Source organism: Lynx canadensis, chromosome E1 (genome assembly GCF_007474595.2).
Source record: "Lynx canadensis isolate LIC74 chromosome E1, mLynCan4.pri.v2, whole genome shotgun sequence".
Taxonomy (NCBI): domain Eukaryota; kingdom Metazoa; phylum Chordata; class Mammalia; order Carnivora; family Felidae; genus Lynx; species Lynx canadensis.
In genome coordinates, this window is record NC_044316.2 from 49,063,659 (window position 1) to 49,124,606 (window position 60,948).

Sequence of the window (60,948 nt, forward strand, 5' to 3'; positions counted from 1 at the left end):
CTTTAAAGTTCTTCCTTTAAAGCTTGGGCGCGTGGTCGAAGGGTTGGAAAGCCCCTCTGTGGGTCTCAAGCTTTCTTTGGTTCCCATTGTAACGGTACGGAGCCTTTTCTCTGCTTCGGTCTGGGCGAAAGGCTGCATCTTGTTTAAAAGAAAACATGCCCAGGGTGGGTAGGACATGTGTTAGACGCTCAATGGCACCCATACGGAGCTTGCCCTCTCGTATGAAATCTTCTCCCCGAATGAAGCAGCAGGTGGGAGGGAGCGGCTCATGGTTTGAATAAAAGGAGAAAAAGATAGAAGCTCAAACACATAACCTGCCAGGTTGTGCACAAGATGTGCTGGATGGTTTCTTAACACGGGTGGCCAATCAGCCCGCGGGCCAGTGGAGCAGTGATGGGGGCAGCATTAGACAGCTGTCTACCATGGATCCTTCTAGAAAGGGAACTGGGTAAGTTCTTGACTTCCTTTGCTGGTGACTTCATCTCCCAGAAGGTAGAAGAAACCACACGGGGGTCTTCTGCTTGGGACTTAAACCCGTAAGGAAGAACTGGCAGGGAATATAAGGAAGAGGCCAGCTTTGGGGGAGAATGAACACCAGGTAAGCAGGGTAGCACGATGGGTAGGGCGTAGATTCTGGAGCATCATCTCCTGGGTCCAAATTCTGCTTCTACTACTTATCAACCATGTTCTTTTACCCTGTCTTGACTCTGGTTTTCCCTCTTTGTAAGGCGAGGATCATACTAGTACCTACTTCATAGTGTGGTCGCGGAAAGTGGATATATTGATACGCTTAGTACATAGTATTAGTACTCAATAAATTTTGGCGGTTAGTGTCGTTGTTACTTGAGTTCATGTTTGTGATGGAAAATCTAGATGGACATAATCATAGACTCAAGACTTGAAGGCAATTTTAAAAACCTGAGATCAGCGAAGTAGATACTTGAGCCAGAAATTATAAAGGGGAATCTGGCTTAAGACAGATCAGCGAGCTTTTCCTGTAAAGGGCCAGATGGTAAATATTTTCTGCTTTGTGGGTCGCGGGGCCCCTTTGCAACTAGTCAACTCTACTATTGACTCAGCACAAAAACAGCAGTAGATAATACATAAACAAATGGGCACATCTGTGTCCAAGAAAACTTTATTTATAAAAACGGGAGGCAGGGCAGATTTGGCCAGAGAACTCTGCGTTCCTGAGTCCTTGGCTTACGCAAAATGGGAAACACCGAAATATAAAAGTCTGCCTGTGTGATTTTAAATGTTGTAAGATTAAAGACAAGCAGGCAATCAGCCAACATACCTGCAAAGGGAGCTGTTTACCCCGCGTTGAAAGAGGACATGGTTGCAGATGACATATCCGAAAAGGGTTAGTATCCAAAGTATATAAAGAACTTCTACAACTCAGCACCCCCGAAACAAATAATCCGACATTGAAAAATAGGCAGAAGAAATGAACAGACATTTCTCTACGGAAGACATCCAGATGGACGGCAGATACATGAAAAGATGCTCAACATCTCTCATCATCAGGGAAATGCAACTCAAAACTACCCTGTGATGTCGCCTCACACCTGTCAGAATGGCTAAAATTGAAAACACAAGGAACAACAGGTGTTGGCGAGGATGCAGAGAAAGAGGAACGCTCATGCGCTGTTGGTGGGAATGCCAACTGGCGCAGCCACTCTGGAAAAGAGTATGGAAGTAAAATACAAAAATACTACGTCAAAGGGATACATGCACCCCCGGGTTTATAGCAGCATTATGTGCAATAGCCAAATTATAGGAGCAACCCAAGTGTCCATCCATGGATGAATGGATAAAAGGATATACGTTTGATGGAACATTATTCAGCCATAAAAAAAAGAATGAAATCTTGCCATTTTTAACTACACGGATGGATCTAGAAAGTATAATGCTTAGCAAAGTAAGTCAGAGGAAGACAAACACCATATGATTTCACTCCTATGTGGAATTTAAGAAGCAGAAAAAATGAGCAAAGGAAACAAAAAGAGAGAGAGAAACCAAGAAACAGACTCTTAGCTATAGAGAATAAACTGGTGGTTATCAGAGGGGAGGCGTGTGGAGAGATGGACGAAACAAGTGATGGGGATGAAGGAGGGCACTTGTGACAAGCACGGGGCCACGTACGTGACTGTTGAATCACTATATTGTACACCCGGAACTAATACAACACTGTGTGTTAACAACGCTGGAATTTAACATTAAGTTAAATTAAATTAAGAAAAGAAATCCTGAGGGGAAAAAAAAAAAAAAGAGAGGACCTGTGCCCCAAAGAAGAGGAATTATATCTTCTGCATATCACACAGTTCAGAAATATATGAAGGGGGCGCCCGGGTGGCTCAGTCGGTTAAGCGTCCGACCTCGGCTCAGGTCGTGATCTCACAGTTCGTACGTTCAAGCTCCACATTGGGCTTGTTGCTGTCGGTGCAGAACCCACTTCGGATCCTCCTCCCCTCTCTCTGTCCCTTCCCCACTTGCATACAGTCTCTCTCTCTCTAAAAAAAAAAAAAAAAAAAAAAAAAAAAAGAGAAACATTTAAAGAAAATTGAGCCCTCCAGATATTTGTGAATAGTGCTGTAATAAAGCCCATGCAATGGCTTCGGTAACCATGGCAACATGGGAAGGGATCTGGAAGTGGTCCAGGTGGCCCTTCCAAGAGATGTCAGGCAACGGGGGCAAAAGAGAACCCAGTCAAAACCATGGGAAAGAGATCTAGACCCAAAGGAAACCCAGCAATACCAATAATGGTGAGAGACTGAAAAACGACCTAAATGTTCCCGGATACAAACACCGCTTGTCTCGAAACAATGTGATTCAGGTCACTGTTGTTTTTTCTTTTTTAAAAAAATATTTTTTAAAGTTTATTCATTTCAAGAGAGAAAGAGTGAGAGGAAGAAGGGGCAGAGAGAGAGAGAGAGAGAGAGAGAGAGAGAATCTCAAGCAGGCTCCGCACTGTCAGCACAGAGCCCGCCGCAGGGCCCGAACTTGCCAACTGTGAGATCTTGACCCGAGCAGAGATCAAAAGTCTGGGGCTCAACCGACTGAACCACCCAGCCCCTCCAAGCACACATTACTTTTAAAATCAAAGGAAAGTGAAACTACTTAAGGTGGGGGAAGCTTCTTAGAGGAGCAACCTTAGGGTGGATGCTTACAAATTACATGACAGGTTTCCACTCAGCACAAATAGAAGTTTCTCACTGTAACGGTCTGATCTGCAAACCAGTGAGTGAGTGTGCACTGTGGCCGACATTGATTGCTTCCCCATTGGCCATCTTCTTACCTTCCATTTCTGATTGTAGAACTTGCGTCCTAGTAAACACTCGATACTTCCTTACCAGCTTCCCTTGTGGTTATGACATGGGTAAGCCACACCATCCTGGCCAAGGAGAATTGCTGAAAAATACGCTAAGTGGCTCCCAGGAGAGGTTGTGTGTGTGTGTGTGTGTGTGTGTGTGTGTGTACACGTTTGCATGCATTTGTCACATGAGGAGAAACGTCAGCCTTCCAGGGTTTGACGTGGTCATGTGTGGATGTGGTGTTTGGTGCAGCGGCAACCATTTTCTCACCATGAGGAGCGAACCCCCAAGGTTGCCATCCAACACTCTGTGATGGTAGACCAGGAGGACAGAAAGGGAGGGGTCCTTGATTCACTGAACTCTAACCATCCCTTCTCTGCATCTTTAGACTTCTGGAGAATCATGTGCCTACTAAGGATTCATTTCTAGTTCAGTATCGCGGCTCCTAACGGTTTCATCCTCTCTAAAATATTCCCACAGAGGCCTGTTGGTGGCATTCCTCAAATTATCTAAATGTTAAGTCAGGCCTGAGAACATCTCCGCGTTCCTGGGTCGCTGGGCTCTATCTGTCTCAATGCAAAGCCTTGCAGCAAGGGGCCAGATCGCAGTTTTAAAATTTTTATTATTTCGTGTCATTAGATTTTGTTGCTTTAACTATTGGGGGGAATAAAGGCATTTTAATGTGACTCGCTGCCTTCTCTTTCGCGGGGTTGTTGTCATCCTTTCTGGCGCCCGGCTCCGTGGAGGACAGGGATAGAAGGTGGCGATTCCCACCCACGGGGCGTGGAATGCCCATTCTCTGCACGTGCGGATTCGTGGGCAGGTCTTGGGGGAACGACAGTGTTCGCATCTCCTAGGCGGCAGAGAATAAAGGCAATGAAATAGAGTGTGGGGGTGGGGAGCGCTGGCTCCAGTGCACGGGTTCGTATCCCGGCTCTGCCCTGACCGCTGACAGCCTTGGGCAAGTTGCTTACCGCATCTCATCTTTTCTTGCTTCGTGGGTATCGTGAGGGTGATGTTCACATGGTAGAGGTCATGAAGGTTAAGGATTGGAGGTAAGGTCTTTAGTGATGAGGGAGCATGAGGGTCGAATACAGGCTGCCCCCCACACGCCCCGCAAGTGGAATATGTGTGATATTCCTTGGACACACTCTCAGCTACCCAAGAACAAAGGAAAGGCATTTAAGTGCTTGCCATGGTGATGTGGGAAACTAAGGCAAGAAAAACTTAAATTCCCTTACTCCCTGCAGCCCGTTGACAAGTCCTTGAAACCAGCAAAGTGACCTCCCTCTAGGAGCTCAACTGCCAGGATAATGGCACTTCGCTGGGGGCAAAAGAGAACCTTAGCTTAACGTTAGCCCAACCTTGAGGACCCTGTAAGTCTATTTCCTTTATCTCAGCTGCCCCCAGATACATGCTGGCAACCAGACTCCAGGCTTATGGCCCCCTGATCTACATCTGAAGGGTCTCATGGCTGAGGTTGTATTAAACGGTGGCGTTTCCCTAGCAACAGCTAGCCCCTCAAGGTCCTGGAAAGGTTTCTTCCAAAATCCCTTAGGGACTTCCTCTATCCCTGACCCCCTGCCAACCTGAGGGTATATAACGAGTTACCCGTCGGGACCCCAGGGCAGCTCTTCCTACCCCCGTGCTTTAATAAAATCACCTTTTTGCACCAAAGACGTCTTCAAGAATTCTTTCTTGGCCATTGGCTCCAGACCCCACGAACCCCCCCCATCACCCAAAACGCCATCGTTTAGCACCGCACCTGGTGCGCGATGTGGGCTCAACACATTGGTGCTGCTGTTCCCAATTCACGCCAGCGAGCTTCTGGTTTAATGGGTTTGGGGCAAAAACCTGGGCGTTAGCACGGCTAATCACCCAGGTGATTCGGAAGCTCAGAAAAGGTTGAGAGCTACGGGGGAGAAGAAAGGTCCAGAGCTGGGGTGTAAGGCACACTCCTGAGCTGTGCTGGGCTACAGGTGGCCTTGCCATACTGGCTCCCTCCAGACACAGGGCTGACGTGAACAAGGTTGGGAAGGAGTGCCCCAGAAAGGTGGTGAACAGAGAATTTGTTAAGGAAGGAAATGCCAAGGCCCCACCCAAACCCTCTGAATGGAAATCTCTGTAAGCCTGGAAGTCTGCATTTTTTTATTAAACATTTTTTTTAATGTTTACTTATTTTTGAGAGACAGAGAGAGACACAGCGTGAGCGGGGAAGGGGCACAGAGAGAGGGAGGCGCAGAATCCAAAGCAGGCTGCAGGCTCCAGGCTCCGAGCCAACGGCACAGAGCCCCACGTGGGGCTCAAACCCGCGAACTGTGAGGTCATGACCTGAGCCGAAGTCGGACGCTTAACCGACTGAGCCACCCGGGTGCCCCTGGAAGTCTGCATTTTAATCAGGCTTCCCACGTGATTCATATGCACACTCAAATTTTAGGATCATAAGAAGCTATGTCTGGAAAGTACCACAAAGACAGCACAGTGATGGTTTTAAGGAAATGCATTTGGGGATGGTCCCACTCAAATTGACTGGAGTCCGGAGGGTCACAGGTGAGGAAGGGGAACGGGAGCCAGAACCTTCTTCCTTTATCACAGAAACTTCCCTTTCCCAGAGCCCTCTCTCTCCTCTTATTTCAGAACACCACACCTGCAACCACTGGCCTTCGGAACTTCCCCAAACCTCAGGTTACCGACCTTTAGGTAGGCTACAGTTCATCTCTTGTGGTAGACAGGATCGCTGTTCTCAGTTCTTTACTCCCTCCTACCCTGCGAACTTGGCATCAACAGAAGAGGAACGAGCCACTCTCTCTGCAGGCCAGCAGGTAAGAGACATAGACGGTGGCCATGGTAAAAGCCGGCAAATTTTAGAGCAGTTTGTTACGCGGCATTTTTGCGGCCGCCGCTGACTAACGCATTTCTTAAAAAAGACAAAGAATTGGGGGTTGTCGCCGTTCTCCCTAAAAGGCTTAAAAAGCAAAAACAAAAAACGAAAAGCTTTTCCAAGGAGAAGGGGGCTCACCGTGGTGGCGAGGGCCTGGAAGGGGCTGAAGATCTTCCCAAGCTGGTAGCGCTTGTGCACGTTGACGTCCCCAAAGCGGCTGCGGCGCTCCTTCTGACCGGCCAGTCTCTTCTCTGCCTTCGTGTCCACAGAGTGTCAGAAGGGGCCCTGCGGGGGCACACAGGCCACAGGCACCTGCAGTGAGGGGCCGAGGTAACATGTGGTTACCAAGCACCCTGGGCTCGCGTCGAGACAAAGAATACTTTTTAAAACAGGCAGCTCTTGTCCATGCCTCTCGCTTATCAGTTGGACTTCCATTTACCTTTCTTGATTTTCCGTGGCCTCGGGAGGCAGATAAAAGGGCCCTCCCTTCCCTTTGTTGCTGGGAGTCTGGCACATTCGAGTGAGGTCGGGGCACTGAGCTCTCCTTAGGAGCTTGCCACTCACTGCAGGACCTTGACTCCCCACCCACCTGGAAGGTCATGACTTTACAGGGTCCCTTTCCAGCCTCGAAGTGGCCTGGTGGCTATGAGATCGGAGAGTCAAGCTGGCTACGGGTTGAAGGCCATCCTTCCTGGAGGCAACAGGCAGGAGGCAGAGTGTGGTGTGGGCCGGAGGGTCCTGTCTCGTGATTCTAATCTCGCTTCCGTCAGAAACCGAGGCGCAAAGGAGCCCTGTCTGCATTCCGCTGGGAGAGACACTGCCATGGGTGCACGGTGGGTTTCCCAAGCCTGAGTTCCCTTCCGTGCGCCCTCTGCCTGGACCCAGCCGTCTCTCGGGGGCTGCCCTGCTGGGTGCCCACAGCTGTGGCCGTGCCAGCCCTGCCTTCTGGCTGCCGTGACGCCCACTCTCACTTGGTCTCCTGGGTTCCCCACCCTCCCCCTCCCCCCATTCCCTCTCCTGCCCTCCCTCGTCGGCCTGACCACCGAGCGTCACATTCCACCTGCATGTACGTTTCTCCGAGGAGCGGGTACCTCCTCAGCCTCGATTCTGATCGCGGCCCCCCCGCCCCACCCCCGGCACGCCCTGCCCTCCCTGTTTGCAGAGGAGGCTCAGCAAAGTTTTAGATGGGGTGGCCAGTGAAGGCCTTGCTGAGGTGAGGCTTGAACAAAGACACCTGAGGTGAGGGAGGAACAGAGCAGTCTAGGCAGCGGGCATAGCAAGTGCAAAGGCCCTGTGGCAGGACTGTGGCTACCATTGTGGGAGGGGCCACAAGGAGGCTCAGGTAGCTGAAGTGGAGTGCCAGGGGGACTCTGTCTGCATCACGATTCCTTTCACACCCCCCAGAGGCAGGGACGTGGTCGGCCGCATGGCAGCAGATGGGTTCCGGCCGCGGGTGGCCGAGGGTGCCCTCCTTTCTGGCCGACAACACCTGCGAGGGTGGGGGTTGCCGAGGAGTGGGCGGCTGGACAGGCCGCAGGAATCTCATCCCAATTAGGGGCTTCGGCCATTTCCTGCCTCCCACACAGCAGGAAACAAAGATGTGTGTTGTTTTATTTCTTCCAGCCCCGACCGTAAGGAGCCAGAAGAACGCGGCGATAGCAGCTCTGGAGGCGGGCGGAGGAGCTGACAGACAGCAGCGGCCCCTGGGGATTCCCGAAATCAAACGTCCCGCTTCCTGGATGGGGAAACTGAGACCCCCGCCGCGTGAGAGGACTTTCCTGAGGGCCTTCCGTTACCTTCTCGAGCATAAAGTCACTGCGTAGCTTCGGAGGGGTGACGCTGCTCCAAGGGAGTCCACCTTGAAGGACGATGGCCTGAAACCCCTGGAGCTTAGAAGGAGCCGGGCCACCCCGAGTCCTCGGGACTGGGCCAGAACCTCCGGACGGCAGAGCGCATCTCCTCTGCGCGAGGCGAGGCCTCCAGCCCGGCCTCTTCGAGCTCTTCTCCTGTCCCTGACTTGTCACGTTGCTTTCCTTTGGGAGAGCCAGCATCACCGGCCTCATCATCACGTCTATAATACAGTGGGCGTGTGCCTCCTTTTCTGCCTGGGTGTCTGTCCCCCCCCCCTTCCTGTCCTGCCTTCCCACCCACCCCCACTTACCCCCATCCATCTCTCAGGGCCCCGATTTTGGCTGCCGGTGCAGTGCACCTCCACCAGAGCTAAGTCCTAACCCCTCGGCTGCGGTAAAGGCCTCCTCTGGGCTTTCCATACAAGGAGCCCAAGGGTCTGTGTGCCCCACTTGACTTCCTGTGAGTGTCTCTCCCCTCGACCATGTCCCGGCTAGGCACTGAGATCCGTGAGAACAGGGCCTCTGTTTCATCCGTCCGCACGGATGGTCCGTCTACATGACGACGTGTCCTGCAGTAAGCGTGTGACAGAAGTTTGTCACGTGAGCAAGCAGTTACCTTTGGGAGAAGGCCATTCCCGGGTTTTGAGACGACAGGGGTAGGTGACCCCCAAACCTCTCAAACACGTCTCACTCACAGAGCAAAACGAAGCCGTTAGCCACAAGGTAAGGTGTTGAGGACTCACATCTTCCACGGTGGGGGTGTGGTAGAAATTCGGGGCCGGGAGGAGGAACAGAGGTGCCCTGGGGTGGAAAAGACCACTCGGAGCATTGGAAAACTGTCCGATTGGGAGGGTTGCTTGTCCTGTCTCTTTGGGGAACCCTGATGAGGTCATGATACGTTGTGACCTGTGTTTCTCTCCCTGCACTGGTCTTGCATGGTGGCAGAGGCGAGGGGGGGTGGGAGGGAGACGGCAGGACACAGAGACCACTTCCTCCTGTCTTCGTCAGGACCTTGTTGGCTCAACCCACCCCTGCGTGGGGCATTCTCTCACTTCCCAGGGTGCAAAGGATAAGGAAAAGGGGGGACCCTTGGAAGACTCACGTCAGGTATTCGTAAGCTCTTTGCCAACAGAGGAGTCAAGTCCCAGCTTCGCCCCACAGCTTTGGTGGTGCTCAGACTCGAGATTAACGGTGGATAAACGGGTCCCAGCGGGATTGGCAGCTCCCAGTCTGTTCCAAGGAGGAGAGGAGAGAAATGCCGCGCTGTAGGTTCCGTGCGCGGTGCTGGCCCCTTCTCCGTCTCCACCAGGGTTAATGTCTCTGTGTTTGACCCCGACCCATAGATTAACAAGGGAGGTTCTCGCCGCAGAGAAGGAAGCAGACCCTCAACCCAGGAGCCAAGAATGAAAGTGCCCTTGTTTTGGGAGACTCATCGAACCTATTCGATACTCTGATTTGCTTTCTGGAATGTGATCGGCGTGGTGGGCAATTCTCTGTGCTTGGTGCGTCCCTGGCAAGTTGTTTTGCGGCTGCCACATGAGTCGAGGTAATTACTGCCGTGGGGGTTTAACTGAGTCGAAAAGAGCATCCTGGGCTCCCAAGATGGTCATTTAATTAGGTTAATTAAAGACTGAATTATGTGACCCTCTCACTTTTTTGTATTTGTGCAGAATTATTTTTTGCATACTAGTGCAGAAGTCGGCAAACTTTCTCTGGAAGGGCCAGAGAGTAATTATGTTAGGCTTTGAGGTCCATGTGGTCTCTGTTGAAACGACACAACATGGCTGTTGCTGCACAAAAGTAGCCAGGGGCGCCTGGGTGGCTCTGTTGGTTGAGCGTCTGACTCTTGGTTTCGGCTCAGGTCATGATCTCACAGTTCGTGAGTTTGAGTCCCGCATGGGGCTCTGCACTGACAGTGTGAAACTCGCTTGGGATTCTCTCTCTCTCTCTCTCTCTCTCTCTCTCTCTCTCTCCCGGCCGCTCAAAATAAAGAAGTAAACTTAAAAAAAAGTAGCCATAGGTAACAAGTTAATAAGTAGGTGTGGCTGTAGCTCAGTAAAACTTTGTTGATGGGCAACAAACTTACCTTTCAGATCATTTTCATGCATCACAAAATATTATGCCTCTGATTTCTTTTTTGCAACCATTTCAAAATGGCAAAACCGTCGTTAGTTTGCGAGTCACACGAGACAGATGGCAGGACAAATTTGGCCTAATGGGCTGTCGTTTGCCAACCCCTCCATTAGTGGATGCTTCAATACACCCCCTCTTGCAAGGAGACAATTTCCTAAGGCAAGCACTGATTTCCAAAATAGAAATGAGTGTTCTGGAGTTTTCTCAGCGATTTCAAAACCCCGATGCAAGATAGACATCTGGCCCGTGACCAAGCCTTCAGCAAACCGAGCCTGGGCTGGCTGGCCTAACTCAGTGACAAAATCTAGGGTTCCCAGGGTCTTCGACGTCATCCAGTTCATACTCTAGCCCTTGTGTGTGGGCTCCCAAGTCCTAGAGTAAGCGATCTCATCATCCTGACCCTTAATCACTAATTTTCGCACTGGCAGCTTTGAGGCACCGGGAAGGCAACTCGGCCTCCACCTAACCTCACTTCCTGATGTTGGACGGAGATGTTTATTCCCCCTCACACATGCGCCAGAGGCATAAATAATGGCCGGACTCCATCTCTAGGTCGCCGAGCCAGCCATGGTCTTAGGGTCATTTCCCTTTCTCTAGATTTTAGGAGCTGAGGTTGTGGACAGCCAGGGTGGGAGGCTTGGGTCTGGGTGGTATCTTCTCGTGTGGTTCCTGAAAGCTTTTAGCAGCAGCCCAGGATGGTCTCACTCTTCCAACAGAATTTAAAAATAGAGAAGGAAGCAAGCTTGACATAGCCATTTCCCCAGGATGCCAGGGTAGGTATAAAGAAATAACTCCCGAATGATTCTTTCTGGGGTCTGCCATGATACTTAATCCTTAAGACCACAGCAAGGTTGTGATATTTGAACACGTTTCGTGGTGGAAGGAGGCTGGGGGGCGGGGGGAGGCGGTTAGCCTAGCCCAGCCCAGGGTCTTGCACATAGTAAGCTTTCAATGAGTGTTTATAAGGGGGAAGGGGTTTTGAAGGCCATGGATGCCAGCTGACCTCCCTCTCAGGTCTCTGTAGGAGCATATGTTATTCTGGTTGGGGGGGGGGTGGGGAACGTTCCCCTGTAGACCCAGGCAAACCACAGCCAGTCCCGATTTTCCAACCCCAGGCTGCCACGGGCTCAGTGTTATCTCAAACGAGGAATCCAGCTTCCCTGGGCTTTGCCAAAGCCTCCCCAGTCCTTAAGTGTCTGCTTTCTGCCTCATTGGCAATCAGTCCTGCTGGAAGCAGGGACTGCTCAGCAGGTAGAAGGAGCCAGGCCCGACCCGGCTCGGGATGCGTTCCCGGGGTTCTGGAGCACGCCCCTTTGTACGGGAGAGAAACCCTGGAGGGTTAGAAGTGATGGGAAAAGAGGAAGCTGGGGCTTCAGGTCGCTCTTCTTTTCTTATGGAATAATTATGCCATTTTGGCGGTTTTTACGTTCCTCTCCTTGATGATAATTACTTGGGGGTGGGGGTGGGAAAGAATGGCTGCCAGGGGGGTGGAAGGGAAGTCAGAAAGAGGCTGCTCTCTGCAGGGATCAAACCCTGGAGAGAGATACGCATAGTCTTAGAAGACTGAGAAGGCTTTTAAAAAGATTATTTACAACAGAAAATCTGCCTCCAGGCTCTCGATCCAGAAAGCACTTCTCGTCTGGTACAAGAAGGGTGTCTTTGCCTCTTGGCATTAGACTCTGAGCTCCGGAAGGCAGACTTTGGCCTTTGAAGTCCCAGCACCCCGCCTGAAGCTGGGCATATAGTAGGTGCTCCATATATGCAGGCGACAGAGCCAATAAGCACTGAACGAGCATGAGGAAGACAAGCTGAGCACCTTTCTTGGCTACGTGGGCAACTTATTCTGCGCTCATCGTGACCCCAGATAGTCCCCACCCAGGGGGGACCTGGGAGAGCCCCTTGGAAAGGTGTGAAATGTGCTGAATTTCAATGTTTGCTACAAGTAAATGGGAAAATGCTTTATCGCTGCTCACATGTCTGGTTGTCTTGTCCTCGGCGGTTTCTCTTTAAGGGGGATTTGGCTTTCAGACCCTGGGAAGCTATCAGACTTGGGCTCCCGTCGAAGTTCTCATTCCCGGCGGTGCTTTGGGGTGTCCTGGGGGGCTTTAAAAAATTCCAAAGCAAGGGTGCATCCCAGGCCAAATGCATCTGCGTTTTGGCAGGTGGGACCCCAGAAAAAGCCATCTAGGGGAGTCAGTCGTGTGCATTCCAGGCTGAGAACTACTGAGGGACCAAACCAGTGGGGGGGGGGGAGTTCTTAAGGGTAGAAATAATAATCCTTATGGATTATGGTATTCTATTGAAGTCAGCACTTTTTATCTTTGACAGTGGCTTCAATAAGTGAGCAAAACCCCTGAGTCTCTGTATCCAAAAGTCATTTAGTTGGATTTGAAAGCTTTTTTGCTGTTTGCCAGCTTTTGAACGGGGTTGGGGGGTGAGGGGAATATTAGAGAAACGCCATGATTGGGTTTGTTTTTTTTTTTTTTTTGGACCAAGGTCTACGTTACTGTTTTCTGAATCCACAGCTCCTAACGTGCGGCCTGCCGTGTAATAGACACTCAGAAATGCTACGTGTAATAGATACTCAGAAATGCTAGAGTAATTATAGCAGCTGCGGCTCATAGGATGCTTCCTGTTACATTCGCCATCTCATTACATCTTCAAAGCAACCATATAAGATAGGTCATATTCGTGGCTTCATTTTACAGGGTGTGGTAGGCAGACTTCTAAGATGGCCCGAGATTCTGCCGCCTATTATGTATGCCCTGTAGAGTCCCCTCCCCTAGAGTGTGCGCAGGACCTGTGAATATGAAGAGATACAGTTCATCATTACGTCCCACTGTGGCCAAGATGGAGGGATCTTTGCAGATGGAATTAGGTCCCCAATCAGTGGAGTAGATACGAATGAAAAAGGAATTTCTCTTGGGTGGGCCTGGCCTAATCAGGTGAGCCCTTTAAAAGAAGTTCAGGGGACTTGAGACTCAAGTCACGCTGACCGTACAGAAGCCAGCCACCCTGATTTCTAAGGCTGCAAGCAAATGGGCTCAGGCGACGGGCCTCCGATAAGACCCCACACAGAGGACCCAGCTAAGCCGGGCATTGTTTTAAGCCGCTAAACTTGTGGTAATTTGTTACACGGCACCAGAAAACTTATACACCAGTGAAGGAATAATGGTGCAGAGAAGTCATAGGACTTGGCCAAGGTCACACGTTAGGAACGGTGGAGCCTCCAGGGGAACCCCGCCATTTCTGACCCCTGGCTGTTTACCCGTGACATTGCCATCAGCTTGCGAAATAAGGTTCATCTGCAGGAGCTCACTGATTTTCTGCGAACTATAAATGGGACAAAACCTAGGCGGACAACCGAGGCCTGCTGCTTTGTGAAACAAAGTGCAGTCAGAAGTGATAGGGACTTGCCTATGCCACATAGGGTCTTTGCACATGGTAGGGATCAGGGCCACAGGCACGGAAAGCGTGTCTTTTCAGACTCGCACTCCAAGCCATGCCCACAAGTAGACACATTTGTAAGTCATGGGCAGGAGAAGGGATGATGAAAACTCTGTTAATCAGGACCGGGAGCACAAAAGCCAGTTTACCGAACATCAAAGAGACCTCAAGAAAAAAAACAAAAGACATGGCCGTGGTCACATGGTGATGCCCATCTGTTTTGCTCCCGTTGAGAGGGTGCAGACCTGCTTTTCTGAGTTTAGACCATCATGATTATTAGAGTTTCTCTTCTTTAAAGAAAAGCTAGTCTTTGCTTCCAGTAGTAATGCACATTTTAATCCAGCTTTTCCAGTGTGTGTGTGTGTGTGTGTGTGTGTGTGCGTGTGTAAAAGTCTGTTGGTGGAGAAGGGGTGTCTTGGAAAGTTACTGCGTTGGTCCAGTCAGCCAGAATGTATCTTTCTCTCTTCTCTTCACTAACATGTCCTCTTTCCTCCTGGCTTGTGAATGTGATGCACAGACGCGAGCAGCCATGTTGTGAACATGAGGATAAGGAGACGTAGATTATAAAAGGCTTGGGTCTCTGATGTCATCATGGAGTTCCCTACGGTCCGGCACTGCCTTCCTCAGGACATCTTGTCATATGGGGGAAACACACTCCTCTCTCTGTTGGTGGAATTTTTTCTTTTTACCCCTTCAGGGCAAGTGCAATTCTGTTTGACATAAAAATCTAAAAAATAAAGCAAACTCCCCAAGCATTTGAAAAACACTTGGCCAGCTGTCCAGTGTCAACACATGCAAGGAATAATTCAACATTTTTATTATAATTTAAGAATCCTTTTCTGGAGTTGTAATCGGTGAGGGAGGGGGGACTCCGGGATGCCTCCTTCCTTCATTACTGAGTCATGGGAAGAATGCACAATGGATAATGGTGTGGGATGGGGAATAGGGTGGTTGAAATAGAATTCAACCACAATAACGAATCACTCATGGGACCTGACGTGTTTAATTTGGTCCAAGGCACAGAGGACCCAAGAAGAAGTTGCTCTTTGTCTTTGAGTAACCCTTCACGGAGCATCTGTTTGGGGTCTAAAAAGTACGTTCAGGTTTGGGGTGAGATAGAGGGGCCAAAGCCACTGAATATGCCAGTGAGGCTGTTGCCTGCATCAACAGGGACAGGGTCTAGGACAGGAAGGGGACAGACCCACTTTTCCCTTCCTGGTCCGATCACAGCCACGTCACTGAATTTGGCTCAGGAGCACCCAGACTGCAGCTCATTCACAGAATGATGACGATGGTGCAAGAATTAAAACCCTAAAACTCTGTCGTTTGGGGCGTGGCCGAAGGAGGTGGGAGTACTTTGACTGAAGAACCCAACGGCAGGGGCGCCTGGGTAGCTCAGTCGGTTAAGCGTCCGACTTCAGCTCAGGTCACGATCTCGCGGTCCGTGAGTTCGAGCCCCGCGTCGGGCTCTGGGCTGATGACTCAGAGCCTGGAGCCTGCTTCCGATTCTGTGTCTCCCTCTCTCTCTGCCCCTCCCCCGTTCATGCTCTGTCTCTCTCTGTCTCAAAAATAAATAAACGTTAAAAAAAAAAAAAAAAAAAAAAAAAAGAACCCAATGGCAGAACACGGCAGTAATCTTCACCTCTCTAAAAGACTGCCCGGCCGAAGAGTGATCAAACCCATCTCCCCTCCACCCCACCCCGGCTCCAACAGTTGGACTTGGGACGAGCGATGGAAGCTTCCAGAAGGCAGTTCTGGATTTGGATTTGCTTACAACGCTGACAGTCACAGCTGCCAACGACAGTCACGTCGCTGCTGGCATTTCGGACCGAACTGTTCCTTGCGGGGCTGCTGGGCCGGGGTCCCCGCATTCACGCGCTGGCTCCTCTGCTCAGTGACGTCACTGACGAATTAAGAAGGAGTTCCTTAGTGTCTATTATGTGTCAGGCTCTTAGCAGTCAGACTACAACCTGGAAGGCCTCTCCACCTTGGTGCTTCTTGGGTGCTGTGAGCACCAAATCTCCCCAGATCTGCCCCACCTCCCCTGAGCAGAGGCGGGTCGTGGGCTAGGGCTGTGGTTCGGATTTCATACAACACATGGCATTCCGACTGGGGAGTGGCTGCAGATTCTTGGGATTCAGTCACCCCAGCTACTCTCTGCCCTGAGATTCCAAAAATTGCTGTGCAAACCACACATTTCCAAGGGAGCCCATTTCGCCCGTTTCTTAAACATTTATGAATCTCCCTCTCTCTCTTTGTCCCTCCCCCTCCCCCTCTGCCTCGCCCATGCGTGCACACACACACACACACACTCCACTGTTGATCTTTATAGCCCACACCTATGGGTGTTTCCCTTCAGGATCCCTCGCCTGGCAGGCCTCCTGTGGCTTTAGGACTACTGCCTGAAGCAGCGGAAGGTGGCCTCTCAGTCCCAGCTGGGCACTCCTCAAGCAAGCGGGGCCATTTGGTTCAGGCCCCTTTTACTTCTTAAGGCGTCAGGCTTGCGCGATGTAGAGAGAGCAAATTGGCGGCTGTGCAGGACTGTCTGACGCTGGTGAAAGGATCTGTTGGAAAACTTGCTTTGTAATTTCCGGAGCCTTTTGGGGTCAGAAGTGGGTACAAACCCCCAGCCCGATTACTTTCAAGTGGGAAGAAAATCAGAAACAGAAGGGCTCACGTGGGTGCAGCCTGTGGATTCCGAACCTCAGGCTCCCAGGATAAATGTTTCCGAAGCTTCCAGAAGCACTCCTTTCTTAGGGAGCCAAAAAGCACTGGCATTCTCCCAAGGGAACCGATTTGGCCCAGACTGGACCGTAAGTGGGTGGGAGCGCGGCTCGATTCGCCCTCTGCCAACGCTGCTCTGTGAGGCTTGGAGACGAGCTGGAGCGCAGAACGAGGCCCCTTAATGCACTCGCTGCATTAGTGTCTTTGATTATCTCTATCGGTTTTATTCACCGCGGTATTTTCAGCCCTGGAACAGAGCCCGCCTCAGAGCGGGAGCTCAACAAAGATTCGGGGAGCGAAAGAACGAATCCATTTTTGTCTCCCGTGCACTCCCTAAAGTTCTTGTCACTTAGCTGACTTGGGATAAATGGCTGCTGTGTGAGACACTAAAGTCCAAAAGCAAAGGGGGCTCTGAGCCCTCAACAGACCCGGAAAGGAACAGAAATTGGGAAGGTGGGGAGTGTTCGGGAACGTGGAGGTGTCTGGAAAAGCCCTGGGCTTCTGTGCATGCCCTCAGCAAGCATCTGAGCCCAGAGATGGGAGGAGGCCAGGGGCTTCTCCCACACGCCTTTGAACTTGACAATTTATTCTCAGCTGGGCCTGCAATGAAGATTTTCAATTTGTTTGGCTTCCAGGCTGAGGCCTTTATCCCAAAATAAAGGGTCTCCTCTCTCTCTCCTACTTTTGCTATATCTCTTCTCTTTCCTTACCCTACAATTCTCCTTAATTGCTAGTTTCAGTCCTGGGGAGTAAGACCAACCTTTGCAAAAAAAAAAAAAGGAAAAAAAAAAAGAAAGAAAGAAAGAAAAAGTAAAAATTTCCTTTCCAAGCTCTCTCTTATCTGGCTCAGCCGTCACAGCTTTTCGTTGGCCCCGAATGGGACTAAAACCAAGAAGACTTTTAGGGAAGCGAAACTATGATTTTCAAAAAAAAAAAAAAAGAAAAAAAAGAGCCATGTCTGCATAACTACAACCTTTTCTGATTCCGCGTGGATAGGTCTCTGGAGGTAATTAGGAGAATTTATGTATCCCCTTCTGGCAACTGTAATTTGTCACTCTGTTGAGCTCGCGGAGTGAGTGATAGCTCCGTGTTAATGATCAGAAAAGGTCGCATCTTCCACTTAGATGATGATGAGGCTTAAAGATAACTTTTCACCTTAAAAACACCCCCTTGCTTTTCCGTCCCCTGTCAGTGAGGCACGCTTAGCAGAAATGCCATGTAGATGCATTTGCAAGAGGTTTGACTTCTTTAGCTCGACAGAGAGTCGTGGAAGGAGAGATGACCCACCCCTGTGCCTTCCCCAGCTCCCTGGGCGCAGACAGTGCGGGCTGCTCTATTTGACTCAAGGTTGGTAAATTAGAGCTGGAGAGCCACAGGCAAGGACAAATCACTCCTTGGGTAATAGGTAGGTGAGGCAGGGGAGAAGGGACAGGGAGGGGGGGAAGACAGAGAATTTGCCAAAGGAGAAAACAAAGGAGGCATGCTTCCTACTGGCGTAGCTGCTGTTCCGTGCGTGGATTAGCACCGTGGCCACTGCCTTCTGCTCTGAAGACGCCTACCACTGACACTAGGTGATTCGTTCCTCATACGACCGCAGTGGCCAGCGTCCGGGGCTCAGGACTGTGCTTTGCTGGGCTTAGAAGCAGCCCAACTCGGCAGAAGCAAAGGCGATGGTCGAATGGGAAAAGGGTTGCGGTCCCTTGGCCAGAGCAAAGGCCATCCTTGGCCATCCCCCCGGGGACGCTGTGCTCTGTGTTTCCTCCCAAGTAGCATAGCAGATCCTGTCGCAGAGAAGATGAGGTTGACCCTGGGACCCACAACACGGGATGCGGCCACCCAGCTGATAGGCACACACGGCCTTTCATTCCAATCGCTGCAACCCCTTCGGCCCCAGACAACACCTAAGTGTGCCAATTAGAGCCTTCGAGCCAGAAGTTCGGTCCTATTCGTGACAGCAGCTCTGCGGATTCTCTGTTTCCTACCCCAGCAGCCCTACCCTTGCGTGAGAGGCCCCGGCTCCAGGACCCCACCGTATAAACCCGAAGGGTGTCTGCAAAATGCACGGGGACCGGGTCGGTAGCCCCGGGCCGGCCTTACCCTTGGCGTCTTTCCGCGGTTCTGTTTTGCCGAGAGGCGGGCCTTCCCTGGTAGCCTCGTCATCGGCTGTGTCCTTAGCGATCTGGACACCTTCCCCCCTCGGCCGCGTCTGCCCATCAGGCAAGGGCTGGTGTGCAGGCAGGTCCTCCTCCTTCCTCTCGTGGGGGACTCTAAGCGTAAAAAAAAAAGAGAAAAACCCACCATCAGGTGTGAGGTTCTGGGTGACGCGGCCCCCAGATGGGTGGCCGAGCGTGTGGTTGTCAGAGGAAGTGGCTGACCCCGAACTTCCGACGTGATGAAAACTCATTTCATCCGGGAAGAAAACAAATTGACTCTGTCGGCTTATCGTTGCGTATTTGCTTTAAAGCAGTAACGAGGGTAGGGTGGGAATACCCCCCAAGCAGTGGAACGATCGGAGAACAGGTGTTATGCTTCCAGGGATGCCGATGAAGAATTACACACACACACACACACACACACACACACGTGTATTACAAAGAAAACGGTTCTTACAAGATCCAGAACATCTGGTATTTTTTTTAACATCAAGCAATATTCTTTTTTTTTTAATTTAAAAAAAATGCTTATTTATTTTTGAGACAGAGAGACAGAGTGCGAGCAGGGGAAGGGAGAGAGGGAGAGGGAGACGCAGAATCCGAAGCAGGCTCCAGGCTCCCACCTGTCGGCGCAGAGCCCGATGCGGGGCTCGAACTTACGAACCGGGAGAACCTGAGCCGAAATCAGACACTCAACCGGCCGAGCCACCCAGGCGCCCCGATATTCTTTTTTGTGATAATTTTAAAAATTTGAGTATAGCTGACACACAATGTGACCTTCGTTTCAGAAGTACAGCATAGTGATTCAACTTCTCTATACCACAATTGTAGCTACCTTCTGTCACCACAGCAATTTCCTCTTTAGGGGGTACAATGAATAAGCTGCACATCAAACTGCGATTTCTGTTTCTTCCCCCCACCCCCGCTTCCCATGATATCAATTTTTTGTATTTGGGGAAATCGGAAACAGTTGTTGATTTTCAAGCGTCCTAGTGCCCCCCACTGGACAAGACCCACAAGGTCCTTCCTGATCCGACCCTGTTCCCTTCTCCGTTTTCTGTTTCACCCCCCGCCCCCCCCTCCACCACCACCACCCCCAACCTCCCACCCAGTGCACTTTCACCAGGTGAGCCATCCCAGTGCCCTGGAGATGCTTCTGGCTTTCGGGCCTCTGCGATGGGCTTGTCTCTCCTCCTCTGTCTGGAATGTAACACTCCCCCTCCTTCCTTTCCTCGTGCTCCCCGCCTCCCAGGGAACGCCTACTCATGACTTCTTCTATGGGGCTGTCCGTGACACCCCCCCCCAGTTCTCACCCTTAGATGTAGACCTGCCCTCCCTCTGGTCCCTGGCATCTTTGAAGTATCTCCATGTTAATAATGACCAGTTGCACAATAAATGGTCTGTTTTCATACCTACTTCCGGTGTTCAATTTCATGTTCTATGAGGTCATAGACTCTACCTTGCACACGGACGGCTCCCCAGCGCGTAGTGCAGATCTAGCAAGAGGCAGATCCTCAGTGTCTGTTGGATGGGTGCCTGGATGGATGGAGGGTGGGTAGGTGACAAAGCATTGGGTAAAGGTAGAGAAGGACAAAAGACAGTAGACCCAAAATATGAGTCGTGTGGAAGGGAACGTCAGGGCGGGAGGGGCGTGTATAATCAAGCTCAGATCCGCAGTGACGACCAGGGTCAGAGTTAGGAGCAGAAAGTCAAGGGCGATGCTTCTGTACCCATGAGGGTCCCAGCTGAGCCTCGTCAGGAATGTGCCCCTCCAGGAAGGGCTCGGAAAGCAGAGCACGATTTTTGCTTTGGCGTGCTGTGGTTAGTGCTACGTGGCAGCATCTCGGGTGGGTTTCATTTTGTTCCCCGAAAGCCAAAATAATTTAATCTGAAAGCCAGCCTGTTGGAGGTGATAATTAGAAGACAAGGGTTACAGAAATAGAAATAACAGCGTCTACACTTGGAGCCTCATGTTAGCGCCTGTCATTGAGCTAGCCTCGCTGATACTGGACAGAAACCTAAACATTTTTCCGTGCCATCCACGTTTTAAAAAGGTGCGTCATTTTTCCTTCGGGAGTCTCAACTTGGCTCCTGGCATTGTAGTTCCTGAGGCTTCCAATCGCTGAGGACGCTTCCCTTGCTGCTCTCCAAAGATCTAAGCTGTTCGTCTGCTGCCTAGTTGCAAATAGCTGGGCAGTTTTGCAGGAAAACCAAATTCTTAAGCTGAAAAGAACATCTGCTCTGTGTCTGATCACTAGAGATACCTCCAGCTTTTCTAGCAAGTTGTAACATGTGTACTGACAACCCTCAGGCATATTTTGGCACATTAAGGAAATCTACACTCAATAAATATGTTATTAGACGTGTCTCCAGTGCCCTATTCAAGGACCCTCACGTGCTTCACTCACTGTGAGATGCTTGTTTATAAAGTTGTAGCTGTGCCCTTACCAGGTAGCTATGCAAACGAGAGCGGGTCCACAGGACGCAATTAAGCCTTGTCTTGTCCTCGGTGACTGCGGGGGGAGCTGGGGATGTCCTCCATAACAGCACTTTCTGGCACTTAAAAAACATGCTCACAAAATGCCGAAGAGAAGAGAATACTTTTTAAAGGGCCCCACGTCAAGGAACCAGTGACCAGATCTCCATCTGTTTCATATCAAATGTGTTTATTATCTTTGCATCTCATTCCACAGCTCTGCATAGTCGGTTAGCAAATATCTTTTGGGATCTTAACTTATGCTTAAGAACATGATTTTATAAGTGTAATTGGATGTTTGCTCTCACGCAGAGACGGTGGTCTCTTTTTCTTCACTTTGACTCTGTGCTTTATCGAAACTGTGGGAGAGTGCCCATGGGCTCCATTCATTCAACACTCAGGGTTTTTTTTTGTTGTTGTTTGCTCGTTTTTTGGGTCCCCCACCCCCCCCCCCAAGGATGTCCCAAACCCTACCTTAGAAGTTGAGCGGAAACAAGATAGTAAGTAAATATATAAGTGAAGTAATTGTGGGTTGTGAAAGGTGCAAGAAGGGAAATAAACAAGGGAGCCAGTAACTGTCAAGGACAACCCTTCGGACTGGGTGGTCCAAAAAAGGCTCTTTGGGCAAAAGAATTAGGAGCTGAGACCTGAAGGGAAGAACAAGCTGTTCAAAGAGAAATTAGGCGATGGGCACCCAGGCAGAGGAAATGGTGACTGTAAAGGCTTTGAAACAGTCCAGGACTTGGCCTATTTGAGGAAGAGAAAGCAAGCCAGCATGGCTGGAGAGGACAGAGAGAGGGAAAGTGGCATGAAATGCAGCTGGAGAGAGGCCAGAGTTGGTCAGGCAAAGCCCCGTGGGAAATGTTCAGGGTTTCAGATTTTATTCCAGAAGCGACCAGAAAGCCAGGAGACAATGCCATGTGTGGATTTGCATTTCGTGAGGATTAGGCTGGCTAATCTGTGCAGAAGAGTAGGGAGAGAGGGGAAGGGGAAGGGTGAGGCTGGAAGGGAGATGGCTGCATCAGCTGAGGTGAGAGGTGTGTCGTGGGAGGTGGGGAGAGGAGGGTGGGATGGAGAGGTTTGGGGGGTGGGCTTGACAAGCCCCCCTGGCTGGAGGGGACAAGGGACAGGAAGACTCAGAGACCCGCTGGCGATCTGACCCGAGCGACAGGGGGGTGCCAGTGTTACTTACAGGGAAGGGGCGGTTTCAGGGGAGAAATGGCTGCTTTGTGGAAAGGTGGGGACTGGAAATCCATTGTGAATGTACAAACCGGGAGACCTGTCTCTCAGCTCTGGGTAGAAATGAAGAAGCCTCTTGGCAGTAAATCTCTCGAAACGACAAAGTTTGGGGCGCCTGAGCCTGGGTGGCTCAGTTGGTTGAGCGTCCGACTCCTGGTTTCAGCTCACGTCATGATCTCATCGTGTGTGGGTTTGAGCCCCGGGTCAGGGTCTGCGCTGACAGCACGGAACCTGCTTGGGATTCTCGCTCTCTCCCTCTCTCTGCCCCTCCCCTGCTTGTGCTCTCTCTCTCTCTCTCTCTCTCTCTCAAAAATAAATAAATAACAACAACAACAAAAGAAAGGGTAAGGTTTATCATTTATCGTTATAACTTTAGAAGTAATGACACATTTGGAAGAATGGGCAGTGGAGCTCGAGACAACTCAAGCTGGGGAGATGAGAGATGGCTCCAGAGTTGACAATAAATCCAGCGAGTGGCAGAGCGCATGGAAATACGCAACCAGGAATCTTCTCCCCCGCAACTTCTCGTTGGATCAGACTTCATTTCTGTGCTGGACTAAAACCGCTAGGTGAGGAGTGGGTGAGGGGAGAACAAGAGCTGCTTGTGCTGAGAAGGGTGGCGGAAACATCTGGAAAGGAGGATGAGAATCATGACGTAGACAGAAAGAAGTACTCGGAGCTTGAAAGGCATGGCTAGGGGATGATACAATCGACGTATTTTATTTTTTTTTCAACTTTTTTTTTTTAATTTTAATTTTGGGACAGAGAGAGACAGAGCATGAACAGGGGAGGGGCAGAGAGAGAGGGAGACACAGAATCGGAAACAGGCTCCAGGCTCCGAGCCATCAGCCTGGAGCCCGACGCGGGGCTCGAACTCACGGACCGCGAGATCGTGACCTGGCTGAAGTCGGACGCTTAACCGACTGCGCCACCCAGGCACCCCTGGAACTCCTTTTTAAAAAAGGTTTATTTTTTTTGATAGAGAGTGAGTGCGAGCAGGGGGAGGGGCAGAGAGAGAGGGAGAGAGAGAATCCCAAGCAGGCTCTGCACGGTCCTTGCAGAGCCTGATGCGAGGCTTGAACTCACGAACCCCGGGAGATCGTGACCTGAGCTGAAATCAATAGCTGGATGCTTAACCGACTGAGGCGACCCGGAACCCATTTTTTAATACGGCAACCCTACAGATGATTTTCTCTGAAAATCACGGATGAGAAAACGTGAACCAAGGCATCTGTTAACATTTCTTCAGCTGCGTCTCTGTGTTCCTATTAATTTTCAGCAGATTCTGTTTGTTTTTCCACCAGCCTGCCTATTTCCGACAACACGCAGTCCCACTCTTTACTTGGCTTATCTCCTTTTCTGTTTGCTTATCTCCTTGTCTTTTCTGGATGGTGCTTTTAAGAAGCACAATATTTGGATCATGGGGGATCCCATGCAGTGCAAAAATGCATCATCTGGAAGTTCTCACTGGCACCCGACTTGCAAGGATCGACTGTCCCTCTGGGTTTCTGGTTTGCGTATCTACGGTCTCAGAGCTGTGCAAGGGGAAAGTCTTTCACTTCGGATAGAAGAAGCCTAAGTTCTGGAGTTGGAGAGGCCTGAGTTGGTCCCTTAGTTCTGTTGCTTTCTATTTTGTGACTTCAGGCTTGTGACCTAATGGGTCCCAACCCAATGTTTTCACCTGTAAAATGGGTAGTGATATATGCAAGTTGCCGGGTTGTGGAGTTTAGGCGGCATGACTTAGGTGAACTGAGGTGAAGTTCTTATCGTGGTAGGTGCTTCATGCTGGTAACCCCAAGCAGCCCATCATATCGTTATTGCTAAACTTCCAACAAAATGGTCGTCAGTGTGATGGAAAACAAACACTGTGGGTGGCCTGTAAAAGCTGTTGACAGGCATTACAGTGGGAGCGGAGGGTGCCGGGGTGCTGGGTGGGGTTTCTCTGTCACCGTCCCACAAAGTCTGAAAACTGGAAGCCTTGTCGTGTGTTGAACTCATCCATCGGTGAAACTGGCTAACACATTTGAACTGAACAATTCAACTTAAAAAAGGGAGACAGGGGCTCAGTCAGGTGAAGCGTCCGACTTCAGCTCAGGTCACGATCTCGTGGTTCGTGAGCCCCCTATCAGGCTCCGTGCTGACAGCTTAGACCCTGGAGCCTGCTTTGATTCTGTGTCTTCCTCTCTCTGCCCCTCTCCCGCTCAAACTCTCTCTCTCTCTCTCTCTCAAAAATAGATAAACATTAGAAAACAAAAACAAAAATGAGAAATTTTCCCATGCAACGTGGATCACGAGCAGCTCTTGAGACATCAGAGCTGGTGACGTGGGATCCCCACCATTCCAGACGGTGACTGTCAGCTGTGACTTGGAAGCAGCTGATGCTGTGATAGGGGGCGCCCTTTTCAGTTCCCAATTGTGCCTTCTCAGCTTTCGGCCCCTCTTAGACAGACTGGTCTTAGATCTTATATGGACTCTTGATTAGCTTGTATAACCTTGGACAAATTTCTTTCACTCTTCTAGTCTCAATTTTTCCCACCTGTAAAATGGAGACGGTAATAATGCTTACCCCAGAAGGTCCTTTTTTTTTTTTGAAGTTTATTTATTTATTGAGAGAGAGAGAATCCCAAGCACGCTCCCCACTGCCAGTGCAGAGCACGATGCAGGGCTCGAGCTCATGAAATGTGAGCTCATGACCTGAGCCGAAATCAAGAGTGGGATGCTCAGCAGACGGAGCCACCCAGGTGCCCACCAGAAGGTTCTTTTGAGTAGTACATCCCATCAACAAAAAGTCTTTCCACAGTGCTTGGCATACCGAAAGCACTCAGGGCTAGCTATCGTTGTCATCAGAACGCTTTGTGAATTTGTGGGCTTCTAATGGAAATACACGCTTCGACGGACACTGACGGAAGTTAAACCGTGGGTAAGACAGACTTATGTCACAGGGACGTAGTATTTTTGAAAAATGCCACGGAGATTTCCTTTTGCATATACTCTTGTACTTCATTTGCTCCCCACTCTCCTTTCAGGGATAAGCTTTGTGGGTAGATATCCTCTGTTATCTCCATCCTCTACTCGTCCCCATCCTGGAGCTGACTGACTGGGTTATATCAATGGACTCTCTTGCCTCTGGGGTCTAGGTAGGTTTGGCCAATGGGATGCTTCAGTTGGGGATCCAAAGAAGGAAGATAAAGATGCTGGTATGTATTCCTCTGGCTGGCTCCTTCCCTAAGGGTTTCGCTTGACCTGCTAGGACCCTACCGGAAAGTCACTGGTTCTCTCTCCACACTTTCTCCTTCAGGATGTCATAGGCCTTCCCTCAGGTCATCAGGCCTTGGGTCTAGGTAATGACTACACTGTTCCCCTATACCTCTCCCATACCTTTGCAACACCACTTTGATTTATTCTATGAGGTAAGTCACTGGTTGACGTAGCTTCTGCTGTCTCGGAGAAAATTAGAATCCTTACAGCAGAAAGCGAAGAAAATGGAGTCATTTCTAGGGTCCTAATTTCAAGATGGCACCTTGCATCCACGGCAATGGAGAAATCAAGCTTTGTGAAGAAAGAAAAGAGCTTTCTGCATTTCTCGGGGTCTCCTTTAACATGGAAAGAGTGAGGCTAGATCAAAAGAAAGCCAAAGTGCGGAATGGCAGAGGAAAAGATTTATGGGCGATTTCCACCAGCCAGGAAGAGGAAGTAGAAAATGTTGCTACAAGAGACAGGAGGGCAGTTCCGAGACGGTAGAACCTGGGTGTGGTCCACAGCTTGGTCACTGAGAAGCGGCTGCCTCTTCCCCTCAAGCCTCCCCTTTCCCCAACCCACCAGGCGTAAGCAAAATTGGGGTGATGAGGTGTTAGGAACCCTCACAGAAAACCACAGATGGTTTGAGGGGCACTCAGCACATCTCGGCTCACCCCCTGCCCTGTGCTTTCCTGCTGTGCCTACCATGGTCCGCAGGTGGTAATACAGCCAGCGTAGAGGGGTCCCGGAGGCCCAGAGTTTCTGTCTGCCCTGCTGAGAGGACGCCAAGGAGTAAGAGTAGCTGTGTCCTGCCACCAGCCTGTGGTCAGAGCAAGGAAGAGAGAGGCGACAAAGCACCCGGACCTGGGGATCTGAGGGACCCCCAGGGACCCGAGGTGTCAGCAGCAGATGCCAGCTGGACACCCACAAAGGACAGTGAGATCTGCTACACGTACGGGAACACCAGCCCAGGACGTCCAGGGACAAGACCAGCTGGTAGCCGAGAACACCAAGGACCCGACCGAAAGGGTGTGTCGGCTTCCCTCTGCACCCAGATACCATGTTGGAGGGAGGAGGAGCGGCCCCTGGAGAGAAGGAAGAAACTGCCTTTGAAGTGGCAGAGTATTTCCCCCAAATGAGGCCGAGTTTACCTCAAAGTGAAAGGTTTCAAACAGGAGTAGAACAAGTTACTCTTGACTGACAAACTTGTTTTCTCTCTGCCATCGAGGAGGAACGGGAGCTCCAGAGTAAGAGAGTGGGGATGACCCACATGAGCTTCATTTTTTCACGCCTCCGAATGTGTCGTGTACATTTTGATGCCCCGTCCTTGACTTCCTCAGAAGACTGACCCTTTACATGGGACCTTGGTGTCAGAGGTGCTGAGTCACGTGAGGGATGGTGAGTGCATTTAATCTACTACAATTGACTTTTCCTTATTAAGTCATCTCAGTGTAATAACATTCAAGGAAAATAATACAGGGAAATATCCATATCCCCTCTACCTTATGGTGAAGACGTTCACTTTTTTTTTTTTTTTATGGCTTCTTTTTAAAAAAAAATTTTTTTTTCAACGTTTTTTATTTATTTTTGGGACAGAGAGAGACAGAGCATGAACGGGGGAAGGGCAGAGAGAGAGGGAGACACAGAATCGGAAACAGGCTCCAGGCTCCGAGCCATCAGCCCAGAGCCTTGACGCGGGGCTCGAACTCACGGACCGCCAGATCGTGACCTGGCTGAAGTCGGACGCTTAACCGACTGCGCCACCCAGGCGCCCCTTTTTATGGCTTCTTTATCCATGTTGTTAAAATATCGGCTAACAGATTGACCGAACCCCGTGTATAAGAGAGCCAGTGCTGTTGACCGCCAGAACTTGTCCCCGGTGACGTAAAGGAAGAGAGAGGTGAGCTGGTTACCTGACATTGTCATATGGCGTCCAGCTTTTGCTTACTTGGGAGACCTTCCAACTAGCGAAGTGGGGCATTCTTAGGATGGTGTCCAGATTCAACCGTGTTGATAGAATTTCACACTTGATTTCCTGCTCCTTAGCCTTTGCCCTTGTACAAAATCCCAGGACTCGTGGGCATCCCTCTCCGTCCTTTCTCTGGCATCCTAGACCCTGATTCTGGGGCTCTGGCCTCCTTTGGAATGTTGACATTATGATGTCCATGTTAGAAGGTTGTGGGTGGAGTCCCCAAGCCTGTTTAAACAGGCTTCCGTCCTACAGAAGGGATTTTAGCTCTGCTTACCCCTGCCTGTTTTCTCCCTTTTGTGTTCTAATGCACGTGCCATTTTAAGGAGGCGTTTTACTTGGGTCGGGGAGTGCGTTGCGAAGCAAAATACATCCCCCTGTTCTTATGGGTATCTCCCTGATCGGGAAGCGGGTGCAGTTCTAAACAATTGCCTATTCATGTACCTCCATGGGCTTGGAACTCTAAAGAGGCACAGATCTGCCCACATCCATGAGCAGGGGAGACGCCTATTTATTTCAGCAAGATGGCGGACCAGGGTTGATGTGGACGTGATATTATGGATTGGGAAGCTTGTTTGTGAGAGGTGAAAGCAGCTGATGTTTTGAGATGTCCTTTGGTTGTCTGTGTAAATACTCCCAAGGGTGTCTTCTCAGCAATCCCCACGGTTGGCAGAAAAGCCTCGGGTGATGACAGCTTTGGGGTCACTTGAGAAGTATTCAGCACAAGATGATGCATCTGTGGGCTTTTCATCCATGAAGGAAAGGGGGCTTCTTAGCTGAATCCCAGGGAATAAAATGGAGGAAATACCAAATCAAATCTAGACACAAGATCTGTGGACAAACGGGTGCAATAAAGAAACTGTTTAAGACTTTATAGTTTTTGCCACTGACACCCAGGCTTTTTGGTTCCCGACGCCTACCGTATCAGTATTCCTGGCATTGACAGATGTGAAATCACAGCAACTAAATAAAATGGGAAAAATCAGACCATGACAAATCAGCTTGGCATTATTTCTAACTTCTGTCAGGATTTCCTCTTCGACCCATGAAGAATTGAGAATCACTAAGTTTCCAAACATACAAGGGTAGTCCTAACTGTTGTTTTTTGTTTTGGTGGGGTGGGGGCTGGGGGTTGTAGGTAGGGCAGAATTGACTTCTTATCTTCTTGTCTTGTGGTCAGACGATAGGGTCCATATGCTTTATCAATGCTTTGATATTATTTGAGATGCCCTTTATGGCCCAGCATGTGCTCAGTTTTTGGAAGTATTCCCTGTAAATTTGAAAGGAACGCAGATTATCTAGGAGTTGAGATAAAGTTCTAAACATGTGGATTTTATAAAGTATCTTACTCATGCTATTCAAATATCCAACATCATTATCAATCTTTTGATCACGTGGTCAATCATGTTGTAACAGACGAATGTTAAAATCATACTTTAGGAAATTCAATTTTTCCTAAGTCTATTATGATATCACTTTTACTTTACTTTACTTTTACTTCATATGAAATCACGCTTTCGTACATCCATCAAATATTGACAGTTTCATATGGCTCAACCTAATATTTTGAGGCTACGTTGCTGACGTTTGCAGTCTCTGGTTTCTTATATTTTTCTAATTTATTATGTGATAACCTTCCTTGTCCTTACATAACATCCTTTAAAGTTTCTTCCACCTGACATTTATATGGTAAGAACATCTTTATTTCGATCAGAACTTTTCTGGTGCAATCCATGTATCTGTATACTGATGAAGTTCTATTTGGATTAATGTTTGCCATGTTCTTTTTTCTATTTATTATACTTTTTCTTTGCTCTCTGCCCCTTTCCCCTGCCTTGTTTTTGACATTTTAGTTAAGAAAATTTTCTTCAACCTGATTATTCCCTGCCTCTAAGTCTTTGGAATTCTAAGTCTATATATTCTACTTCTATAGTAGTCTTACCAACAGACTCAACTCTGATGACTTCATTTTTTTCCAGGGAAACCCTTGGACTCCCGGGCGTGTCCAGGAGTCGAAATATCCCACACATGGATAAACACACCAGTTTCTCCAGAAACCAGGACGCTTTTATTTGGTCACTTGTCAGCCACACACATATATTGGTGGAAAGGAACATAAAACATCCCTGAGTTTAGTGGAGATCCAAGACCACTGAGGTCCATCTCCTCTGGTGATGGAATTTAATAAACTGAGCTCTGTCTTTCTCTTTTTTTTTTTTTGAACGTTTATTTATTTTTGGGACAGAGAGAGACAGAGCATGAACGGGGGAGGGGCAGAGAGAGAGGGAGACACAGAATCGGAAACAGGCTCCAGGCTCCGAGCCGTCAGCCCAGAGCCCGACGCGGGGCTCGGACTCACGGACCGCAAGATCGTGACCTGGCTGAAGTCGGACGCTCAACCGACTGTGCCACCCATGCGCCCCTCTGTCTTTCTCTTATACTCTCCTCCGTGGCTCTTGCCTGGTCTCTCTTTCCTGTCCCCAAAACTCTGTGCCAGGAAAGACTAGAACTTGTGTGCGGAATTGCTACGATGTAGCGGTTAAGAGTGTGACTCTGGGGAGCCCGGGGTGGCACCGTTGGGTAAATGTCCCACTCTTGATCTCAGCTCAGGTCCTGATCTCACAGTTCCTGAGTTCGAGCTCCGCATCGAGTTCTGTGGCGATGGCCTGGGGGCCGCTTGGGATTCTGTCTCTCCTTCTCTCTGCCCCTCCCCTGCTTGTGTGCCCCTCCCCTGTCTCTCTTTCTCTCTCTCAAAACAAACTTAAACAGAAATTAAAAAAGAAGAATGTGGCTCTCTTGCTTGATGGCGTGGAGGTAATACTCTCCATCTGAATGGCTCTGGGGAAGTGACTTAACCTTTCTGTGCCTTGAGTTCTCATCTACAAAAGAGGGATCGTAATGCTTCCTGTTTTGTGCCCCTGTGAAGTTTCAATAAGCTCAAGGCGCTGAAGGAGGTAGAAAAACACGAGTAAGATGTTCAGTAAATATGAACTGACATCCCCGGATCAAAATCTCCGTTTTCTTTAATTTGAAAGGATGACAAGTTGAAAGACGCTCGTCATAGGTGATTGAGTAACAAGAGGTCACAAAACAATAAGCGTAATGTAATTTCATGTTGTAAAAATAGTATCTATATTTACACATGCAAAAGAGATACATAGAATTTCCTAGATTATGGGTTATTTATATCCTCCTTTGTGCTTTCTAATTTCTCTAAAATGAACATATATTCTGTGTAATAAACTACACTTGAAACATGCCTTGAGTACGCCTGTTTATATTTTGTTCTGTGCAGTGTTTAAATTAGTGAGTTACAACACAGAGACTGTATACACGGGAGAAGACCACCCTTTGATGTGGTCATTTTGATAGGGTTCAGGTTGTGGGGAGACAGCCAAATTAGATGGGTAATCTCAGAGAGCTTTAGAAATTGGAGGGGCGCCTGGGTGGCTCCGCTGGTTAAGCGTCCGACTTCGGCTCAGGTCCTGATCTCGCGGTGCGTGAGTTCGAGCCCCGCGTCGGGCTCTGGGCGGACAGCTCGGGGCCCGGAGCCCGCCTCGGATTCTGTGTCTCCCCCTCTCTCAGGCCCTCCCCATGCTCATGCCCTGTCTCTCTCTCTCTGTCTCTCAATAATAAATAACCGTTAGAAATTGGAAACTGAGGCGCAGAAACTGAAGCAGTCAGCCCTGGTTGGGGGAACGGAAAGGTCACGCGCTGCAGCTCGAGACGAGAGTCATGAGGTGCCGTGCAGGTGAGTGAGTGACTACAGAAGCTGGCCCCAAAACAAGGGCCGTGAGGCAGTACAGCAAAAACAAGGTCACGCACGGCCCCGCCGAGGGGGGGAACAGAGAGAAGTTGCCCGAGCTCCTGATGGCTCCCCAGGCTTCAGTACCCGCGCCCCGGGGATGGGGGTCATGTTTCACAGATGGCAAGCAATGCCCGTGGGTGGACACCCTCAAATCCTTTCCCCACTTTGTGAGCTAGCTGGAGCGAGTTTCTGTTTCTTGCCACCAGATGCCCCGGGAGTTTCCACTGGCTGCTTACCAGGGAGCACCTGCACCCATCATGCAGCCATTATGCATCCACCCAAGCACCCATTATGATCAGCCACTCCTCCGATGTACCCGGCTGTTGATATTTGAAGGTTTCCGCCCCGTTCTCCGGTCGCAGAGTGAGGGAGAAGGGCCTCACCGGGTTAGCTCTAGGGCGGCTCTGGCTTCCGGCAGGTACCAAATAACCACTGGCCTCAGCCCATCACCATAATCACAGCATCTGAAGACACTAGAGCATCTCATCAGGAAGCTCAGCCTTTCAGAAAGATGCAAAGTCAGGACATGACCCTCTGGGACAGGGCGCGAAGGTTCCGAACAGTGAAACAACGAGACCAGGCCTGGTCCGTGTCATTTTACTTCATCTCCAACTGTCCGCATCAGGCTGTTGAAACAACCCAAGAGACCTAAGCCTGCTGCACCGGGTGGTGGTGACTCCCTCTGATGTCGCTTAAAACCCTGGGGTTAGAAGATGGTTTTTTTTTTTTTTTTTTCTAAATACAGAGGAGGAAGTTTTCAGTTAATGATGGAACCGGACCTAGAATTTTGGTGTCTTAATTCCAAATTCACCATTTCAGCTACGCATAGGAAGGCCACCCGCGTCCCCTTCCCTCCCCCACCCCCCAGTGCGCCCTGGTGCCTTGAGGCCATGCTTATCTGGCACCATATTTCTTTCTCTCCCCAAAGATGCTCCATCCGTGGAGAGGTTCCGAACTGGAGCTTTGTGGGACTCCAGCCTTCTTCAGGGAGGAACAGGCAGAAGGATGCTGGAGGAGACACCGCTTTCCCACGGGACACCGTGTGCTAAGAGACTACGGAAGGACCCCCCGACAAGAGGTTTACAGAGCAGCCGTTGCTCAACTGGGGAAGCAGCTACGAGTGCGGGGTCTACAAGAGTGCACACATCCGTCCCTCGAGATGATGCCCTCTGCCCGTGGGCTGGTCCTACAAGCGTAAGTTGGGGATCATTGGTTCTTGTCTTGGTAGAGAAATGAATTCCGATTTAAACACAAAGCATTAGGCATGACACAACTTCATGTAATTCACAAACTCAAGAGTCGTAATTATGTGGACAGAGAAAGGCTGATATTTGCCTCCATCCTCTTTATTTTTAAAAAGAGAGAGAACAGGGGCACCTGGGGCTCAGTCAGTTAAGCGTCCGACTCTTGATTTTGGCTCAGGTCATGATCTCAAGGTTTGTGAGACAGAGCCCCACGTCGGGCTCTGTGATGACAGTGCAAAGCCTCCTTGGGATTCTTTCTCTCCCTCTCTCTCTGCCCCTCCCCTACTCACATTCTCTCCCTCTTTCTCTCAAAATAAATAAATAAACAAACAAACAAAAAAAGAGAGAGAGAGATTGGGCCCCTGGGTGGCTCAGTCGGTTAAGCATCCAACTCTAGATTTTGGCACATGTCAGGATCTCATGGTTGGTGAGTTCGAGCCCCACATTGGGCTCTGCGCTGACAGTATGGAACCTGCATGGGATTCTCTCTCTCTCTCTCTCTCTCTCTCTCTCTTCCTGTCTGTCTTCCCCCACTCATGCTCTCTCTCTCTCAAAATAAATAAATATTAAAAAAAGAGAATAAAGAGAATGAGAGACGCTTAAACTAAAAGAGTAAATTTTTCTTCTACTTAAAAAATAGCTCCTTGTAGAAGATTCAATATTCAATATTATTACTCCCTATGCATTAAAACAGGTTTCCCAAGTAGTACTTCTTGAAAGAAACTATTAGCTCCAATGGAAATGACTTCACCTATGTAGAGAAAAGAATCCTCACGAATTTCTTAGCTCGTATACTTCTCTAGATGCCTAGATAACCTCATTCATGTGTTTAGTCATTCAACCAAAGCATATTGAATGCGAGCGTTGCAGCGGGCTTTGCACCAAGTCCAAAATAGCGGGGTTTCTTTCATTATGTAATAGAACAAGTCTGGGACGTCTCCGTGTGATAAGGCAACAGAGAACCAGACAAGTAGACAATCTGGGGAAAGAATAAAAACACCCAGGGATCCCGGCGAATGTCTTCATACTGAAAAGGTTTGGGGAGATCTGGAAGTATCACAGGCAACTGCTGAGTGATTTTTCTTCTAACTGATCTTATCCAGAAGGGAAAAGGGGAACCTACCTTTAATGGGCGTCTGCGTGAAACAGTCACAGTATTGGATCACACACACACACACACACACACACACACATGCACACTTCTATATGTGCAGATATTGATAACATGCATACATACCAGATGATACACAGTATGCATGGGTGTATCCATAATATAATATTTTGAAAAATGTAATAATTGAAAGTGTAATTAATTACATAGTTATTTAAAACGCACTTATTGCGAAAACTTGTGATGTAAGTATGACTTGCCTGTTTGTTTTTTTGTGTTTTTTTTTTTTTTAATTTTTTTTTCAACGTTTATTTTTGGGACAGAGAGAGACAGAGCATGAACGGGGGAGGGGCAGAGAGAGAGGGAGACACAGAATCGGAAACAGGCTCCAGGCTCTGAGCCATCAGCCCAGAGCCTGACGCGGGGCTCGAACCCATAGACCGTGAGATCGTGACCTGGCTGAAGTCGGAGGCTTAACCGACTGCGCCACCCAGGCGCCCCATGACTTGCCTGTTTGAATAATGAGGAGTTGGAGATCAGAGTCACTAGTGTAAAGTCGTACATAAGAGGAGGAATGAGGATTTGTGCCAAAGTCTACTGAATTCCAGAATCCACTATTTTTTCCATGTATGTTGATATCCAGAGAATAAGTCAATTAGAAACCTTAAAACTCAAATTTTATCTTAATAGATGCCATCATTTCCTAGGCATGTGACCTTGAGAGGATTCCTTAAGCTCTCTGGGCTTCATCTGACCATTTGTAAGATGCGATCAAAGCAATCTCACGGACGAATAGGAAAAGAAGATGTGGTATACAGACACCATGGAATATTACTCGGCGACCAAAAAGAATAAAGTCTTGCCATTTGCAACAACGTGGATGGAACTAGAGTGTATTATGCTAAGCAAAATAAGTCAATCAGAGAAAGATAAATATCATATGATATCCACTCATATGTGGAACTTAAGAAACAAAACAGATAAACATCAGGGGACTAGAAGGAAAAACAAAATGAGATAAAAACAGAGAGAGGCAAACCATAAGAGACTCTTAAATACAGAGAGTAAACTGAGAGTCGCTGGAGCGGAGATGGGTGGGGGGGAGGGTTAAATGGGTGATGCATTAAGGAGGACACTTGCTGGGATGAGCACTGGGTGTCATATGTAAGTGATGAATCACTAAATTCTGCTCCTGAAACCAATAGTACACTATATGTTAACTAAGTTGAATCCAAATTAGAAAAACAAAATGGTTGCTGAAAAATTCAATGAAATAAGTCAAAGTACTCAGTCAAGTGTAGAAAGCAATACACAAAATGGCGTGGTAAAAGTACGATGCAAAGGAAAGGACCCGCCATCGTATTTTTATGGTTGTGCAAGAAAACCAAAGGCAATTACCTAAATGTAGCCAGTGGGGTGAACAAGATCAAAAAGAACGACAAAACGTTTTTTATCGCAACTTAAAGAAAATACAAATGAGAAAGGTTTTTTTCTTTTGTTTAGAACAGTGACACGTTGATAACTGTCGAAGCTGAGTGCTTGGGTACAAGGGATTCTTACTACTTTTATGGATAAAATTTCCATTTTAGCAAAAATATAACAAATACTTTCTTGCTTGACTATTCAAGAGTGGATAGGTTGGTGGATTCGGTGGCCAGAATGCCTGGTTTGGAATCTTGTCTCTGACACTAACTAGCTGTGTGACCTCAAGCACGTTACTTGACCACTCTGTGCCTCGATGGCCTCATCCATAGAATGAGGCTAGTATAGTACCTACATCATAGGCTTGTACAGAGAATTAACTAAGTTGATATTTGTTAAGTACTTAGTAAATTACGTGTAAGTACTTGGTAACATAAAAATCTTCTGGGTTCGGAATAACAGGGAAAGCGAGGCTCAGGTCAAGCGACCTACTCAGAGTCCCAGACTTAGGAAGGGTCTGCGCTTGGGTTTGATTCTGGGTCGGTCTGACTCCAAAAGCTTGGCTTCATGTGCCGCGCTGTCTCCCAGCAGGGACCTACTGTAATTCATCCAGGTCCGAATTTGGTAAATGATACTGTGTTTACCCTGGTATTGAAGGGTGTGTCCGAGGTCTGGAAGGTCGCTGGGCAAATCTGTTTGCACTAGGGGACCCCCTAGACTTTCTGGAAGGGCTTTGAAGGAGGTCAGAATTCCAAGGTGCTAGTCGAGTCCACTTCACTCTGCACAGATCCCGTAAAAGCTACTCACGTCCATGATGCTTCCCCTGTTCCGGGCATTGTTCTAAGTGTTTTATGCATCGTGCGTTGGGAGCGCAGATATTTATCTGGATTCCCTCAGATGGCCCATGAGCCCGTCCTACACGTATGAAAAAGTGCTGATCTCACCTGATGTCCGAAGGACAAATGAACACGGAAGAGGGTTACAGTTTGCCCTTGTTCCTTAAGGAAGACGTCTTAAAAGCTTAGCTGCTTTGATACAGAGGGAAGTACTCATAAAAAGAAGAACGAGGACACATATATTATCCAAGGATCTTTCACCCTTTCGGTTTAACCAAAGTACATTTCCAGGGTTCAAAGCTCAATGGCCAAATGCCACATGCTATGACATTTTTTAAAAAGTTTATTTATTTTGAGAGACAGAGAGAGAGAGTGAGTGTACAAGCAGAGGAGGAGCAGAGAGAGAGGGAGAGAGAGGATCCCAAGCAGGCTTTGCACTGGCAGCCCACAGCCCAACATGGGGCTCAAACCCATGAACTCAGAGAGCATGACCTGAGCTGAAACCAAGAGCAGGACGCTCGAGTGACCGAACCACCCAGGCGCCCCAGCCGCACCGTGACGTTTTGATGAACGCGGTGGACCTGTGTGGAAGCCTCGATTTGGATTTTACGACCCTCTCCAATCTGGTGGCCCGTCGTCCCGTGTGACCACGGGGAGGGGAAAAAATCCGAGCATCAGCACCGTGCTTCACATGCATACATCCCTTCCTTCACAAGAGAGACCCTTGGGCATTTTCCCATGTGATCTCCTCCACAATTCTGTGTGGGATCTATAGTAACCTCCCTTCCGAACACGGGGGAAACTGAAGTCAGGGAGCCGACGGGAGCGCGTGACATGACATGAGTCAGGGAGCTCATGTTATCGCTGCATAACTGGTTAGTGGTGAGTCCAGGATAGGAGCCCAGGTCCTCTGTGCCATTGGGGACACTTGCGTTCTATCCTACTGTTGCTGATAAAACATTAACAAGCCTCTGCTAGAAAACTTTGCTGACTTTATCACAGAATACCATGGGGTGGGGGTTTATAAACAATTATTTCTTTCTGGAGGCTAGGAAGTCCAAGATCAAGGCACTGGCAGATTCGGTGACTAGTGAGGGACACTTTTCGGGTCCTAGCGGGTTGTCTTTTTGCTGTATCCTCACACAACAGAGGGGGCAAAGGAGACCCGTGTGGTCTTTTTTTTTTTTTTTTTTTTTTTTTGCAAAGCACTAATCCCTTTCACGAGGGCTCAACCCTCATGTCCTCACCGCCTCCCAAAGGACCCCACCTCCTAATACCGTCACCTGGGGCATTAGGATCTCCTATATAAATCGGGGGAGGGAAGCACAGTCTACAGCACTGATGGTCATCGAAACAGCCACAGCATGATATTGAAACTATGAACTCACAAGGCAGTGCCCCCTAAAAGTTTAATTCACGAACTTATTTTAGAAACAGGAATCCTAGATCCTTAGGGGATTATACATAGCTTTTGCAAAGCTGCTCAGGGGTATGGTTTAAGAACAGATTTTTCCAGGTGTTGGGGCCACGCCGAAACACTGCCAAGCTGTATCATCTGAGAATTCTTGGGCTAGTCAAATATACGAGGGAGAGCCTGCTGATTTTTCGAGTCCGTTAAGATGACATTGCAAGAAGAAGTTAATAAGCATCTTTCATATACAGTGACATTTTGTGAGAGTTATGGAAAAATAGTGACTATAAATGATTACGGGGAAGACAGCTTATTAGCGGAAAGGTTCCTTTTTTCACATAATCACCAATGATTGTAACTTGGGGGGAAGCCAGCGTGGCATCTCCTAACCTTCCTTTGTCATTGAGCATCTCTCTCTGGGGGGGGGCACCCACCGACTTTGTGAGGTAGCGAACGGCCAGCTGGGTCTCCATGTTACACACGACGATTTCTTCCTAGCAAGGAGCTCAAGAGGTGGACAGTCATCCACAGCTAAGATATATTCGGCGTTGGATTTTCTTTCCTTCCAAGAACAGCAGGCAGCTACGAGAATGTTCCGGAAAGAACCATAGAGGGAGGGAGCCCGGGGTGGATTGCCGGAGAGGATAGGCGACTCTCACGTGGTAGGCTGGTGAATATTGACAGCCCCATGCTCCTGAGGGAGGTCTAACAAGTCTAGAGCCCGGCTCTGATCCCCAGCCTTTCCCAACAGTGAGAATGTCGCTACGAGGTTTGCTCCAGACTGCTCTCTGGGGCTTTCTTCTCCGGGTACTAATAACTAGGTGAGGGAGAGACACAACAACCAGTGTCTTCTCTCCCAGTGATCTTGTGGTTCGTTTCTCCCACCTAACCCATTCATTCCTCCCCCTCAACATACTCTTGGAATTACTGTATTTTTCTCTGCGTGTTTATGCTGATTACATATTTGTTGGTCTTGTCTCCTATACACCCTCTTTAGAGGGTGGGGATGGGCCCCTTCTCCACTATCCATTATCTGGGGTGTTCTCCTTGCAGGACTTGGTGCCCGGAGGGGGTGCGGTAAATGCGTGTTTACCAGCTGCTCAATTTCCCCCCCCCCCGCCCAACCCGTGCCCTGGCTCCTGCCCTGGGAGCTGGTCTCCCCAAACCTTCGATGGAGTCTGGTCAAGGTAGTCCGGGTCAATGCCATTCACAGGTAATACGTTTCTCCTATGGCTGAAGCACGGGGAGAGGCTCTTGAAGAAAGTAGGACGTAATCGGTGCTTTGCAGAGCCTTTCCAGCCAGAGAATTAGTGCAACAGTTTGAAGCCTTGCTCTTAACACACTCTGGTGGGTCCGATTAGTCGTGAAAGGTGTACCAGTGATTTGTTGCTAATGAGAAAGTACTGAGTGGGGAGCGTTTATTTTTAAAAGTAAATGTGAGTGGATCCAGGCTTATTGTTATAATAACCCTTCATCATTTTTCCCGCCTTATTTATGAGTGTGAAACTTCGGAGCGTGAAACTTGTTTTTTTTTTTTTCCTGAGGCACATGCCTCACATGCGACCAGCTGACCAGCTCTGACCCCACGTGTGGAAGCTTATCTGAATGCAAGTCATTAGGGTAACGTTGTCACAGATACCGTCTAATTATTGGGAGGGGGAGGGAATTCTGATGGGGAAGGAAAGGGAGTGGGTGAAGTGTGGTAGGACAGATCCAAGTTGGGTCTTAGAAGGCAGCCACCATTTGGGCAGATAGCTCTGGGGTGCAGGGGTCGCCCAGCGGTAAGATTTAGGCATAGTTGCCAAAGAGGGAAGTCTTGAAAGTGTTCGGGGTCCTATAAGTGGTCCAGCTGGGAAGATGGAGAGAAGGGTCGAGACTAAGTTGGCGAAAATCTTGAAGGGTTACCAATGGAAGACAGAGGTGTTTATGCTGTATGTAGTGGAGTATCGTCCACGTTTTTCAAATCTGACACATTAACATGTCTATTTCTGTGTGCCGGGCACATAGACTAGTTCTTAAAGCATCCTGGAAGGGTTTAGACATAATCTGCGTAGTGGTTAAGAGTCCTGGCTCTAGGGGCGCCTGGGTGGCGCAGTCGGTTAAGCGTCCGACTTCAGCCAGGTCACGATCTCGCGGTCCGTGAGTTCGAGCCCCGCGTCGGGCTCTGGGCTGATGGCTCGGAGCCTGGAGCCTGTTTCCGATTCTGTGTCTCCCTCTCTCTCTGCCCCTCCCCCGTTCATGCTCTGTCTCTCTCTGTCCCAAAATAAATAAAAAACGTTAAAAAAAAAAAAAAAAAAAAAAAAGAGTCCTGGCTCTAGAGCCAGTTAATCTGGGTTCCAAAACTGGCTCTGTCACTTATTAACTGTAGACCTGGTTCACCGTGCCTCAGTTTCTTCATCCGTAAAATGGGGATAAGAAACGTGTCTCTTTCACGGATTTGTTACTAAGCATTAAATGGATTAAAATGTAAGTGCTAAATATTGGGTGGGTTAAAATATAACTTAGCCCGGAATAAGCACTCAGAACCTGCCAGCTGCCCATAGGATTATTGTTATTATTACCTTCGCTGAGTAACTAGGTGGGTGTTCTCTGGTTATTTCCTGATGACCTGGGTGAAAATGGGACACATCTTAACGAATCAACCATATTTCTTGAGTGATCATTGTGATCCCTGTGTTATGTCCCCCTGTGCTCTGAGGGATATAGAGAAGGGAGCGGTTCACACAACCCTCAAGAACGTTCCAATCCAATGAGGGGGAAAAAAAAAAAAAGACCAAGCATGGAAACACCGATCAACAGCAAAGCAAAGCTGTGCCAGTGTTCTAGATAGCACAACCCTGTGCCAGACGGAGTATGTGATGGCACGCTTCTCCAAGGGTTTGGAGGGGAGGTGATGGCATGTAGGTTGGAGTGCATTGGGCCATCTGTAAGGATTGAGCAACAATTTGACCAGGGGACTTTGGCTTGGGTAGGAATTAGGTATCTGGGGAACAGGAAGGGGTGCGTCTGATACCTTTCTGGGTGTTTATTTGCCACTTTCACACTGTTTCAGTTATGCATTGGTTGGTGGGTTAAGGTGTTCTCTAAATTTTCTCAAGCTCCACGTGTCTATACTTCTTTATCTTTCGGGCATTTTCCCAGTCCCCACTGTGGGGCTCTGTATGCTTGTGCACTCAAGAAATGATCCTTCTGATCCTTCGCCACTTTTATAAATTATAAATACGTCCATCGGGTTTATCTCTTAGAGGCCAATTAACTTGCATATACACGGGCGCCTGGGTGGCTCAGTCGGTTGAGCGTCCGACTTTGGCTCAGGTCACGATCTCCCTGTTTGTGAGTTCAATCCCCGCATCAGGCTCGCTGCTGTCAGCACGGAGCCTGCTTTGGATCCTTTGTCCCACTTTCCCTCTGCGCCTCTTTCTCTCTCAAAAATAAAAATAGGCATTCAAAAAATCTGCACATACAGATCTTTGCATATGTTCTGGTTTTGAGAAACACTTTCTGTGCATCGGTCAGTGGCCACTGGTGAGCAAATCCCCATTCACTCTGCCATCTGCTTTTTTTAAAAAAAAATCCCTGAAAAGCTTTGGAAAAGAAACTCCACTGACTTGGCCAAAAGAGGGGGAGGAACGGGGGAACGGAGCCAAGAAGGGGATGCCACTCGCTCAGTTTTCTCAATAACAGAGACCAGGAAGCCAAATATAAGAGAAATGGAGCTCAGGAATACTTGAAATGAAATGTGATCGTCAACAAAACATTACATTCAATCTTTGCTATTTGTTGCTCATCAATGTTCTTATTCGTACTCGTTCTAATTTCCTCTGAAGGGGACAAGTGACACGGAGGGAGGGACTGTCCAGCATGTGAGACAGGTGGCCTTAAGTGTGTGTAAATGTCTGCTAGGAGCCTAGGCCAGTAGAAGCAGGGGGAGCAGAGTACAGACAAGGACAGAGAGGGTCATCAAGATGGCAGCCGACAGCAATGGGAAGGAATCAGATGGAGAAGATTCCATGAGCAAGCATCTCTGGGGATTCATTCAACAGTGCTGAGTCTTTCAGTGACCAAAGGCCCCCGGCAGAGAAAAAACATTAAGATATTTGGGAGAGGGGCGCCTGGGTGGCTCAGTCGGTTAAGCATCTGACTCTTGATCTCAGTTCAGGTCATGATCTCATGGTTCATGAATCTGAGCCCCGAGTCTGTGTCTGTGCTGAATGCAAAGCATGGTTGGAATTCTCTCTCTCCCTCTCTCTCTCTCTCTCTCTCTCTCCCCCTCCCCCCTCTCTGTCTCTAAAAATAAATAAATAAACACACACACAAAAGATATTTTTGGGAAATAGAAATTAGTGTTTCAAGAATCAGGGGAATGAGTGGGAGAGAACTTTGAATAAAGCAGATTGCCCTCCATAATTTGGGTGGGCCTCATCTAATCAGTTGAAGGCCTGAATAGAACCAAAGGCTGACCTTCCCGGAGCAAGAGGGAACTCTGCCAGCAGATGGACTTTGAGCTTCATCTGCAACCTTGGCTCTTCCGGTTCACCAGCAGACTGTTTTAGGACTTGAACTGGACTCTCCAAGCCTCCACAAGTCTGTGAGCCAATTCTTTAAAATAAATCAGTCTCGGGGCGCCTGGGCAGCTCAGTTGGTTAAACGTCTGACTCTTGATTTCCGACTCAGATCATGATCTCACGGTTCATGATTTCGAGTCCTTTATTGGGCTCTGCACTGACAGCACAAAGCCTGCTTGGGATTCTCTCTCCCTCTCTCCCTGCCCCTCCCCTGCTCATACTTTCTCTCTTTCTCTCAAAATAAAGAAATAAACTTTAAAATGTATATACACATACTCCTTAGGACCCAGGGCAGGGCTTTTGCGAGCCTAAAACTTGAATCACTCACTGCCTTCTGGTCGGTGTGAAGTTTCTAATGGAACCTTACAGGAGACCTCACAGAGGCTCAAGTAACCGGGCTCACTGCCTCACTGGGCTGTGCTGTACAAAACGCAGCTGGCCTTCAAGGCTGAGAAAACACAGCCTCGGGTCCTTGCCAGCTTGGGCTGGCTGGAATCGGGGCGACCCGATCCTTCTGAGCCCTTACGTTTCAGTGGAAGGAGAGGTGATGTTTCTTTCCATCGCAGGTGCCTGGAGGTTCAGCTGGGGAGTCCATTAACCTATCCACAGCCTGCCCAAGAGGTTCTCTGCTTTCCTGTTCCTTCTCAGCATTTCCTGGCAGCAGACCCCCCTTAGTCCAGCCCATCTGGGTTTATACAGGGGACCTGGACAGTGCAGGGGGCAAGGAAGTGAATTCAGGGCCCGTGACATAGCAGAGGGGCTAGTGGATTGAGGAATGGCACGACTCTCCCCTATTAATCCCACCCCCTGCTTAGGACGGAGAAGTAGAAGGTCTACAATCAGGAGGCAATTTTCTCACGATTCCTTTTCTGTCTTTTGGCGGCTTGAGTGGCAGGACTGTAAAACCAGAGCAAGGTTTTCCAGTTGCTTTGGGCAACAGAGTGAGTCCCCACTGTCACATGCCTGAATTCTCCACTTCTTGCAATTGTGGTCAGCTGCTCGACAGCCGGAAGCTAAGAAAGGTGGGGGGAGCGTAAAAACCCACCACCCAGCTGGCTTCGGGCTCCTTTGAACGTTGGAAAAAGAAAGGAGGAAGGGAAGCATAGTTTCTTCTTCTTCTTCTTCTTCTGTGGTTTTCTTTCAAGGGCATCAGTGATGTAACAGTCGATAAATGCGAACGATCTTTTAAATATTCAGCACACCAAAAGTTATACACCCCAAGGAGTGTTTACACATATCGAGCCCTATCGATGTAGCCATCTTGACCACATGCGTGTTCTAAATCTTTGCTGCAGTGTTGGTCTCTTCTGCAGGCGAGTCCTTGCCCTCAGAAGCCCAGGCTTTCATCCCAGAGGAAGCAGATGAAAATGAATCGTATTGCATACATCAATAACCGTAAATGGGCTACACATCAAGATTTAAAAAAATATGGCTGGATTACAGAGTAAAACCCAACTATAAGCTGAGAAAAGAGATATGTTTAAAATAAAGTGACTCATAGAGATTGACCGTAAAGAATGGGAGAAGGCATGCCAGGCAAATATAAGTTAAAAGAAAATGTGAATCTTCACTTAGTGTCAGACAATATTAAAGCCAAGGCAAAGAGCATTAAAGGAAACAAAGAAGGGTATGTTACATTTTTAAAGAGAACCACATTTATGATGTAACAAATATGTTCCACGGTCCATGGGGCCAGGAAGATTCTTTTTCTTTCTGTTTTCCTTTTTCATCCAGTACGTTGGTGAAAAAAAAATAGTGTTTATTTGTTTTGAAGATTTTATTTTTAAGTAATCTCTACATCCAACGTGGGGCTTGAACTCACAACCCCAAGATCAAGTGTCACATGCTCTACCTACCAGCTGAGCCAGCCAGCACCCCCCACCCCCGCAACCAAATTAGTGCTTATTGAAGTATTTTAAAATCAGGTGATTTCAAATTAAAAGAACACTCCTTATTTCCAGTTTCTCTTGTAAAATCAGAAAATCCAGCAATACTGGGCCTGAATGTTTATGTCACATCTGTTAGCCAGGCAGGAGTTGGCAAGCTACATCCCGCAGACCAAGTCCAGCCCACCCCTCAAAGAAATCCACACCAAAGACATTTATGCCAAGACACATAATATAAGGCCAGTATAGGAAAATCAATTATATTTCCATGTAGTACCAACAGATAATTAGAAAATACATTTTTTCAAGATAATATTTTTATGTTAGCATCAAAAACGTAAAAAAAAAATACGAATGTATCTAACCAAGATGTTAATATCTTTACATAGAAAACTACAAAAACTCTGTTGTATTAGTTTCCTAGGGCTCGCATTACAGATGACCAAAAAACTGGGTGGCCTAGAACACATTATGCTTGTTAAGAAACAAAATTTAGTCCCCTGCATGAAGACTCTTTCAGCCTGGGTTCCATGAAAGCATTAATCCCTACAGAAAATGCTCTCAGTACAGATTTACGACCATGCTACATGCAAAGGAGAAAAGTTAATTCATCACCTCCAGCAGATGCTTCCGGGTATCAGGGCTTAATTCCCTGCGGGATACCTGGTTGAGAAGGGTTATACGGTGGGAAGTCGAGAAGAGGGTGGACATCCTGCCCTGTCCCCCAGCCTGGCCTTTGACCCGGCCATCATGACAGTAATTTATTTCCAGGTACTAGAGAGTGAGTTCTCAACACCCAAGAAGTATTCGTGCCATAAGGCATAGTTGTGTACTTAAGAGATTCTTTTTGTCTCTCTTCTTTCTCCTCAGAGACTCTTTGAGACGTTGGCTCTGCTTGGATTTCCTTTTCTCCATCCGATAGCACTCACTTCTGCCACGGGATAATGTTTTCTATTTAGGAATCACAATTGAAGAAGTGTTAAGCCACTTAGGTTTCCAGGAACTGTTGTTCGAAAACTTCAGATGAAGGCTAAGCTACAAAGAGAATCACAAGTGGGCTAAGTGTTTGCAGAGTAGATGTCCGTAGCAGATTGCTCGCGTCTGGGCATTTATGGACTTATGCAAGGATGAATAGTCCCTTTTCGTTCACCCCACTCTTCCTTAGTCCCATTGCTTAGGTCAGTAACGGACGATGTAGTTGGGGAGCAGCCTAGAGACTAAATCTACTCTTACCATATGTTCTGCATGGCTCTAAAACACTAAGAGGTTTTAATCACAGTATAACCTAGTGGTAACTGGTTATACGAGACCCACACAGTGGGGTCTTGGTATAGATTGGCTCTGTGATGAACGCGAGCAGACCAACACAGCACAAGAGACCAGAAGAAGGAGGCCAGGCTGCTGGACACACGGAAGGAGGGTCTCCTTTCTCTGGAGGGTGCCCCAGTGAGATATAAGACTCCTTCAGTATTAATAGTCGGTAGGTATGCATGACAGAGAATGTCCTAGATCTTCATCACCTAAAAAAAGAAGATAAGCCGTCATTTCCATGGAGTTCTGGACTGTGTTAACGTTAAAGCATCCCACAAATGTCAGTCAGTGTTATGCAGATTGGGTACCTACCCATCTGTGTTCCTCTGCTAATGCCTAGTGAAGGTCCTAACTCACTTCTAAGAGGCTTATGTACCCACAAGGCTCTGGACATTAAATATATAATAGTGGGTTGGCTGTGATTCATTCCCATGACGATCCTTTTAATTTGTCGGCCAAGATCTATGTGTGGAATGGGGATAATGTTTCAGAAAGAGCCTTATGCTGATGCAGGCTCGGCATGAAGGAAGGCAGGTGCTTGTTTCTGGCAGTTGTAGGAGGCATGAATCCAGAATGGATTTGCATCTTATCTTTGTGTGTATCATTTAATATTTATTGAGACCTTCCTAGGTTCTGGGGAATATAAAAACAAATATAAGCTGAGCCCCGGCTTCTCGCCGGCCAGTCAGTGTTAAGGCTCTATTTCTAAGTCACATCTACGATTTTTCTTTTCTTTTTCTCTTGTTAAAAGATTTTATATTCAAGTAATCTCTGTGCCCAACATGGGGCTCGAACCTACAACCCCAAGATCAAGAGTTGCACACTCCACTGGCTAAGCCAGCCAGGCTCCCTTAAATGCCGGGTTTTTACACTGTAGAACCTTGACTGTGAATTTCTATTTTCAGGAGAAAAGAGAAGGCAGATTCTCTTCCGTGATACCCCCTCATTTGTTCTCTGTATCATCTTCATTTGCCCATGTAGGACATACAACTCAAGGGTGCTTCACTCTGGAGCCCTGGAAGTGATCTTCAGGACATGATCAGATGATCTTCAGAGGGTGTAGCTTGAGTGGGGGTGTATGGGAGTGTTAACAACGGTAATAGGAGTGTCTCTTTTGGAGTCAGCAGGACGCCGAGGGCTCTGATTGCTGGGACCTCCCAGACAAGCCAAGAGGGCCACACCAGGAAGGTAGTCTAAGTCAATTTGGGAGGAACAGAAGGTTTCTGATCTTTTCTATTCTGCCTCTGTCTTGAACCCCCGACCCTCCTGTGTTCTGGCAGAAGATTGTACCAGCCTGAGAGGTGAGACCAAGAACCACTGTAAACCCACTTAGACCATAATTTACTTTCAGAATCGGTTGATGGCATCAGTCCATGCTTCAGGAATTGTGAGGGAAGGTGTCTCAACCAGAAAACCCCTAAAGGCGCTAAGATCGTACATAACACCCTTGTGTTGAAGGGCAATCGAAGAAGTGTTGGAATTACATTTTTTTCCTTTTCCTCTTCAGGGTTTTAAAGACTGGACTTACCCAGATAGAGTTTTGTTGTGTTTTTTTCTTCTGTTTTTTTTTTTTGTTTTGTTTTGTTTTTATGTTTTTTGGTTTTGTTTTTAGAAACGGAGAGAGACCAAAAACTTACTACGTGACCTTGTATAAATTGCTTAATCCCACTAAACTTTTGTAAAGTTTTCTCAGTTTTGAGGACAATAATGGTAGCTTCCCAAAGAGTTTTTGAAAGGGTTTTATGAGAAAGTCTACGTAAGGCCTAGAACGTAGCAAAAACGTGAACGGGGTGTCTGCGTGGCTCAGTCAGTTCAGCGTCTGACTTCGGCTCAGGTCATGATCTCAGTCTGTGGGCTCGAGCCCCACGTCAGGATCTCTGCTGACAGCTCGGAGCCTGGAGCCTGCTTCGGATTCTCTGTCTCCCTCTCTCTCTCTGCCCCTCCCCTGCTCGGACTCTGTTTCTTTCTCTCTCAAAAATAAGTAAACACTGAGAGAAAATTTTTTTAAAAAGTGATCAATGCTGAACTCTTATGAGGGTTTCTTTTCAAAGAGAATCTTTATCAATTGATTGTGATTCTTTGATCCTGCACCCTTCACCCTGTTTAAAACATCTTATTGACTAGATTTCAATTTCAAACCTTTTAATCTCCTTTAAGGTCAGTTGAGTATAAAACATGGTTACAAGGGCAGCTGGGTGGCTCAGTCGGTTGAGCAACCGACTTCGGCTCAGGTCACGATCTCATGGTTCATGGGTTTGAGCCCCACGTGGGGCTCTGTGCTGACAGCTCAGAGCCTGGAGCCTGCTTCGGATTCTGTGTCTCCTTCTCTCTCTGCCCCTCCCCCACTCATGCTTTCTCTCTCTCTCTCTCTCTTTCAAAACATAAACATTAAAAGAAAAAAAACCATGGTTAGAAAACTAAACTAGGATCTCTTCCGCACGAGCGCCATGTTCCGATAAACCAATCCAAACTGGACTGCTCCCCAATCAGGATGATGAGCCAAGAGCTTGGGCATCCTGGCAGGAGATCTGTCCCTGGGTTGCTGCCGGTGGTATAAATAGCTGTGAATCTCCAGGTGATTTGCTAAGGGACCACACGCTCAAGGAGGAAGGTGCGGGGTTTCTCTGCTAAGGGAAAGTAATCCAAAGAGGACATCGTACTCTCTCTTTACTGTGGGGAGAGCGCCAGGCGTGTTCCGTGGACAGCAAGAGCCCGTGAAAGCAAGGCTCACCCTTTGCGTCCTTGGAATGGCTGGAGAATCTGCCCAGGAGCTTTACAGATGGCGATTCCCAGAAGGTCTCTGCAATGTCTTTGGGGAGTGGCTGTCGGGTGACTGATGAGGTAGGATTCCACAGCTGGACAGAGCCATCGTCCCCTCCCAGGGAAGCTCAGAGACTTGCATGTGACCCCTCGGAGAGTGAGCGGTGACTCGAAGATAAGCAAATAGACAACAGGCACTAGAAGAATGATTCTCTCCCACTGGCCTTTCAAAGATACTTGCGATGGATCTCAATCTCACCCTCTTAACACAGCGTTTGGAGTTTTTCTTTTTTGGTCAATGCCTACGATTATTATGAATGCTGGGAGACTGGCAGAGAACAAGTGATCTTCTGGGATGCAGGGTGTTGAGAATGGCTTCATGGCAGAGAATGGACGTGGGGTGACAACTCAGAAGTTGGCCGTGGGTTTTTTTTTTTTTTTTTTCTGTCCTGGTTGGGGGTGGGGGCGAGAAGACGATGAGACGATGAATAGTAAATGCTATTTTTACTGAGAGCTTACTGTCTGCTGGGTATTTCCTGACGTGTATTGGATGCATTATCTCAGTTAATCCTCACGACAAGTTACAGACAAGGGCTATGATTACTCCCATTTTGTGGATGAGGAAAACAAAATTTAAGGAGGTCAAGTAAATTGTTCCTGGTCACAGAGCTGGCATATGGTAGAATGGGATCTTGAACAGGGTCTGGTCCTGGAGGCTGTACTCTTAAGCACTAAACTAAAATAATGTGACTTTCAACCTGACGTAGAGAAATATTGGCTGAAGCATGTTTCTTCAGGGACAGCACTTACGTCTTTGAAGAACGTCCTTGACTCTGAGCACCTGGCTGTTGGGCTGCACTTGATAACTGATAAATGTTTATCAGCGGAACTGCCTGAATCGTTGAGTTCCATATGACAGCTTCTGAAAGCTAGACTTGCATTCTTGCAAACCAACAGAAATCATGAACCTCTCCCAAGATGGGGATCCGATTCAATTAAAAAACATGATTTATTTATTTCTGGCAAGATGTTGAAGTTAGAAGCACTGCCCTTCTCTCCATCCATTTGCCATAAATTATTAACTTGTTTGAGCGCGGTGCCTGATGTGAATGTGGATGGTATTGTGTGACTGCGGCTTAAAAATACGTGTGCAAACATGGAAGTGTTCTCCACAAGATTTGACGTAAATATGTAAGGAGAAAGGATGGCTAGCTGCCGATGCAACGTCAAGGGAATCTGTTTAATGTGGGCTGTCATATTCGGGCAGTTATCGAGCCCACAGGTGGATTGGGACAGAACTCTGACCTTTATCTATAATTGTGCAAACATCAGAGGGTCCTGATCAAGAGGAAAGTGTGTTTCTCCCAGGGGTGTGCTGGTCAACGTCTAACAGAGAGCTCTCTTGAAAGTGAAAACAGCCCTAGCTGGTCGCGTTGGCCAGTTTGTGTGATGTAATAGTCTGTGATAGATTTTAATTCTACTGTAGATGGAACTGAAAAGAGAGATATACAATCGTCTCTCTTGAGATGGTTTCAATGGGCTCCAACATATCACTTATTCCTCTAGAACCTCCACCCTGGTCCATGTGGGAGTCCCCACTCACCATCTTGCGTACAGACGGCCGCGGGGCTGGTCCCATGATTGTGGCTCTTGTCTACTGAACATTCCAACTTCACAGGTCAGATGCTTAGCATTAGGCTCCCGATTCACAGGCTTGTGATGTTTTGCCGTGGACAGGGTAGCAGCTGGAAAGTCCGTGAGAGCCCAGACGGCCCAACAAAGACTTTTCAGATAAACTGTCACGGGGATGGTGGGAGCAGACTATGCTCAGTCCTCCTGGTCGTCTCCCCACCGTAAGAATGAACAGCTCATTACGCACTGAAGGTGGGGGAAGGAGCCACGTCCACCATCAGATGCAGGCTGAGTCGGGAGGGCGACGGGTTGCCTAGATGAACTCTATGGGCAGCGTCTGTCCTCTCCCATCCTTGAATCCCCAGAATCCTTGGCCTAGAAGGTTCAGTTTAGTTTAGTAAACCATTAGGCGCTCGACCCGCCAGGGTGAATGACTCCTAGACCTTGTGCCGAGGAGCAGGGCATCACGACTCTGTGCCACACGCACCGGTGAATGGAGATCTATCCCTGGTGCTAAGGGCTCAGAGAGGAGCTTACCTAGGAGCTGTCTAGAGTGGTAGTCAGGGAGGGCTTCCCGGAAGAGGCAGGCCAAAGTGAACTCTTTAAGAGATGAGTTTCTTCCTCCATAGCTCAGCTGGATAGAACTCAAGTCATTCAAGTTGATTGGATTCTCACCTCTTAAAATCTTCACAAAGGAGTCTCTTTCATCTGCTTTGGACCCCGAGCTTCAGGAAGGAAGAAGTATTTGGGTAGCATCGTCTCTAGACGCAGGTTCTAATCGTCCTGTGGATATAATGGGTTTTTGTTGGGGGGTGGGGTAGAGTTGGGGAATTTATTCATTGTTAAAGGAATATATCTGATCAAAAGAAATCAAGTTTCTACCAGAAAAGGGGCTGAGGGCTGATCCTATGAGGTCCCCCGGCCTTTCAGGCTTAACAGGTGTAATTGTTTGAAGAACTAAGAGTATTATCGTCATATGAATGTTGTCTCCACGAGCCCCGAAGCGAAGACAGGTCTTCTCAAGGCTCGTGGAGAAGCCAGAACGAAACGTCCAGCATGGGACGGCCCTGCTGCCCAGCAGATGTATCCCTCTAAGTCAGCATGTTTTTCTGAGATGAGCCGGGAGACTTCCACAGAGTTTGCAAACTCACACACACGCATGGCCGTGAGGTCTCTGGCTACCAAAACACGTCCACGTAAGCACGTGCCCCGTCCCAGCTCCTAGGACTAGGAAGATTAGCAGGGACAGTGTCACAAGCCTGGATCTGGTACAAAGCTGCCCACTCTTTTGGACAAATCAAAGGGATGAAGGGTGTGTTCTTAGGGAGAGTTAGACTTTTATCACTGCAGAAAAAAGGATGACTTCCCCGGGGTTATGGCTTTGGTTTGGGGAGACACGAAGAACTGAGCAGTTTACTTATTTATCTATTTGTTTATTATTTATTTATCTTTAATGTTTATACTTTTGAGAGAGAGAGACAGAGCATGAGCAGAGGAGGGGCAGAGAGAGAGAGAGAGACACACACACAGAATCCGAAGCAGGCTCCAGGCTCCGAGCTGTCAGCACAGAGCCCGACGCGGGGCTCGAACTCACGGATGGTGAAATCATGACCTGAGCCGAAGTTGGACGCTTAACCGACCGAGCCACCCAGGTGCCCCAATTGTCCCTGATTCAAATTCTGAATTCCTGGGTGACCCCTGCAGGATCACTGCACGTATCCAGTTCCGTTTCCACACAGACACGAAGCAGAAATTTCAGTAAAGTCATCTCAGACTTTTCTTACAAAATATCGTAAGGATTAAGCAAGCCTATGCTGTGAAAATGTTTTGAGCTCTGCGGTCAAGTACACGACCTAATGACAGGGTATCCGGCCCTGACCACCAGCAGGGTTAACCGAGGGGTTTGCAGGACAGGCACAGAGTACTCTGGCAGGACAGGGGAGGGCTGACACCCGGGGATCGGGAAGAGTCATGCCCCGTGTGCACACACAGGTAGATAGGCATGCTGCGCCCTTGGGGGACAGTGGCTTATGTCCCCAGAGGAGAGGACAATCCCAAAGACTTTAAAAGACAGAAAACCTAGAATCAGCAGGTGGCCTCTCTTCTGTGGCAGGTGGTCACAGCCAGCCGACCTTCAGCCAACGCATTAGCCCTGGGGTCTCTCTGTTCACTGGCCCTGGGGGTGGGGGGCGGTTATGGGACTTGCCCAAGGGGTTATTTGCGTAGAGCCGGCTAAACACTCCCAAAGGACTAGACTTCCAGGAAAGGGCTCATCTAAAAAGTTTATTTATTTTTTTTTCCAGTTGGTGGTGACGGCAAGCCTGTGAACACTGGGCACGTAGGCAGTATCCTTCGTCCAAGTTTTACGATTCCTCATTCCCGTTGCTGACTCATCGGGTTGTCTTGGAATCTGAGGGGAGAAGGGCTGGGAGGCGGGGCGGCCGCGGAGAAGCCGGACCTTTTTGAGCAGAGCAGGAGCGCCACCTTGCGTTGCAAGTGAGCGCTGCAGGCCCTGCTGGTGGGATTAGCAAATTCGGAGTTGGGAATCGGTTCCCTTTGGCAACAAGCTGACCAGTAAGGCCTGGGTTTACCCCTGTGACACCCTGAATTATTTTTCCACTTTTTTAAAAAGGTATTTCTTTATTTTGAGAGAGACAGTGACAGCGTGAGTAGGGGAGGGGCAGAGAGAGAGAGGGAGAGAAAGAGAATCCCAAGCAGGCTCCACGCTGTCAGTGCAGAACCCGACGTGGGGCTCGAACCCACGAACTGTGAGATCATTGATGAGGTTTTGCGGTGACGGCGGGGTTCATGGGGCTCAGAGCTGGCGGCCAGGAGAGAATTCTTGAAGATGTCTTTGGTGCAAAAAGGTGATTTTAGTAGACCACGGGGACAGGACTCACGGGCAGGAAGAGCTGTCTGGACCCTGTGGAGAGACAGGTTATATATTTGGGACTCGGGGGAGGTAAAGCCCAGGGGGAGTTTCCAGTGGGATTTTCATCTGCTAAAGAGGACTCAGGCTACTGGAGCCCCAGCTGTTGTCAGGCTAAGGTTGTTTTTCCCTCTGGCAAAGCATTAGCGTTAAGACCGTCGGGAGTTCCTGGACTTCAGGCCATTGATGGGATTGCCTTTATCTGGTAAACCGGTGGGCAATCTTCTCTGTTTAACCAGTGGTTTTGTTGCCCTTTCTTGTTTTTGGGGGTAGCCGGGAGTGTCCAAGGAGTATCACACATATCCCACCTGGGGACATGCACATCAGCCTGTCGCATGCTCCCTCATCAATCCCACCGAGTGAACTGGTTACCCCGGGGAACTCTCCCATTGAACTCTGATGAGGGAGCGTGAGACAAGCAGAGGGCAAAGCCCAAGCTAGCAACATCCCCCCCCACCTCCCCCCCCCCGCCCCCCACGACAGTGGGTTGGTTAAGTGACATTCCCCAGGCACTCCTAGCTGCCCAAGAACAAAGAGAAGGGGAAAAACAGATAGTTAACTGATAGAGATTCAGTCATGCTAGACTCCATCAGTTTACGAATACCTTAGTAAATTACAAGAAAAGGGCAATCTTCTCAACAGCCTAATTTCCAGAAACCTGTAGACTCAGTTCCCTGGAGCCCCTGATATCACCCTCTCCTCCTCAGTGATGTGGGGAACCAAGGCCAGAAGGAAATGGCAGGTAACATTTCCTTATAACCTGCAGCCCATTGGCAAATACGGAGTGTAACTGACATTTCTCTAGGCGCTCCCTTCGGTCTTAATGCTAATGCTTCCCTAGAGGGAAAAACAACCTTAGCTTGACAATAGCTAAGCCTCCAGGAATCTGTTAGCTCTTCACATATGGAAATCTCTTTAAGAAACTTCCTCAGGGCTTTATCTCCCCCAGCCCCCAAGTCCCAAGTATATAACCGGTCTCTCCTTCGGGTCCTGGGGAAGCTCTTCTTGGCCCGGGTCCCTCCCTGTGCTTTAAGAAAATCACTTTTTTTGCGCCCAAGACGTCTCAAGAATTCTTTCTCGGCCTTGGCTCCAGAACCCCCATCACTCCAAACCTCATCAACTGTTTAAAAAAAAAAAAAATAAAAGAAAGAAAGAAAGAGAAAAGGAGTCCACAGTTTTGATGGGTTTTTACCTCCTATGATGCTTTTTAAATGAGGCATTTGCAGCCCTGAACACTGAGAATCCCTCCTGTGGAGAACCTCAGGCAGCGCAGAGGAGGGGGACAGGAGACGAACAGGAGTCCCACGGTTGGTTCTTACTGGAGAGAGAAAAAGAAGACATTGGATCCTAGTTGGGGCTCTCTGGCCAGGCCGGAAAGTCCCACAGGATCAGCTAAGAGAGAAGACGGAAGTTACAACCTTTCTACGGATCATCGTTAGATCTAATTAGAAATAGAAGTAGAAATAATTAGCAGAGTCACCTGCTAGTTTCTAAACTCCTCCCCGAATCGTGTCCCCCCAAATTCTTATGTTGAAATCCTGACCCACCCCCCTCCGGATACAGCAGAGTGTGACTGCAGGCTGATGAAGCCTTTAAAGAGGTGGTCAGCTTGCCACGAGGTCATTACGGTGGGTCCTAACTCGATGACTGGTGTCCTTGTAAGAAGAGGGGGTGAGGACACAGACGGACGCAGGGGGAAGGCTGTGTGAGGACAGGGAAGAAGAAGACGTCAAGGAAGCCAAGGAGAGAGGCTTCGGAATTAACCGCCTCTGCCTACGCCTTGATCTCAGACTTCCGGCCGCCAGAATCGTGAGCGAGTTACATTTTGGTCGGTTGAGCCACCCGGTGGGTGATCCTTCCCCACGGCAGCCCTGGCGAATTAATAAGCGAGGTAGCGCAGCGTGTCCTGAACCGTTATCTGCTTCCACTCGTGTAGGCTGGTAGCATTGATGAGGATTTTGGTGGCCTGGCATTTAAAAATTCTCTTAGGTTTCTGTGACTATGGGGTTTAACGGTCGCGTGATAGGGTTGAGGGTGCATGACTAGCCCACGAAGTTGCAGGAAGCCTTTCCGAACTGCCCGTAGTGACACCTGTATTTACGTCGTTACTAAGACGCACGCGTTCCCGCAGATGTGGTGGGAATTTCCATTCCAGGAAGCAATGCCTTCCTATATTAAAGACCCACCGGGATGCCAGTTTAGAACGAGCGTGCTCATGGTTACCACTGGTAATGTGGGTCGGTGCTACCGGCTACCCAGGGCTTGGGGTAGGTCTGTAGGGCTTCTAGAGCTTCCCTTGGGTGACTGCCATTAAGATACGATGCTCTTAGTCTGCTCAGATTCCTACAACAGACTACCACAGACTGGGAGGCTTATACACCGCAGAGATTGATTTCTCAGGGTTCTGGAGGCCGGGAACTCAAAGATCAAGGTGCCAGCAGACTCGGTGCCCGGCCAGGGTCCTCTTCTGTGTTCACAGATGGCTGTCTTCTTGCTGTGTGGCCTCACATGGCAGAAGGGGCGAGGGAGCTCTCTGGGGTTCTTTTCTCTTTTTCTTTTTTATGTTTATTTATTTTAGAGAGAGAGGGAGACACAGAATCCAAAGCAGGCTCCAGGCTCTGAGCTGTCAGCACAGAGCCTGATGCAAGGCTCGAACCCACAAAACGTGAGATCATGACCGAGCTGAAGTCGGACACGCAACTGACTGAGCCACCCAGGCGCCCCATGCAAAGGCTGCACCCTCATGATCTAAATACCTCCCAAGGGCCCACCCCCTACTCCCATCATATCAGGCAATGGGATGTCACACATGATTTTCAGGAGGGCACAAACATTCAGTCTATATGGCAACTAAAGAATAAGCCATTGAGTTTATTAAAATATAAAGGATAAATATAACAAATGTAGTTATTAACACTTGCTTGGTGCAGGTTTTTTATGTTTACTTATTTTTGAGAGGGGAGGGGAGTGGGGAGGGGCAGATCTGAAGTGGGCTCCATGCTGACAGCAGACAGGTCGACACGGGGCTTGAACCCCCAGACTGTGAGAATCATGACCTGAGATGAAGTCGGATGTTCAACAGACTAAGTCACCCAGACGCCCCTACTTTCTGTGTTTTAAAGAAAGAATAAAACTTGCAAAAACAATAGTGTATTTTTGGTTACAATTATTAGCACAACCCCGGTCCTGCCTGGGCAGAGGACCCAGACTGACCATCAGAGACTCAGGGATGAACACATACGTCTCTCTCTTCCCCTGTTTCCAGACTGGGGATTGCACAGAGCCTTACGCTCAAATCCTTTTCTTAGGGCCATTCTTGGCTCTTCTGTATTTGTCAGACTTTGCCATTTGGCTCTCTGTTCAAAACTTACATTAGCACCGTTGTCTTTCAGAGAGAAAACCATCCTCCGTTTTCCAATTCTCTGGCTTCTCCCTGGCCGTTTCCGCCGTGAAAACACTGCCTGAGTCAGAAAGGGAATGACCGTGTGGCATTGCCATGCAGAACTGCCTTCATGAACATCCACGGGGTCTCCCGACCTTCCCTGTCTTTGGAAGCTCGAAGCTGCCCCTGTCCCTGGGTGTTTGTGGGCTGTGTGTGGAAAATGCCTGCCTTGTGTGCCTTTCCTCTTCCTGCTGACATTGCCCTGCCCGGGGAGCCTGTGAACCAGGATGTGATTTCCGAAACGCCTTCCTAAGCATCCCTGTTCATCAGCTCATTGATTTTCTTCCTGCAGGCTTTGCAGGTAAGGAAGGAGTAAGGAAGAACCGGACATGATGAAGAGGCTCCCATCTGCTGGGAAGAGAGAATGAAAAGTACCCCGGCCTCCGGAAGGTGAGGTCAGAACCCGAAGAGAGGGGCTATCTGTCATATGTGTAGTGGAAGACAGGTAGTGAGTGACAGAGCCCCAGCTTGAAAAGGTCGACAGCTGAAGAAGAAACCAGGCAGGTGAAGGAAAACCTTCTGTTTGCAAAAGCCCATTAATTACCAATCGACAGAGGAGTCTTGAGATTGATATGTGACCAGATGTCCTTCTGTTTCTGTTAACAGAACTAAAAACTCCCTGCTTTAAAAAAAAAAAAAAAAAAAAAAAAAAAAAAAAAAAAGGCAGGAGGGTTAAGAGAGCAAGCTTAATAATGGAGATTGAGATTCCCATGCCTCCCCCATAATACCAAGGGGCCCCAAACATTCTCAGGCCCACCTGATTTGGGAAACTGTGTCGATCAGCATTTTATTTTGCAGAAAGAAAGGGAGTTTAAGAATGTCTCTCCTTGGGGCACTTGGGTGGTTCATTCAGTTAAGCGTCTGCCACTTGGTTTCCACTGGGGTCGTGGTCTCACAGTTTGCGAGTTCGAGCCCTGTATCGGGCTCTGTACTGACAGCAAGGAGCCAGCTTGGGATTCTCTCTCTGCCTCTCTCTCTCTGCTCCTCTCATGCTCGCTTGCTCTCTCTGTCTCTCAAAAGTAAATAAATAAACTGAAAAAAGTCTCTCCTTTTCCACTTGAGCAATAAATGTGTGCAGAAGTCTTTCTAGTCAATAAGACTGTCACCGGCTGCATTAGCTTCAAAGTCAAAGACAAGAATGAACAATCCATAAGAGAGGAATATGCTTATGAAGGATAGCCTAGAAGACCCTGAGATTCACACGCCCTGGAGAGGGCAACATTTCTCCTTGCCTACGGTGTCTATACTATTTCAAACGCGTCAAAAAGGCAAAGTAGTTACAGCCAAGGAGATTGAGAAAAACTTCTGGGTCCAGGCGTGACCGCAAATGCCCCCTGGAAGGGAGAAATCGTTGATGATACACTTGATTATTGTCAGAATTGGTTCCTTTATGTTCCTCGGCTGGAGTTAAGGCTTCTTCTTAAAGAAGAATGGGACAGAATGAACACGGGGAGGATGAGAAATGATAGACACGCCGTAGGAAGAAGATGAGAGAGAGAGAGCTGGGAACTCAAATTCTCATAAGGCCAAGCAACGACGACAAAGTTCCCTGGGCCAGAGTTCTCTTCCGTTCCGCAGCATGCCTGCCCCATACTCCATATGCCAACAGAAGGTTAGATTTTAAATCTTGGGGAGAATGAATACCTTGTTGAAAAGGAACACTGGCGATCCCCATACTTTGTGCCAAGTTAGGTGAGACAGAGCACCTCTGGAACCCCTGGAGAGTCCACATCCTAGGGGGATGATGTGACAAGTTTACTTGGGGCAATCTTGTCCCAGGGCATCCCCTCAGCTTCTGGACCCTGGACTTGTTTTATTTGTTTGTTTGATTTCAGGATCCTAAAGAGAAAAGCAAACAGAGCCTCCACGCCCTGCAAATGACAGATGTTTAACTCCTCTGAGGCTTTGTTCTTCACCTTAATCACAGCTACACGAAGAAAAACACCAGCAAAGGCATCATCAGTGAGATGAACGCATTGACCCTCTAGAATATTTATAATTACACAGGTACCTGGAGATGGGGGTGGGGGTGGGTGGGAACGGGACTCACCCCCTCCTCCCTGCCCACTTAGGTTTCTTATTTTGTCTTGCTGCGTGGTAGTAGCAGTTTGTGATCAGAAATCACCCAATCTTTGGGTCAGTGTGGGCAGAAGTGACCATGGATACCCATTTGACTGCAACCATGCAGATCTTCCCAGGGTAGAGTGGGAAAGAACTAAATGATGGCCGTCATTGGCGTTTAGTGCAATTGCGAACGTTTAAGAAACCCAGAGTAGGTATTCAGGGCGTGGTGTTTAATCCCTTTTGTTGTTTGTTTTTCGTTTTTGTTTTTGTTTAAAGGAGCAAAATCCAGGGAACCAAATCCACAGGAAGTCTCTGTGGGAGACGAAGGTCAAGGGGAAAGGGGAAAGTGGCCACTTTATGATGTAGTGCTCGAGAGGCAAAGCAAATTGCATTTCTCCGGGGAGATTTGCTTAACCCTCAGCAGGTTCAGACAGGGAAACCCATTTGCAAATCCCCAGACAATGATGGTGGAATGTCCTTCTCCCTCCCCCACCCAACCAGGAAACCCAATACCCTATGCTGGGAACTCAGAAATAAAAAGTACTTATGTCTAGTACGGAAAACATACAAAGGTTTCCGTACAAATTTAAATTTCTCAGAAAGGCAGCAAAGAGGACACCATGACAGATCTCTTTTTCACTGTTCCCTTGCGTTAAGAACTCTTAAGGCTGGAGGGGACTTTGTGAGCCACCCCAACCCGTGTCATTTTACGCAGAAGAAGTCGAGATCCAATCCTTTTCGGAAGAGCGATCTCTAGTGCAAGAATCGTAGGGGCTTTAGTGGAGCCAGAATGTTCCAACACTCACGTTAGAAGCAGCCCTGCACAAACCACTTGGTGGAATCACATCCTAAATTGTTGACAGGGACGTGGATTGTGTTATTGTTGTTGTCATAGCTACAAGCTGTGCTGTCATTTCCTGGAACCCGGGGAGTTTTACGGGCAGAGCTTAGTGGAATAACACAGATGTGTCTTCAGCAACTCACCGACCCATTGGTTGAGTCTCTCCTTTCTGCTCTCCGATCATAGAGTTGTTTTCATTGTCCCATGGCAACTGCGTGGTGGTCCCTTTACTGAGCCCCGTCCCTCCTGGCTCTGGGAAATCATCATCATCCACAACCAAACTCTGACATACCTGCTTCGTTTTATGAGCCAAATTTCTTATGGTGTGTTCTTTAGGGCCCTGGTTCCTTGACATCTTGTTAGATGTTCCTTAACATAAGTATCTCTTGGCCCACGAAATGTGAAAATTTCGATGTTAAACGAATTTTGATCGGTATAATTTTGATGTGTATAAACATGTTTGCATATTATGCTCCTCTTTAAAAAAATGTTAATTGGGGCGCCTGGGTGGCGCAGTCGGTTAAGCGTCCGACTTCAGCCAGGTCACGATCTCGCGGTCCGTGAGTTCGAGCCCCGCATCAGGCTCTGGGCTGATGGCTCGGAGCCTGGAGCCTGTTTCAGATTCTGTGTCTCCCACTCTCTCTGCCCCTCCCCCATTCATGCTCTGTCTCTCTCTGTCCCAAAAATAAATAAAAAACGTTGAAAAAAAATGTTAATTTATTTTTGAGACAGAGACAGACAGAGTGTGAGCAGGGCAGGGGCAGAGACAGAGGGAGACACCGAATCCCAAGCAGGCTCCAGGCCCTGAGCTGTCAGCACAGAGCCCGACGCGGAGCTCGAACTCACGAACCGCGCGGTCATGACCTGAGCCGAAGTCGGACGCTCAACCGACTGAACCACCAGGCTCCCCTTAAGTATGCTCCTTTTGAAAGCATCCATAGTGATATGTTTCATGGAGAATAACTCATTCATGCTGCTATTTGCTGAAATATTTGTCCCCCCCACCCCCAGATCTCAGCCATGTTTGCAAGCGTGGGCTTCGTATCAGCTCTGGATGCCAGGACAGCCTGACGGATCATGAGGTTCCAGCCGTTCGGAAGACACCACTTTCCAGCGTCAGCTGTAAGTGTGCCTTCCAAGTCCAACCTATTTCAGATTCAAAACGTGCTGTGACTTTTGTTCTGGCGAAAGCTGCTGGTCCCAGGAGAGAATGAGGCATGTTCAAGCATCCTTCTTTCCTTCGCTCCATCAAGATGCGCACCGCACGGGGAGTTCTGGGGGCATCCCGGGGCTGGTTTGGAGGGGCTCCGATCCGGGAGCCCCTCATATAGTGTCTCAGGATGCAAAGTCCTGGGCTTGACTCCTCAAGGATTTGGTCTTCCAGGAAGCTCGAGAAAACTTCTGGACACAGAGATGTCTCCCTCCTGGCTAAACCTGCCTTCTCTCGCCTCTGTTCCACCCTGGGAAGGCCGGAACAGATGATTTAATCTAGATTTTTTCAACTTCAGGAAGAAACTTGGTTATTTTGCGGACCCTTTCACCCGGGTTCATCTTTCCTTGCCTTCTCCCCACGCACATTGGCTTGAATTAAGATGTGAGTCCAAAGAGGTCATTCGATCTTCTGACTTTTGGGCTCAGGGCAGAGGCACAAATGGAGTCCTGGTGGTTCCTATGTATGAAGGGTTTTACATAGGGGTTTGGACCCAAAGGTTGTGGTGGTAAATGACGGATTTTCTCTAGAATGGCTCTTCTGCGTGTGTCCTGGGTCAACCTTCAGTCATAATAGAAATCGCAATAAAGTGAGTCAAATGAGTATTTTTGTTTCCCAGTGCATGAAAGTTATGTTTACACTATACTGTAGCCTATTAAGTGTAAATAGCATTATGTCTTAAAAAAAAACAATGCACTTGTTATTTATTTATTTATTTATTTATTTATTTATAGTTTATTTATTTTGAGAGAGAGAGCATGCATGCAACCAGGGGAGGGGCAGAGAGAGGGAGAGAGAGAATCCCAAGCAGGCTCCACACTGTCAGCACAGAGCCCAACGTGGGGCTCGATCCCACAAACCGTGAGATCATGACCTGAGCCGAAATCAAGAGTCGGACATACCCAACTGAGGCACCTAGGCGCCCCCCAATGCGCATGTTTTCATGAAAAAATACTTTATTGCCAAAAAAGGCTAACTATCTGAGCTTTCAGTCAGCTGTAATCACTGATTACAGATCACCATAACAAATATTATAATGATGAAAAATTTGAG

General features: G+C 48.4%; 1 long non-coding RNA gene across 8 annotated transcripts; it reads left to right on the forward strand.

Moving 5' to 3' along the window:
* The first annotated feature begins 24,915 nt into the window (after nt 1-24,915).
* Nucleotides 24,916-60,500, forward strand: LOC115500635. 8 transcript variants are annotated; one of them, XR_003964586.2, is made up of 7 exons: nt 24,916-26,852; nt 32,160-32,425; nt 50,039-50,158; nt 51,713-51,905; nt 56,073-56,175; nt 57,616-57,787; nt 59,697-60,500. It is a non-coding gene; the product is annotated as an uncharacterized LOC115500635 (long non-coding RNA). The 8 variants fall into 8 exon arrangements; XR_004344400.1 differs by lacking the exons at nt 50,039-50,158; nt 51,713-51,905 and adding exons at nt 29,403-29,580; nt 31,071-31,174 and having other exon boundaries at nt 24,917-26,852; XR_004344399.1 differs by lacking the exons at nt 50,039-50,158; nt 51,713-51,905 and having other exon boundaries at nt 24,916-25,137; nt 25,244-26,852.
* Nucleotides 60,501-60,948: the final 448 nt, after the last annotated feature.